The sequence below is a fragment of the Dipteris shenzhenensis genome, chromosome 5 (genome assembly GCF_047967505.1).
Source record: "Dipteris shenzhenensis isolate YYH24624 ecotype China chromosome 5, Dip_SZ_1.0, whole genome shotgun sequence".
Lineage (NCBI taxonomy): Eukaryota > Viridiplantae > Streptophyta > Polypodiopsida > Gleicheniales > Dipteridaceae > Dipteris > Dipteris shenzhenensis.
Window position 1 is genome coordinate 9,875,442 of NC_141600.1, and position 72,089 is coordinate 9,947,530.

At 41.6% G+C, this 72,089-nt stretch overlaps 2 protein-coding genes across 3 annotated transcripts in view; both read left to right on the forward strand.

Moving 5' to 3' along the window:
* Positions 1-26,332: 26,332 nt before the first annotated feature.
* LOC147901601 (pentatricopeptide repeat-containing protein At3g12770-like) lies at positions 26,333-32,206 on the forward strand. Of its 2 annotated transcripts, XM_087375019.1 has the most exons (6): positions 26,333-26,839; positions 26,936-27,003; positions 27,249-27,442; positions 27,551-30,688; positions 31,148-31,688; positions 31,807-31,862. In XM_087375019.1, exons 1-4 carry the CDS (start codon positions 26,647-26,649, stop codon positions 30,306-30,308), a joined length of 3,213 nt encoding a protein of 1,070 aa, XP_087231145.1. In that variant the 5' UTR covers positions 26,333-26,646; the 3' UTR covers positions 30,309-30,688; positions 31,148-31,688; positions 31,807-31,862. The 2 variants fall into 2 exon arrangements, with proteins under 2 accessions (XP_087231145.1, XP_087231144.1); XM_087375018.1 differs by having other exon boundaries at positions 31,148-32,206.
* A 35,490-nt stretch (positions 32,207-67,696) lies between these two features.
* Positions 67,697-72,089, forward strand: part of LOC147901602 (two-pore potassium channel 5-like) — a 15,622-nt gene continuing 11,229 nt past the window's right edge. The window contains exon 1 of the mRNA XM_087375029.1: positions 67,697-69,721. Coding sequence (XP_087231155.1) covers positions 68,253-69,721 — 1,469 coding nt within the window. The 5' untranslated portion in view covers positions 67,697-68,252. The remainder of the gene's footprint in view (positions 69,722-72,089) is intronic.

Here is a 72,089-nt window from a genome sequence, read left to right on the forward strand (position 1 = left end):
GAGCTAGTCAACCCTTGTATTTACTTGTAAAAATGAACCTTAGGAAACTTAATCTTAGCCAAAATGCCACATGGCAATCAATGAGAAGGTCTTGGAAACTTTGAGAAATTTCCTTCAAATAGACGACGAAAAAACACAAAGAATCACAACTCCCTTGATTCTTTACGAAATGGCAAGCAGCTTTATAGACATGTTTCAGACAAAGTCCCAAATCCAACGAGACAAACGGCTCTACAAATGGAGGCTCGGATGTTGAGATCCACTCACATAGGAAATGGAGGCCCAGATGTTGAGATCCCACTCACACAAGAAATGGCAAAATGAAGATGTTGGAGTAGACAGAGATTCACCACACTTCAAAAGTTCACGAAACTAGAAGCAGCTTCTCAAGTAGAAGTTTTGGACCACTCTAGATCCCCTAGGAGTGTCAGAACTAGAAATGGTGGCTTGGATATGGAGATTGGTACCAACACATGAAATCCTCCAAGGAAATGAATTTCGTCACTTTTTGCAGGAGCTATAACTTTTCACTGAAAACTCGGATGACAGAGATGTTAAAAGTGAAAATGTAGCTCTCAATATGATCTACAACTTCCTTAAAGAGTTCAAGTTAAAATTTTGTCTCTAACTCCGTATATTTGCGCTACTACATATGTGCGTCTGAGAAGATTTGCTTATATCGTGCGCCTTCAACTTTGCAACCCAGTAAAAAAAATGCCCGAGGATTTTTCCCCTTTCTCTCCAACTGCTATAGCAGCTCCAAAATCTGTAGCTCCTAGTATTGAATAAGGAGCTTTAGGATGCACCACTCTCTCTCTAGGCTAGAGGCTACACCAGGCTACTCACATTACCACTAGGCTCTACTGCCAAGCTCTGATACCATTTGTGAGGACACAACAGAAGCTGAGAGGGAGAGAGGGAGCTTGAGAGACACAAGTTTTTGGTGGGTGAAAAACACCCTAATCTTCTATTTCATCGTTTATGTGTGCTTAAGTATTGTACATAACCGGGGTTAAGGTAGAGTGGCCTTTAACCCCCACACCTCATCCATATCAAGATTGTAGAGCTAATGTTGAAGAAGCAAGATCCGAAATGTGTTGTCTGTCTCATACAGATCCTTGAGAGTCACCCATGCCTCTACTGATGTCTCGACCATCTGGATGTGAGAAAGCACAGAGTCTGCCATAGACTCTATGATCAATGCTAGGGCATGGGCATCTCTGTCTTCCCAAGTTTTGAGCTCCTCTCATCTATTGCCACATGAGTACATTCCCTTATCTATCCACCAAGTCCTTTGCTTTGCCTCCACTCTCGTTTTCAGTTTCCATAGCTTCCAAGCCACTAAATGACTCCAGATCTTCACCTTCTAGATCGGGTAATTTGACCCATCCAATTTCCTAAACTCTCCAAAGTTAGGGATAGTGAAAGAAAGAAATATGGGGGAGGAGGAAGGGAGAGCAGGGGTTGAAGAGGCTGAAGAGGTCGACATCTGTACTGCTAAACCACACAGCAAAGTTGATCAAACTCAACCTTCAGTAGACTAAAACTCCTTATGAACCTGACTCACCTCCTTCTCGCAAGGGAATTATCCTCTAGTCATGGAAGTCGATTCCCAAGAGCTTTTAAATCAAGGTCATCTTTAGCAAGGTTCCTACCTTCAAGCTCCCACACCTGTGAGCCTCCTACTTAGGCTCTAATACCATGTTAGAAATTGACCAACAGAGGATACACACAACGGAAGACTGATAGAATAGCCTAGGAGCTCACACAATGTGGTGTGGGGTGTGGAATCACAAACTTCTTAAACTTATGTGCATACAATAGATGTGTAGACGCATCAATAGACAATGAACCAGTCAGATATAGAAACCACCAAAATCATATATTTTCATCCAAAGATATGGACACAATACAAAAGAGATAGATCAAGAGCCACCAATGGTTTGGTCCTCTGATATTACCACAAGGTACTTCTCCTATCTTCTGGCTATCTCTAGACTCGAGCCTACGTGCTCCACCTTGAGCCTCTATAGACTTTCCATCCAGATCCCTTCCACCTTGCTGTATTTACACTAGCCTAGGTGGGCAACACTCTTAGCTAAGTCTGCAGCTCCTGTGTGCTCCCTTTACCTCCAATGATGAGGCCTAAGGCACAAGCTCCCTACTACTCCTTTCTGCTAGTACTTGTGCTGCTCCAAGTGATGATTATGGAAGGCCCTAGGGCCCCCGCTTATAGGGAAAATCCCTACTCAAAATAACCGACCCAAATTGACCGACTTCAGGGTCTATTTGGGCCGATGGTCTGTAAGAATACATGCTATATAGGTAGCCCCTTTTAGGGCCCTTGTGGACCCCGCCTAGCCACATGGTTTCAACCATTGGCCTAGGCAATGTAACCCTATATCCCGTGCAATGGTCCTCTTTTGTTGCCCATAACTTGCCCATCTATTGCGCCTCTTGGCTCTGCTGGTTTTGCCTCTATTTAGAGTCACCTGATCATGCTCCATACACCCTATTGTGTGCACCCACATATGTCCGTACATCAGCTGATGTTAGTGCCACCTCATTGTAGCCTCTCCATCTTGCAAACCCTACTAGATTCCCAATGCAGTCTTGCTCCATCTGCTCGCCATGTGGCATACCCACAATCCTTCTGCCCTCCATGGAGGCTGATAATTGCCTACTACTATCCTTGGAAGCCCCCCTCTTTGTTTTTGTCTCTAGGTGTATTGCCCCCAATCAAATGACGATTTGGTAACCCTAACCCTAGGTCCACCTCCCCCATGCTTGCCTCATATGAAGGCTTATAGATGGGGAGGTGACCTTTCCAACATCCGGTGCTCAAGGGGTGCACTGCAATAGTAGCACCAAAATTGATCCCTCTTTAAGAAGGGGATGTGCCAGCAAGTTTGACGGCCTACCTCCATGTTAGTAAGGGGAATCGGCATGCTTGGAGCTAAGTTGTAGCCTCCCCATGTGTGCTTCAGGTTGGTTTGGCTCTCGTTTGGTTTAGTTATTGAAGCACTGGGTGATAAACGTAGCAAACTTCCATTATTTTGTATAGGTGAAGGCGGGAACCTTTGAGCTATGCCTTCCAGTGATGCATGAGAGCACTGTCGGGTAAGTCTTGGAAGGATTGGAGGTTAGGCCATCATTTTATATTGTCTGGTGCTGAGGAGGGGGCCGTTGGAGGAATATCATCATCTACATTGGGTATGTGGTCCTCCTCTACATTCCTTGCAGTCGCAAGGTCGATCAGTGTGTGGACTAGAATTGCCAGCTGCAGTAATGTATTGAGAGCTTCGTGGGGTGAGGTCATCTTCTATGTATACTGGTTGTGGCTCCGCCCCTTCTGGTGCAAGGTTTACTTCCTTAGCTTTGGCTTAGGCCATCGTATCCTTGGAAGAAGCCTTCTTCTTGGGTTCTCTTGGCCTGCTAGAATAAGATTTTATGGTCTTCTATCATGTAGGCTTTATAATGAGAAGAAACATGTCGCAGGTCATCCTTTTCTTCATCCTCCATCTCCTCGACTTTTTGGGTGGCCTCTCCCTTGTCCCTAGTGGGAGCCTTTGGGCTTTTGGAATTTCGGAGCTTCAGACCTCAAGGGCGCTCTTCCATGGCACTCATGGAGCCGATTGGCGAGGTAACTTTACTCAACCAAGATCCCCAATTGGAGGAAAACTCATGGTGTGCAGTAGTGGACCCCACATATGTCAACTAATGGAGGTCCTATTTGACCCTCACTTCCCCCTTGCTTACCTCGCGCGGTTTGAACATGGTAAACATTTGGAGAGGCACCACCACGTTTACCTCTTCACACTCAAGGGTTGTTATTTGGAACCCTATTCTTTCCGTGACGTCAATATTTGCCAAAATGTGCAATTTTGAGAGAACTCTGGCTTGAGGAGAGGGGCATACCAAAACTCATCTACCTCCTTCCTGTTGCATTCTCTTTCACATGTTTGGAACATTTTTAGGGAGGCGGTCCTATCCATTCTGTCAGATTCTACAGCAAATAGGTGTCCTAATAGTGGGTGAGCCTTGTAGGTATGCAGGTCCACTTGCACGATTTGCTCCTCATGGCGTAAATAGATGTTGTTCGTGCACCAATCATGTATGAGTCCAGACATTCACAAGGTCCTACCTAGGATGGCTTCATATCTGGGCTGCTCGGTGAAGTCCATCACCACAAATCGAATGGGGTACATGAACCCAAACACCTTAATGTTAATACCCATGAGAACTCCTAGGGGTCAGTAGCTTCATCATCGGCTAAATTCACTACCAGATGGGTTCGCTCAAGGGAAGGTGTGGGGGTTAAGGGATTGTGCCTTTACCTCGGTTATGTACAATACTCAAACACATATATAAATGAATGAAAAAGAAGATTAGGGAGTTCTGCACCCACCAAAAACTTGTGTGGCTCTCTGTTTCTCTCTCTCCCTCTTCCGTTCTGCTTCTGTTGAGAGCACTCTCAATTGGTATCAGAGCCCAAGTGATCTAGCTAAGCGTGCGTGAATGCTTGGAAGCTCAACAGCTCTGTGGGAGGAAGGACAAGCTCTATGGGAAGCTTTGTGGGTGATTTTACTTGCATCTGAGTGCACAGAGACCTTGAAGGAACCTTTGGAAAAGTCACTTTGGTTTTGCGAAGTGGTTTTGAGAGCCTGTTAAGTGTTTTCAAAGAAAGTCGTTTTTTAAGCTTTTCCCTGTTCCGTTCGATGATAGAGACTCCGTATCGACTTATAGAGGTAACTATTGCTTACTTTTGGTGTCCATTTCACTTCAGGAGCTTGGAAACACCTTCATTCTTGAATTTGGAATCATTTCATTGGATTTCTGACTCACTATGTCAGTTTCTACGTTTTTCTACCCGGGTGTGTTGGAACTCAAGTTTTAAGCAACCATTTGTAGATCTATCAATTCTGGTGGACTCAGGAGGTCCTAAAACTTCTATGTTGCTCATCATTTGCACTCTGGTGGAGTTTACAAACAGTTCTTGAGACCACGGTTTCCAAAACCATATGTCCCATTACGTTTGGGATGCCTAAAAACCCCTACCTATTAGTTCTTACGTGATTCCGTGGAGTATTTTCACAGTTATAGATCTCTGTGTATTGGATTTTGTCTCTTTGCTATGCATTTTTCATTCTAAGGTTTGGAACCTTAGATTTATGCCACATGGCAGTGGATAAGTGTTGACTCCCATTTCTCACTCATTGGTTGGGATTTTGGAGTTCCAACAGTAGAGAGATATTTGTGGATTTTCTTGCTAAGTTCGATTATGCAATGGTGCCCATGTTTTGAGGCATCTCAGGTTCTATTTTTAGTAGCGATCATTGCCATAGGACCATGAATTCTTGAGCATACCTTATGCAGATCACTCTAGTTGTAGATTGAGCCATGTACGCTCATTCGTGGTGTGCATTGGGTTGCAATGGATGATTTATAGGCCATTTGGAAGCATTGCGATCCTTATTGGATGCGCTGATAGGCCCAGATTGCCTTGTGGGATGCTATTTTTATGGATGCTCTGCGAATGGATGCTATTTTATGTTGAGGGACAGCTTTGACACATTGCAAGTGATGCACTGATAGTGTTATGCTCTCTTAGATGAGGTATTGGTAATGCATATGCCCATGGACAGTGTTTATGCTTGAGCCATTTGGCACTTATTGGCATTTTGGATTGCCATTGCAGTTGGCATTTTCTTTTCGGCCAGATTTGCTCATATGGACGCATAGTACATGCACTTGAGTTAGCTGCATCTTTTGATGCTTTGAGCTTTGATTTTTGGTGACATTTCACTCTATTGTGGCATACACATTTGGGTGCACTTGGTATTTGGTGTGATTTCTCTTTTGCAAGTACTAGCATTTGGGATTTTGCTTCATTTGCATCATGGCATCCTCTTCCATGCCTGAAAAGGAGTTTTTCAGCATTAAAAAGTTTGATGGGACAAACTTTTCTTTGTGGAAAGAATAGATAAGGGATGTGCTTATTCAAAAGAAGCAGATTAAACCCTTGGCAGGTATTGAAGCTAAGCCTACAGATATGTTTGAGGATGATTGGAATGAGTTGGATGCATTAGCAAAGTCTACTATTAGACTTCATCTTACAGAGTCAGTTTCTTTCACAGCAGTAAATGAGCAAACTACAGAAGATTTGTGGAAGAAACTGTGTGCCACTTATGAGAAGGAAACTACCTCTAATAAAGTTTACCTCATGAAGAGGTTGTTTGAGCCACAGATGAAGGAAGGGGTCTCCATTGCTTCTCACTTGAATGAATTCAATATTATTTTCAGCCAGCTTCAGGCTCAGAGGATGAATTTTGATGCTGAGACCGAGGTAATGTTTCTCTTATGTTCATTGCCATCCTCATGGGATACCTTCCGTACAGCTATCAATAACTTTGCACCTGGTGGAGTACTGAAGTTTGACGATGTTGTGGGTAGTTTGTTGGCTGAGGAGATTAGACGGGAGTCTATGGATGGCAACAAGCAGGGTGCAACCTTAAATGTGCAAAGGGGCAGATCATAGTTCAAGGGGAAGTCCCAAGAAAGAGGGAAGTCTCATAGCCAATCCAGGGCACGGAACATTGAGTGTTACCACTGTGGCAAGAAGGGCCATATGAAAAAGGATTGCTACAAGCTGAAAAGAGAGCAAAAGGATAAGAAAAAGAATGCAAATTGGGGTGCAAATAAGGAAGAGAGTCCAAGGGAGGACAAAGGAAAAGTGAAGATTGAGGAGATCAATGCAGTCACACATGATAGTGACAATGACATTCTCTTCGTGTCTAGTTTATCTGCAGAGTTGCTTACCACTTCAGATGATGCATATTCCCAAGATTGGATTTTGGATTATGGTGCTTCATTCCATGTTACTCCCCATAGGGAATGGTTCTCCACTTATGACAGTGGAAAGACAGGTTGTGTGCATCTTGGAAATGACTATGCATGTGACATAGTGGGAGCAGGTGACATAAAGTTTTCTTTCGCAAATGGGTCTGCATTTGTTTTGAAACATGTGAGACATGTGCCTAAGTTGACCAAGAGTCTTATTTCAGTAGGTCAGCTAGATGATGCTGGTTTTCACACCACTTTTGGCTTTCAGAGCTGGAAAATTCAGAAGGGCTCTATGCTTTTGGCCAGGGGTGCCAAGTGTGGAACTTTGTATCTCTTACATGTATCAGGGGTGTTTGATCATGTTGTTGCAATAACTGAGTAGCCAAGCACTTCTTTATGGCATTGCCAGTTGGGCCATATAAGCCAAAATGGGATGAAACTCTTATGCTATTTGGGTTATGTACCTCATTTGAGTTTCTCTGATTTTGAATTTTGTGAGCACTGTCTCTATGGGAAGCAGACTAAATCAGCCCATAAAAGAAGGGGAAAGAAAGAGTTTGAAAAGCTTGATTTGGTGCATTCAGACATATGTGGTCCCATGCCTACATGGTCATTAGGTGGGGCTGAATACTATGTGACATTCATTGATGACGCAACTAGGAAACTGTGGGCTTATGCTATAGCTCAAAAGAGTGATGTGTTCCAGGTATTTCAGAAATGGCCGGCCTTGGTTGAGAATCAATACGGTAGAACACTTAAATTCCTACGGACTGACAATGGCGGAGAGTATCTCTCTCATGACTTTCAACATTTCTGTGATACACGTGGGATTAAGAGGGAGCTCACATCCCCTTGTACTCTAGAGTAAAATCCAGTTGCAGAAAAGATGAACCGTACCATTCAAGAAAGGTTGCAATACATGCTTTCTAATGCAAGTCTTTCTGGTGGCTTTTCGGCTGAGGCAATGAAGACTGCAGTGCATGTGATCAATAGATCACCTAGTAAGAGTTTGGATGGTGGTATTCCTGAAGAGGCATGGAGTGGCAAGAAGCCCTCTTACTCTCATTTGCATATATTTGGGTGTGAGGCATATGCACATGTGCCAAAAGAGCTTTGAAAGAAGCTAGATCCCAAGTCTAGGAAATGCATCTTTCTGGGTTATGGTGAAAGTGGAGAGATGGGCTATTGTCTCTCGGATCCAGAAGCAAAGAAGAACATACGCAGCCATGATGTAGTCTTCGATGAGAAGAAGATGCATAAGGCACCCATGAGGGATGTGGAAATGAGGAGAATCACTTTCTAGGATGTGAATCCACCTGCATATGTTGATAGACAGCAAGCTATCCATGCACCAAATGTGCAAGCAATGGTACCACCAAGTACTCCCACAGGTATACAATCAAGGGTAGATGATGGATCATCTATTGGTGGAAATGATGAGCCAAATGTGGCTGATATGCAAGTGGGACAACAAGCTGAAATGCCCTTGAGAAGATCATCTAGAGTGTTTAGACCACTGGATAGGTTTGTTCCAGTGGTAGACTATGTGATGCTTACTGATTACGGGGAGCCTTCTTGCTAGAGAGAGGCTATGATGCGCGAGGATCAACGCAAGTGGGAGTATGCTATGCAATCAGAGATGAGTTCACTTATGAAGAATAAGACTTGGGACTTGGTTTCTTTGCCACATGGAAAGAAAGCATTGCCATGCAATGGGTCTACAAGATGAAGGTCACAGGTGATGATGTGCCTAGGTACAAGGGTTCAAGCAAGAGAAGGGTGTGGACTTTGATGAGATATTCTCTCCAGTTGTGAAGATGACCACACTTAGATGCATGCTTGGACTAGTGGCAGCAGAAGATATGGAACTTATGTAGATGGATGTCAAGACAACTTTCTTGCATGGGGATCTGCATGAGGGAATTTACATGGTGCAGCCAGAAGGCTTGAAGAAAAGGGCAAAGAGCATTTAGTTTGCAAGCTGAAGAAGAGTCTCTATGGTCTTAAGCAAGCGCCTAGAGAATGGTATCAGAAGTTTGATGCTTTCATTTGGTCCTAGGGTTTTAGAAGGAGTGAAATTGATCACTGCCTCTACACTAAAAGGGTTAAGGATAATAGCCTGATAATCCTAGCACTTTATGTGGATGATAAGCTATTTGCTAGCAAGAATACTTATGAGCTAGATGCATTAAAGGCCAAGTTGCATGAGGCCTTTGATATGAAGGATTTGGGACTTGCAGGTCATATTCTTGGTATGCGCCTCACGTCTGATCGGAGTAGGAAACTCCTTTGGGTTTCATAGAAGGAGTATGTTACAACAGTATTGTAGCATTTCAATATGGAGGGGGGGAAGGTAGTGAGTATTCCATTGCCTCCATATGTGAAACTGAGTCATACAGATAGTCCCAAATCAAATGAGGAGAGGGCCATGATGGCCAAGGTTCCTTGTGCATCAGCGGTTGGGAGTCTTATGTATGCTATGATAGCTACTAGAACAGACATTGCATTTGCAATGGGAGTTGTTAGCCAGTATATGGCTAATCCAGGAAAGAGGCATTGGGAGGCAGTTAAGTTCATCATGAGGTACATGAAGTGTACCAAGGAGATGTGCATTTGCTTTGGTAGAAGAGACATGCGTGTACTTGGGTACACAGATTCAGACTATGCAAGGCATGTGAATAGTAGGAGATCCACTTCTGGTTATGTGTTCACCTTTGCAGGTGGTGCAGTGTCGTGGATGTCTCGTGCAGAGAAGTGCATTGCTTTGTCTACCACAGAGGTTGAGTATGTTGCAGCCACAGAGGGTTGCAAGGAGGCTATATGGCTTAATCGGCTAGTGGGAGATTTGGGGATTCATACAAGTGTACTGACATTGCATAGTGATTCCATGAGTGCTATTCAGCTAGCACGAAATCCAGTCTTTCATGCAAAGACCAAACACATTGAGTTCAGGTACCATTTCATTAGGGAGGTACTTGAGGACAAGCGCATAGAGCTTGTCAAGGTTCCTATAGATGATAACCCTGCAGATATGCTGACGAAGAGTCTACCTAGTCAACGGTTTGAGTATTGTTGTGTATTGATGGGCATTGGATAGTATGCTCCCTGATTGTTCTCCCTTAAAGGCACATTGTCCTGTAAGTGGGAGGTTGTGGGGGTTAAAGGTCACTATGCCTTTACCCCGGTTACGTACAATACTCAAACACATATATCAATGAATGAAAAGAAGATTAGGGTGTTCTGCACCCACCAAAAACTTGTGTGGCTCTCTGTTTCTCTCTCTCCCTCTTCCGTTCCGCTTCCGTTGAGAGCACTCTCAGAAGGTTTACCCCACATTTCCCAATATTCTTTGGTGCAGACACTTACACCTCCTCCCCCATCTAGGATGGCATCAACCTTTTGGTTCTGGTAGGTTATGAGGATAGATGCATTAGTGTTATCACCTTTTAACTATTGGCCTAACTTATTGATGGGCACATTAGGTAGGTTCATGAACTCCTATGGTTGGTTGTCTTCGGGTTGGTAGATTTTGGGCCAAGATTTTCCCCTTCATCCAGCTTGAGAGTTCCGACCAGAGGGTAGGATTCCCCCTTAACAAGAATGTAATTAGCATCTTGACCTTAGTAGAGAGGAAGGCTACTAACCGACAATATCACAGGGTTCCTGAGAGGTCTCCCTTCCCACCGAGGGTGGTTCCTCGAAGCTGTAGAGGTATTCCTTCTCTCTTAGGTTTTGCAACACTGGGTCCTCTTGAAACATCCATTGCATCAAGTTCGAAACGTCTCAGTTATCGGAGCTGGGTGGTTCCTCTTCTTCCACTTTCTCTGGCAATCCCTAGTGTATCACTTGGTACCACTCCAAAGGACTCTTTACCTCAAAAATGGCATGGAAAGATTGGGATTACTGTAACATGGGTAAAATATCTCTAATCCAACATATAGCAAAATTTTTTTTTTTGTTTAAATCCTTAGGTTAAAGGGCATTGTTGAGTTTTCTTTAAGAAAAGGTTTTGTGAGGGATTTAAAACACAATTATAAAATAGAGGTGGGAAGAAATCATCCCAAAAAATTTGAAGAAGATATCAAGTGTGCCAAGATTTATGATGATACAATGAGAAGATCTAGAAGTGGATCTGTTAAATAAACTAGTTCTAGATTTAATAAATTTCCCAATTTAAAAATAAAGGGGGGGGTTCTTAGACATAACCCAAGAACTCCAAAATCAATTATATCCAATCTTGAAAAAATAAGATTATGAAAATTCTAAGTAGGAAATTCTTTGCTTAAAATGTCTAGGTAAAGAGCACTATCCTAGAATCCAAAAGGCTAGTGATAAATCCCCAAATAAACCTCCACAAAAACAAGCACATATGGTGTAGGTGTAACAACTTAAAGGTACTGATATGTACATAAGTAGAGGCTTATCCTAAGGATAGAAAAGTGGTAGCCCAGTTGTGTTCTGCATGATTTAATGAGGATGCATGGAAATAGGAAATTGATTGTTCCTCACAAAATTTCCTAAAAGACTCATTAATTAAGAAATTGAAGTTGCCTTATAGCACAAATATGTTGTCTCTCTTGGAAAGAGCAGTGATAATACTTTTTGGGACACCATCCACATGGATTAGTGATGGATATTCAAGGCTATTAGGATGATTTAGATTTCCAAATTATGCATATTGATAGAACATATGTTGTTCTCGATCAAGAATATATTTATAGTCTATGGAGTTACTTGAATAGCTTTGCAAGCTATGCATCTCAATGTTGTTCTAGGTCAAGAATGGCCTTATAGTCTTAGGCATAGTCTTGGGCATAGCTTGAAGAGTTAATTAACTCATTATCTTGAAAAGTATGATGGGGTCTTTTAGATTCAAGAGCAACATGATGTACCTAATTCTCTATTAGAATTACTTCTATACAAACAAGAATGCAATGTATATTATTTTTGTTGACGATTTTATTTCTTCTACACTTGAAAAAAGGAAACTTTTACTTGATGTTGTTGAAAAGTATAAAGTTTCCTTTAATGATTTAATGGTTGAATTAAAATATGATTTTTTACTTGAATTATCTTATAGTTTTCCCCTTGAGAGAGAAGTAGATAGAAAATAGGTATGTTTCTTGGATCTCAAGCCTAGATCTACCCCTAATTATAAATCCCCTTATAGGTTTAGTCACACAAATGTACATGAGGTAAAGATAGCTAATTTGAATATTTTAGAAAGTTCAAATTCAGCCAAGTAGCTCCAAGATTACCAAAAAAGAAATAGGACGGTGCTATGTGCTTATGCATATAATATCAAGCTTGAAATAAATTCATAATAAAAAATAAATAGCCTATGCCTCTCATTGATAACCTCTTTGACGAATTGCAAGTGGCTAAATATTTACTAAAATTGATTTAAGATATGGATATCACCAAGTATTAATAAGAGAAGAAGAGGTGCCAAAAACATATTTTTGTATTAGATATGAACATTATCAAGTCAATTAATGCCATTTGGTTGAAGTAAATCTTCAAAAAAGTTTGTGATACTTATTAATAATGTTAAGGCCATACTTAGATAAATGTACTGTAGTATTTCTAGATGATATCATTATTTATGGTAAAAAGGAAATAAGCATATGGAACTTTTGGCAAAAATGTTCCAATTGCTTAGAGACAACTATCTTTTTGTTAAAGAATCCACATGTGAATTATTTGCAAAAGAAGTATAGTCCTTAAGACATATTATATCCCAAGAAGGGATTTGCTTAGAGATAACTCTCATTTTGCTAAAGAATCCACATGTGAACTATTTGCAAAAGAAGTATGGTCCTCATGACATATAATATCCCAACAAGGGATTTATATGGATCCTAAAAAGGTAAAGGTCATATTTACATCATATAAACCTAGAGGATTTATAAAAATTTGATTTAAGATATGGATATCATCAAGTATCAGTTAGAGAAGAAGAGGTGCCAAAAACATATTTTTGTATTAGATATGGACATTATCAAGTCAACTAATGTCATTTGGTTGAAATAAATCTTCAAAAAAGTTTGACACTTATGAATAATGTTAATGTCATGCTTAGAAAAATGTAATGTAGTATCTCTAGATGATATCTTTATTTATGGTAAAAAAGGAAAGAAGCATATGGAACTTTTGACAAAAATGCTCCAATTGCTTAGAGACAACTCTCTTTTTGCTAAAGAATCCACATGTAAATTCTTTGCAAGAGAAGTATAGTGCTTCGGACATATTATATCCCAAGAAGGGATTTATATGGATCCTGAATGGGTAAATGTCATATTGGAATGGCCACATCATATAAACCTAGAGGATTTATGAATATTCTTAGTTTTCTTATTCTTTATATGGGAGTCATCCAACAATGCTAAGATAACTATTCCGATCATGAAGCAACATACTAAGATAACTATTCCAATGACAAAATAGCTTAAGGGAAAGGAAAGTACCTTCATATAGAATGAACCTCCAAGAAGAGTTTTGAAAAGTTAAAAGTAGCTATAGTTGTAGCTCCTTTCTTAAAGGTAGTGGATCCCAATGAACATTCGTGGTTGCTAGTGATGTTATTGTTGTGGTGGTACTTTCTCAAAAGGATTGACCACACGATTTTAAAAGCAAAAGCTAGGCTGCGCTTAACAAAATTAGTTGGCATATAAGAAGGAATTGTAAGCTATAAGTTATGCCTTTAAAATTGGAGGCACTATTTATATGGTGCTAAATTTGAGATCATTACTATGATCAAGAAAATATCAAATGGATTTGCAATTATCCAGAGCTTGAAGAAGTATGTGCCCCTGATGTTGAAAGATTCAATGTGGAACTCATGTCGGATGAAGTAAACCTAAGATGAGGTACCCTCGCATGATTAAGTTCCTTAGTGTTGCAAAACATTAAGCTAGCAAAGTTCCATGAATTCAGGGCTGAACCTCGGCACCTCATTCTGTCTCTCTCCCTCTAGCACGCTTTCTTCCTCCTACTCCTCCCTCTAGCTCGCTCTCTTCTTTTCCTTTGTTCCTCCCTCTTTTGCTAGCTCCCTCTCTGCTTCACTCTCCCTATAGCTCTTTCCCTTCCCTTCTCTTCGCTAGACTCCCCCCTCTCTCCTCTCCTTGCCTTTGCCATTTCCTCCCTACTCGCTTCTCTGAGTCACCCTTGCATCTCTCTTCCTCTTTGCTCCGTTTCTACTCGCTTCTCTGAGTCACCCTTGCATCTCTCTTCCTCTTTGCTCCCTTCAACGATACCCCTCACTAATGGATGGAAGCTTACTTTGAGGAAATGAGCAGCAATGTATCTTCTCCCATTGGCTGGAGGTGTGTGCATCAAGAAGACCAGTGTTTCCCTTTTACAATTTGAGGACATGAGTATCCTACCTGCAATCTGCAAGATTTTCAATTTTCAAGCTAGGCAATCCATGGTGAAGAACATTGTGAGGTAGTGGAGTCATTTAGATTCTCTTTTGGTGTGGATGAGCCTTGGTCCTTCACTTTGAAGTTAGATGACTCTAAGATCAGTTAAGTGACATTGCCATCATGACTAGGTGTATTTTCATCTGCGCTCATTTGAAGCATTAGTAGGAAAGTGACTAAATTTTGAGTCACTTTGCAGAATGTATTACTTTGAAGTTTGGAGGTATCTTTTGGATCTCTGCTTTTGAAACTCGGACCACGTGCTGGCTTGTTGGGCGCAATCACATTCCCAAAATTTGCATTCTCCCTTAGGCTACCAGATGATGTTGAGGAGATGCTTGCTTACTAGCTAGTCAGTGTATTTGATCTTGCTACTTCCTATCAGCATGGAAGGGCTTGGAATTGTAGTAGAAGAAGAGCGTTGGCTAACAATGTACGCATAGATCGCTCATGGAATGCCTATGTACGAGCTATACATAAAATTTTATTTGGAAAGTAGCAGTTGAGGCAAGTCGGCAATGCAAGGAGAGGCTGGCAAGAGCAGGGAAGGGTGGAAGGTCGTGGAGAGGGAATCGGGGCAGAGCAGAGACGGCAAGAGGGAAGTAAAGTAGGGTTAAGTTAGTTAAGTCGGTGTTAGGTTGGGTTTTAGCACTTTACTTAGAATTGCTAATGTATACTTATGTTAGTTAAAATCATTGATGTTAGCTCATGTAAATGAGGTTTTATGAAGTTTAATGACAACTGGGCTTTTGGCATGTGAATTTTCTATGGAGATGCTGTTGCGAAATCTTCATAGACTTTGCCCGTGTACCACTTGTAAACCATTTGTAAGGGGAAGGGACTCTTATGTTAACCATTTGTAAGGGGAAGGGACTCTTATGTTAACCACAACCATAAGAGTCCCTTCCCCTTACAAATGGTTTACAAGGATGTAAACCATTTGTAAGGGGAAGGGACTCTTCTGTTAATCATTTGTAAGGGGAAGGGACTCTTCTGTTAACCACAACCATTGAATTCTATGGAAAGGTTATTGTAAGATAGGAAACCATGAGGTTGGATAATGCTTGCAAAGGGGAAAAATCTTTTGGCGAGCTTTTTAATGTGAGCTTTTTGACCATTTCCTTTGTTTTTGCGAGCTTTTTTTAGAAATCCATACATGTTTTTGTTATAAGAAAGATGGGGAGGTTAGAAAATGGGGGAGAGGATATAGGATATGTTCATTTTCATAGCATGTGGAAGGGGTGGAAGAGTGTATACTATGCACAAGGGGGGGGCGGATATGAGTGGCAGTAGGAGAAGGGAGGAACTATGGGAGATATGTTCATTTTAAAAATGTATAATTTGAAACTTTTGACCTCATATTTGGATTCCTCGTCGAATTCCGGTCATTTTGAGTACCAACATGACCATATTCCGATAAAAATTGGAAAAATGGTGTTTTTGTCATTTTGGCCTGTTTTGGGCCTATTTTGAGTCTGCGCTAAAAACAGGCCAAAATGACAAAAAAACCATTTTTCCAATTTTTATCGGAATATGGTCATGTTGGTACTCAAAATGACCGGAATTCGACGAGGAATCCAAATATGAGGTCAAATCTATCAAATTATACACTTTGAAAATCAACAAATTTCCCATATGCTCTCCCTTCCCCTTCACATTTAGTAGATGACATAACTTTCACATTCCTCATCCTCTCTCTCCTCCTTGCACTTCTCTTTGCATACCTTATAAGTTCCCTCTCTAACTATAATAACGAATATATGTTCCAACTCCCCTCCCCTCCCTTCTCCATGCCACTTTGCCCATGCGCCCATCCCTCCCCTTTTCCTTTATCTCCCCTCCCCCCCCTCTCTCCTCTTAACTGCAACCACAACCCAAACCTTCCACCCACCCCACTCCATGAACCCCCCCCCCCCCCTCTCTCTCTCTCAGGTGAATGAAAAGCTCACAATATTCATGAAAATTGAAAAAAAGCTCATGACAAAAAGCTCACCAAAAAATCACACCCCTTGCAAAGTGGGATTAAATGGCTAGGATCTAGGGGCATTCCTAGTCTAGGCATCAAAAGCTATGAGGGCTTTAGTGAAGGGCATAGTTAAGGACACATGGCACCTTGAGAAGGACCTAAATGGTAAGCATTACCAAAGGGGGCTCTAAAAGGAGGCTTTAACATGGAAAACCTAGTTACAAGGCTTGATATGGCAAGAGAAACAGGGAACAACCTAAAGAAGCCAAAAAGTGTACATAAAATGCTAAAAAACTAGCCAATAAGCCTTTACAATAAAGACATGCGAAACTAGTGCCGTGAAGACACTCAACAACCTAGTTGTTGGCAATTGAGTAATTAGACGGATAACACACCTATGCCTGCCCAAGGTTGGGAAGGGGCATTGGTGTGCGTGGTGCTCACATGGCAAGGCACCATTCATTGTGAAAAAAAAGGGCCGCCAAACATCGTGGGCAAGCACTACTCCCCGCCCAATGCCACACAACTTTTGACATAGGGGGGACTAATCAATAATGCTCTTTCCAATAAGCGTTTTGACTTTCTTGTAATAGAAGTGCGAGTTGGGAATCTTACCTTGCCCACTTGGTGTGAAAACCACACACGGCCCATGGTAGTGCTTACTTGGGTGCCCGGGCATTTGTAACTGTCCTTAGCATGCCACGCCTAATGATGGAAGGAAATGACATGACGATTTGCCATCATCAGGAAGGTAACTCCTTGGGAACCCTAAAATTTTGTGTGTGTGTGTGTGTAAATATTATATAGATCTCTCTTCCTTAAAAAAAGAAATAATAAGGTGGGGATCCCACTAAGGCCCTACGTTTGGAGTGACATTATAAGTCGAAGTGTAAAGTAGCTCCATAAATATTTCCAATAACTTGTAAAAGGAAAACTATGGGTGTAAATTGCAAGGAAAGGAAAAGAGAAAAAGTAAGTGAAGGTGAAGGAATATGGGAAAAGGTCGATGAGTGAAAGAGAGGAGAGAAGAGAGGTGAAAGAGGTATGTGGTGGATGGACCATTAGATAAAAGTGAAGACTTGCCTATTTTGGCAAGAGTAATATAAAGGTGGTGTCATACAAGAGACAAAGAGAGCCTCTATCTTTAGAGAGAAAAACCTAACAAAAGACGAGAACATTTAGGAACTTAACAAAAACCTTAAACCGTAAGCACATTAGTGTTGGTAAACTGAAAGGAAAGCAAGGAGTGAACACAAACTATGAATTCTTGCTTATGGAATGAAGAAAGGTGAGGTCCTTAAGTAGGCACCTCTTACATGATCACTGACATCATTGATGACCTCTGAGCTCCACAATCTGAGAGTGCTCTCAATGGAAGCAAGAACGGAAGAAGGAGAGAGAGAGAGAGAGAGAGAGACAGAGAGCCACACAAGTTTTGGTGGGTGCAGAACCACCCTAATCTTCTTTTTCATTCATTTATATATGTGTTTGAGTATTGTACATAACTGGGGTAAAGGCACAGTGACCTTTAACCCCCACAACCTCCCACTTAAAGGACAATGTGCCTTTAAGGGAGAATAACTAGTGAGCATACTATCCAATGCCCATCAATACACGACAATACTCAAACCGCTGACTAGGTAGACTCTTCGTCAGCATATCTACAGGGTTATCATCTGTATGAACCTTGACAAGCTCTATGCGCTTGTCCTCAAGTACCTCCCTGATGAAATGGTACCTGACCTCAATGTGTTTGGTCTTTGCATGAAAGACTGGATTCCGTGCTAGCTGAATAGCACTCATGGAATCACTATGCAATGTCGGTACACCTGTATGAATCCCCAAATCTCCCACTAGCCGATCAAGCCATATAGCCTCCTTGCAACCCTCTGTGGCTGCAACATACTCAGCCTTTGTGGTAGACAAAGCAACGCACTTCTGTGCGCGAGACATCCACGACACTGCACCACCTGCAAAGGTGAACACATAACTAGAAGTGGATCTCCTACTATCCACATGCCCTGCATAGTCTGAATCTGTGTACCCAAGTACACGCATGTCTCCTTTACCAAAGCAAATGCACATCTCCTTGGTACCCTTCATGTACCTCATGATGCTCTTAACTGCCTCCCAATGCCTCTTTCCTGGATTAGCCATATACCGGCTAACAACTCCCACTGCAAATGCAATGTCTGGTCTAGTAGCTATCATAGCATACATAAGACTCCCAACTGCTGATGCATAAGGAACCTTGGCCATCATGGCCCTCTCCTCTTCTGATTTGGGACTATCTGTATGACTCAGTTTCACATATGGAGGCAATGGAGTACTCACTGCCTTCCCCCCCTCCATATTGAAACGCTGCAATACTTTTGTAACATACTCTTTTTGTGAAAGCCAAAGGAGTTTCCTACTCCGATCACGCGTGATGCGCATACCAAGAATATGACCTGCAAGTCCCAAATCCTTCATATCAAAGGCCTCATGCAACTTGGCCTTTAATGCATCTAGCTCATAAGTATTCTTGCTAGCCAATAGCATATCATCCACATATAGTGCCAAGATTATCAAGCTATTATCCTTAGCCCTTTTAGTGTAGAGGCAGTGATCAATTTCACTCCTTCTAAAACCCTGGGACCGAATGAAAGCATCAAACTTCTGATACCATTCTCTAGGCGCTTGCTTAAGACCATAGAGACTCTCCTTTAGCTTGTAAACTAAATGCTCTTTGCCCTTTTCTTCAAAGCCTTCCGGCTGCACCATGTAAATTTCCTCATGCAAATCCCCATGCAAGAAAGCTGTCTTGACATCCATCTGCATAAGCTCCATATCCTCTGATGCCACTAGTCCAAGCATGCATCTAAGTGTGGTCATCTTCACAACCGGAGAGAATATCTCATCAAAGTCCACACCCTTCTCTTGCTTGAACCCTTTAGCAACCAAACGGGCCTTGTACCTAGGCACATCATCACCTGTGACCTTCATTTTGTAGACCCATTTACATGGCAATGCTTTCTTTCCATGTGGCAAAGAAACCAAGTCCCAAGTCTTATTCTTCATAAGTGAACTCATCTCTGATTGCATAGCATACTCCCACTTGCGTTGATCCTCATGCATCATAGCCTCTTTATAGCAAGAAGGCTCCCCGCAATCAGTAAGCATCACATAGTCTACCCCTGGAACAAACCTATCAGGCGGTCTAGACACTCTAGATGATCTTCTCAAGGGCATTTCAGCTTGCTGTCCCACTTGCATATCAGCCACATTTGGCTCATCATTTCCACCAATAGATGATCCATCATCTACCCTTGATTGTATACCTGTGGGAGTACTTGGTGGTACCATTTCTTGCACATTTGGTGCATGGACAGCTTGCTGTCTATCAACATAGGCAGGTGGATTCACATCCTGGAAAGTGATTCTCCTCATTTCCACATCCCTCATGGGTGCCTTATGCATCTTCTTCTCATTGAAGACCACATCATGGCTGCGTATGATCTTCTTTGCTTCTGGATCCCAGAGACAATAGCCCATCTCTCCACTTTCACCATAACCCAGAAAGATGCATTTCCTAGACTTAGGATCTAGCTTCTTTCGAAGCTCTTTTGGCACATGTGCATATGCCTCACACCCAAATATACGCAAATGAGAGTAAGAGGGCTTCTTGCCACTCCATGCCTCTTCAGGAATACCACCATCCAGACTCTTACTAGGTGATCTATTGATCACATGCACTGCAGTCTTCATTGCCTCAGCCCAAAAACCACCAGAAAGACTTGCATTGGAAAGCATGCATTGCAACCTTTCTTGAATGGTACGGTTCATCTTTTCTGCAACAGGATTTTGCTCTGGAGTACGAGGGGATGTGAGCTCCCTCTTAATCCCACGTGTATCACAGAAATGCTGAAAGTCATGAGAGAGATACTCTCCACCATTGTCAGTCCGTAGGCATTTAAGTGTTCTACTTGACTGAAGGCCAGCCATTTCAAAAATACCTGGAACACATCACTCTTCTGAGCTATAGCATAAGCCCACACTTTCCTAGTTGCATCATCAATGAATGTCACATAGTATTCAGCCCCGCCTAATGACCGTGTAGGCATGGGACCACATACGTCTAAATGCACCAAATCAAGCATTTCAAAATCTTTCTTTCCCCTTCTTTTATGGGCTGATTTAGTCTGCTTCCCATAGAGACAATGCTCACAAAATTCAAAATCAGAGAAACTCAAATGCGGTACATAACCCAAACGGCATAAGAGTTTCATTCCATTCTGGCTCATGTGCCCCAACCTGCAATGCCACAAAGAAGTGCTTGGCTGCTCGGTTATTGCAACAACATGATCAAATACCCCTGATACATGTAAGGGATACAAAGTCCCACACTTGGCACCCCTGGCCAAAAGCATAGAGCCCTTTTGAATTTTCCAACTTTGAAAGCCAAAAGTGGTGTGAAAACCAGCATCATCTAGCTGACCCACTGAAATAAGACTCTTGGTCAGCTTAGGCACATGTCTCACATGTTTCAAAACAAATGCAGATCCATTTGCAAAAGAAAACTTTATGTCACCTGCTCCCACTATGTCACATGCATAGTCATTTCCAAGATGCAAACCTGTCTTTCCACTATCATAAGTGGAGAACCATTCCCTATGGGGAGTAACATGGAATGAAGCACCAGAATCCAAAATCCAAACCTGGGAATATGCATCATCTGAAGTGGTAAGCAACTCTGCAGATAAACTAGACATGAAGAGAACATCATTGTCACTATCATGTGTGACTGCATTGATCTCCTCGATCTTCACTTTTCCTTTGTCCTCCCTTGGACTCTCTTCCTTTTGATTTGCACCCCCATTTGCATTCTTTTTCTTATCCTTTTGCTCTCTTTTCAGCTTGTAGCAATCCTTTTTCATATGGCCCTTCTTGCCACAATGGTAACACTCAATGTTCCGTGCCTTGGATTTGCTACGAGACTTCCCTCTTTCTTGGGACTTCCCCCTGAACTGTGATCTGCCCCTTTGCACATTTAAGGCTGCATCCTGCTTGTTGCCATCTATAGACTTCCGTCTAATCTCCTCGGCCAACAAGCTACCCACAACATCATCAAATTTCAGTACTCCACTAGGTGCAGAGTTACTGACAGCTGTACGGAAGGTATCCCATGAGGATGGCAATGAACATAAGAGAAATATTGCCTTAGTCTCTGCATCAAAATTCATCTTCTGAGCCTGAAGCTGGCTGAAAATAATATTGAATTCATTCAAGTGAGAAGCAATGGAGACCCCTTCCTTCATCTGCAGCTCAAACAACCTCTTCATGAGGTAAACTTTATTAGAGGCAGTTTCCTTCTCATAAGTGGCACACAGTTTCTTCCACAAATCTTCAGTAGTCTGCTCATTTACTACTGTGAAATAAACTGACTCTGCAAGATGAAGTCTAATAGTAGACTTTGCTAATGCATCCAACTCATTCCAATCATCCTCAGACATATTTGCAGGCTTAGCTTCAATCCCTGCCAAGGGTTTAATCTGCTTCTTTTGAATAAGCACATCCCTTATTTGTTCTTTCCACAAAGAAAAGTTTGTCCCATCAAACTTTTTAATGTTGAAAAACTCCTTTTCAGACATGGAAGAGGATGCCATGATGCAAATAAAGCAAAATCCCAAATGCTAGTTCCTCGAGAGAGAATCACACCAAATACTAGGTGCACCCAAATGTGTATGCCACAATAGAGTGAAATATCACCAAAACTCAAAGCTCAAAGCATCTGACTCATGTGCATATACTATGCATCCATATGAGCAAATCTGGCCCAAAAGAAAATGCCAATAAGTGCCAAATGACTCAAGCATAAACACTGTCCACTGGCATATGCATCAATAATGTCTCATCCAAGAGAGCATAGCACTATCAGTGCATCACCTGCAATGTTTCAAAGCTGTCCCTCAGCATAAAATAGCATCCATGTGCAAAGCGTCCATAAAAAATAGCATCCCATAACGCAAATTGGGCCTATCAGCGCATCCAATAAGGACCACAATGCATCCAAATGGCCTATAAATCATCCATTGCAACCCAATGCATACCATGAATGAGCGCACACTGCTCAAACTGCAACCAGAGTGATCTGCATAAGGTATGCTCAAGAAATCATAGTCCCACGGTAATGAGCGCTACTGAAAATAGAACCTGAGATGCCTCAAAACATGGGCGCCATTGCATGATCGGACTCGGCAAGAAAATCTGCAAATATCTCTCTTCTGCCAGAACTCCAAAATCCCAACCGATGAGTGAGAAATGGGAGTCAACACTTATCCACTGCCATGTGGCATAAATCTAAGGTTTCAAAACCTTAGTATGAAAAATGCATAACAGAGAGACGAAATCGAATACACAGAGATTTATAACTCTGGAATCGTGCAAGAACTGACAGGTAGGGGTTTTTGGGCGTCCGGAACGCAATGGGATAGACGGTTTTGGAAACCGTGGTCTCAATCACTGGGTCCAACACACGGACTGAAAAACGTTTTTGGAAACAGAGCTATCTATAAACTCCACCGGAGTGCAAATGATGAGCAACATAAAAGTTTTAGGACCTCCTGAGTCCACCGGAACTGACAGATCTGCAAATGGTTGCTCCAAACTTGAGTTCCAACACCCGGGCAAAAAACGCAGGAACTGACACAGTGAGTCAGAAATCCACTGAAATGATCCCAGATTCAAGAATGAAGGTGTTTCCAAGCTCCTGAAGTAATGTGGACACCAAAAGCAAGCAATAGTTGCCTCTACAAGTCAATACGGAGTCTCTGTCATCGAACGGAACAGGGAAAAGCTCAAAAAACGACTTTTTCTTTGAAAGCTCTTAACAGGCTCTCAAAACCACTTCGCAAAGCCAAAGTGACTTTTCCAAAGGTTCCTCCAAGGTCTCTGCACACTCGGATGCAAGTAAAGTCACCCACAAAGCTTTCCACAGAGCTTCTCCTTCCTCCCACAGAGCTGCTGAGCTTCAAGCATTCACGCACGCTCAGCTAGATCACCCGAGCTCTGATACCAGTTGAGAGTGCTCTCAACGGAAGCAAGAACGGAAGAAGGAGAGAGAGAGAGAGAGAGAGAGAGACAGAGAGAGACAGAGAGCCACACAAGTTTTGGTGGGTGCAGAACCACCCTAATCTTCTTTTTCATTCATTTATATATGTGTTTGAGTATTGTACATAACCGGGGTAAAGGCACAGTGACCTTTAACCCCCACACAATCATCTCCTCAATCTGCTCCTAGATTCTCTCAATCATCCTATGTGGCTTCTACCACCACCTAACAATGCTTATGGGCACCTAACTGTGCCTCTACCACACACACATAGAAACCAAGGTGTGCCTGGGGCATACACCTTGAGATATCCCAACATACCCCCCCTCAAGGGAATGCCTCAGGCTATGTCAAGGATACAGCTAGCACAAGGTGTCACATGCCATCTCATGGTGGTCATGGATCTATCAATGGCTAGGATCTCAAGCTAGCAAGGGTTCCCATGGGTGTAAGGTAAACAAAAAGGGATACAAAAGACCTTCCAATGGTTATCTCCCCTGCATGTACATGCACACAATGTCTACAGGAGGTACCATGGAGCAAAAACACATACACGTGGCCTACATCATATGGTGACCAGAGGTGTTTACAAAACACACAATAGTTTATTTCATTCATTTTGGAGGACTATCTAGGCTAAGTACCTTGACTCAACAAAAAAGAGAGATCTGGAGCATACATGGAGATGATTCAAAAAGCATAATCTTCATAGGATGCCTCATCTTGTAGAGGCACATCAACTGAAAGTAGATTGGCATTTTTTGACTTTGAAGTTGCTTCCTTTTTGGCTCTACAAAACTTTTCATGATGATTGTTTTTGCCACAGTGTTTGCATGGATTGATCTTGAAGTAGTCTTTTGAGAGGTGATTAGTCTTCCCACAATGATTGCAAGGTGAAAACTTGCCCTTCTGGATTTTTATGGCATAGGCTGTGTCATTGCCTTTCCGGAGTTCCATGTGCCTTTCTTCTTCTTGAAGAGCAGAGATAAGACCTTCAAGATTAGGATTAGGAAGATTTTTCAAAGTGGTAACAACATGATCATAATCTTTAGGCATACTCTTGAGCAACACTACCATAGCATCATCTGTAGTGATAGGAGAGTTGATAGAAGCAAGTTGAGTCATGAGACTTCACATGTAATTGACATGGGCAGCCAAAGGAGTGCCACTAACCATCTTCAATTCAAAGAAAGCAATCTTAAGTGACAATTTTGAGATGTGAGAGCTAGCACCAAAAATAATGTTAAGCTTCTGCCAAGCTTCTGAAGGGGACTCTAAGTCAGAGATGTGATGAATATAGTCATCTCCTAAGGCAAGAGCAATGATGCCATAGGCTTTCTCCTCTCTAGCAGGATCTCTTGCCAGGTGTGTCAGAGCTGAGGATTCTCCAGCATTGGAGGCTGCTGAAGAAGAAGTTGAAGCCGCTTTGACAAGCCCCCAGAGGTTTTCCCTCATTAATGCAAACCTCATGCAAACTTGACCTTCATCTACCATGTGTGGAAACCCTTACCATTGAACTTATCCATATTCAAGATGGTAGCCAAGAGAGGGTCTAGAATGGGCAGTGTCTACTCTCTTACAAGGCAAGAAAGAGTTGAAGAGCTTCAAAAAACAAGCATTTAGAGTAGCAAAAGCTTGCAACCAAAATCCATACTACAAATCAATGATGTTTTCACTTGCATGCTTCATAGAGGTGACTAAATGAAAGTCCAAGCAAATCCAAGTATAGAAACTTAAAAGAAAGTTGTAGCCACAGTTGTACTGATGCTTTTCAAAACTTTAAAACCTCAAGAATGTAGCATCATACTCACAACCTTGTCAAAACTATCCAAAACAGAGGCCTGAACTTGGAGGGCTTGTATCTCACTCTTCAAAGCAAAGAAAAGAGGGCCATCTGAAGCAAAAGAAAGCTCATATACCAGAGAAATCCAGCACAGAGGTTGGGCAAAATGGCGCGCTATTTTGCCCGGGGGAGTTGCTGCAGGTTGAACCTGAGTTTTGATGATTTCTCCTTCGTTACTGAACCAAATGAGCTGAAAAATGACTCAAAATGTTCGTCTTGAGGTCGCCGATCTACTCCTAAGAGGGCTCAAGCAATGGCGTAGCAGGCAGGGAGTATTTTGCAACAGAAGAATGACGAAAAAAATGCACTGTTTGGAGAATGGCAGCCAACAGAGACGTTTTTTTTTCAATTGCTTGCAAGTGGAGGTTCGCCCAAACAAGGGGTATCTCTAGCAGGAAGTTCGCCCAAACGAGGGGTATCTCCAGCAAGAAGGGCTTGGAGAATGGCGGAGAACTGAGGGAGAACAAGCTTTAGCAAGATTTGGGAAGAAAGAGAAGAAATGGTGAAGATGAAGAAGAAGAAGATGATGTGGCACAAGTGGGCTCAAGGAGGATCAAAGTGCTCTGATACCATGTTGGTAAACTAAAAGGAAAGCAAAGATTGAACACAAACTGAGAATTCTTGCTTATGGAATGAAGAAAGGTGAGGTCCTTAAGTAGGCACCTCTTACATGATCATTGACATCACTGATGACCTCTGAGCTTCACAATCATCTCCTCAATCTGCTCCTAGATTCTCTCAATCATCCTATGTGGCTTCTACCACCACCTAACAGTGCTTATGGGCACCTAACTGTGCCTCTAACACACACACATAGAAACCAAGGTGTGCCTGGGGCATACACCTTGAGATATCCCAACAATTAGATGCTCTTAAACTACTACAAACACACACTTAAAGCTCAAACTAACCACAATAATTGACCAAATGAACTACCTTCAAAACTATGGACCTAAAAACCAAGATGTTATGAACCCAAAAGCCTAGACATCCCTTAGGACCCTTGGAGGGCCCAAAAGAGAGAATCCTAGCTCCTCCCTGCCCATCTTCAAACACCCCTTGGTTTTGGATAAGAGTCGAGAATATTTCAAATATTTTGGCTGGTGTTGGCATCCCTTGGGGGTGTGTAACCAGCCAAAACCACGATGTAGGCAATTGTTACGGGTAAGCAGTTGCATACGTTGCATTACAGCCATAAACTAACAGAAATCAGCCGGAAATCCTTGCTTCGGATTCCCATCTACGATCCATTGTTTAGATTTAGTCGAATTGCTACGACGCAGCGGAAAGAGCTTGCAAAATCGATGTATACATCGTCCTTCGTCTCACAGATTGCACATTTCATACTCTTTGGTGGATGGAATCGGCACACCCACTGAATCAAGCGATTGGCATTGATGGATGGAGTCGCAAATCAGGCCAATGATTGGTACAGTGTACAAGACGCTCTCGGGTCCGATGATTTGGGGTTCACTCCAGCGAGATGGCGTCTGCTTCAACAGACCGGGGCAGCTGTGTTTTAGTATCAGCAGAAGTTTTGCGATACCGTATATCACCGCCCTTGAGCCGTTTCTCCGGTTTCTTCATAGCCAGCCAGTGCCCCAGAGAATCCACATTGTCGTTGATGCTTTCTTTCACTTGCAGCATAAACGCCGCACCACTGGAACGCAGCCCACGTGAGTACGAACTTTTACCTGTTTTGGCATTGTAATGAGGATTGCGTTTCGAGCCCATGTGAACTCCAGCTATCTCAATTTCTGGTATGTACGCAGAGAAGGCAGGAGTATTGTGGCAAACTTGCGTCTTTGGTCCTTCGGACCATTCCCACAAAAGGGATAAGGTATATTCACAATTAGATTTTGATCCCAACATGAATTCAATGTAAGCGAATAGAGCCTCACAGGAATTTGAGAGTTCATTGTATGACTAATGAGTGCCAAGGAGGCTGTCTCAGCGACTCATTTCCCCGCAACTGCAAGGGTTGCTTTTGACTATGGAAAATTTTGTATTAAGCAAACGCGCCTTTGGAAGTCCAGGTTGCTATATGTGAGGTCATTGCTGATTGTACACTTATGTTTTTAACAGAGATGTTTACACCGCGTGGACTTCCATTCTATGATCCGAACCGCAGCAACTGAACGCCTATTAGATCCTCCTTGGCTTGAAGACCAGCTCACCTCTGTGGATCGAGGTATTTCAGAGGTTAAGGGGAACTTGATACCGCCAAATGGAACTACCTTGTGTTTTGAACGTGGAGCTCCTCTCCAGGGGCAATTCTGGTATGTCAGAGCTGAAAGATTCCTACCTTGGATATAGTAAAATTTTCGCTGGTAAGAACCGTATCGAAGGTTGTACATTCTAACTGGCTTGTTATTTTATGATTTTAGGACGGCTGGCGTTGACAATATTTTCGGCTTGGTTAGAGATGTCAGCAAGTTATGCGAGGAGGGACATCTACAAGAGGCACTTAAGGCTGTAAACCATTTGGCAAACCAAGGAATACAGGTTTCATCAGATATTTTGGCCATTCTTCTACAAGGGTGCATGAAGAAAAAAGACCTTGTGGTAGGAAGGCAAGTTCATCTTATAGTCAGCAACAGCAAACTCCAAGATCTGAAGTTAAAGTATAATGTCATTCGCATGTATGCTCTTTGTGGAAGTTTGCTCGAGGCAAACCAGGCTTTTAGCAGTTTTAATGAGCAGAATGTGTATACATGGACAGCAATAATTATAGCACATGTTGAACATGGGCAACTTGAAGAGGCCATCATTCTGTATCAAAAAATGTGTATTTCAGGTGTTAAGCCAAGCTCGTATACTTTTGTTGCAGTACTTAAAGCATGTACAGCCGTAGCCTCCCTAGATAAGGTCAAATTGATCCATGCCGACATCATACAGCATGAATTTGAATCGGATCTTTTTGTTGGAAGCACCTTGGTTGACATATATGCTAAAAGTGGGAGTCTGTTGGATGCACGCAACATTTTTGATACATTGCGAGAACGAGATGTGGTGTGCTGGTCAGCAATGATTGCAGCATATGCAGAGTATGGGTATGGTCAGGAAGCCCTTCAACTGTTCAAAAACATGCAACAGGAGGGTATGGAGCCAAACAATATCACGTTTGTGTGCATCCTCAAAGCGTGTGCTGGCATTGCCGCACTGAATCAAGGCAAGGATATCCATGCCAAAATCATAAAATGTGGGCTTGAAAGCTGTCTATTTGTCGTTAATAGCCTGATTGACATGTATGCCAAATGTGGTAGTCTCAAGGATGCACGCAAGGTATTTGACAAGTTACAAAAGAAAGATGTGGTGTCGTGGAATGCAATGATAGGAGGATACGCTGAGCATGGGCAGGGTAATGAGGCCTCTCGACTGTTTCAGAGGATGCAGCAGGAGGGTGCAGAACCCAATGATATCACATTTCTGTGCAGCTTGAGAGCATGTGCTGCTTTATCAGCTCTAGACCAGGGCATGCTAATTCATGCAAACATCATAAATTGCGGACTTGACTCAGATGTGTTTATTGGAAGCACACTTGTGGATATGTATGCTAGATGTGGGAGCCTTGAGGCCGCATGCAAAGTGTTCAATAAATCACCAAAACGAGATGTTGTGTTATGGTCTGCAATGATTGCTATATATGCACAGCATGGGCATGGTAAGGAGGCCATATATCTGTATGGCCACATGCAACGTCAGGGTGTCCAACCTAATGGGATCACGTATGTAAAGATCTTGAAAGCATGCACCCGTGTAAAAGATCTAGACCAGGGAAAACTGATCCATGACAATATTATAAAACGTAGGCTGGAGTCAGATGTGTTTGTTGCTAACACCCTGGTTGATATGTATGCTAAATGTGGTAGCCTGGAGGATGCAGACAAAGTGTTCAATGAGCTGCCCGAACGAAGCGTTGTTTCATGGAATGCAATAATTGCAGGAAATGTGGAGCATGGATATGGGCAGGGGGCTCTTCATTTATATGACAAAATGCAGCAAGAGGGCACAGAGCCTGACATGGTGACACTTTTGTGTGTCATCAAAGCATGTGCTGGTATAGCAGCCCTTAATCAGGGCAGGGTGATCCATGATGCCATAAAAAGACGTGGGCTTGTTTGGCATTTGACTGTTGGTAATGCCCTGGTGGACATGTATGCTAAGTGTGGGAGCTTAGATGATGCATCAGCTGTGTTTGATGACATGCCAGAGCGAGATGTGGTGTCATGGTCTGCAATGATTGCAGGATATGCCCAGCATGGATGCTATACAACTGCAGAGACATACTTTGAAAGAATGCAACAGCAAGGGCTTAAACCAGATGGCGTAACTTTTGTAAGTCTACTTTCTGCATGCAGTCATGCAGGTCTGGTGAAGGAAGGTCATAGGTATTTCAAGTCAATAATAGAAAAACATGGCCTTACACCAACCATTCAACATTATGTGTGCATGGTTGATCTTCTTGGCCGTGCAGGTTACTTGATTGAGGCTTGGGATCTGATTTTACAAATGCCTATCAAGCCTGATGCGGTGGTATGGATGGCTTTGCTTGGTTCCTGCACAAAATATAGTGATGTGGAGCTCGGAAGACAGTCCTTTGATTTTCTAGTTAAGATTGATCAACGGAATGCAGCTGCCTATGTGCTGATGTCAAACATTTATGCAGCTAATTACATGTGGGAAGATGCTCAGAAAATAAAAGAGGCGAGAGCGCGTGAAAGAGCCTGGAAGGTACCTGGCAAGAGCTGGATTGAGATCAACCAGAAAACGTATGAGTTTATGGCAAAAGATAAGAGCCATGCACGTTGTGATGAAATTTATGCAGAATTGGAGAGATTAAGGTGCCCAATGAAGGAGTCAGGATATGTACCCTATTTGGACTCTGTCTTGCATCTGATGTCAGAAGAGGACAAGGAAGATGCACTTTGTGAGCACAGTGAACGTCTGGCTTTAGCTTTTGGGCTGATCAGTACAACGCCTGGAACCACTCTCCGTATAGTAAAGAACCTTCGCATTTGCATTGATTGCCACCATGCTACCAGCATTATATCAAGGCTGGTAGGGCGAGAGATTATTGAAAGGGATGCAAACCGCTTTCACCGTTTCAAGGATGGGATGTGCTCTTGTGGGGACTATTGGTGATTTAAAGGATGGACATACAAAAATTTGGGTGACGTTGGTTACTGTCTGTGCTGAGATGAGGAAGAGATTTACAGCGGCAACACATGAAGGTGAATTCTGGAAAAATGACTATGTTGCCCAATATGAGTGATTCGATCTGCTTATGAAAGATCTCTAGAGAGCGAGTCCACGTCAATTGATCTCAAAAGTGGATAGTTATGATCTTTCTATATGAATGGAAACAAAGTACATGGGGAGCAGGTTGAAAGGATCTTCGGTTGAGGTTTGATTGTTTAATAATTCTGGGATGACTCCCAACTAGTTGATCGTGAAGCACAAAAGTTAAAGCAACAGACAAGAGGCAATGACATATGACTGCAGTTTGCATTCCTTGGGAACAGGTGAACAATCTTGTCCTTTTTTCATGAACTTGGGGAAAAGTTAAAGAGAGCTTATTCCCCCGGCATTCTTACCATGCGGAGCATTAGTTAAATACAATTCGTGTTACAATTGCCTGATGAGAAAGTACGGTAAAGTATATGATTTTTCAACATCATAGACTATAAATAGAAGATAAATAGAAGCAATAATTGGCAAGCTTTTGCAACGTTGCACATCAAATGTGAAGACCACCAAGCAGGGTAGTAAACAGATACATAGGAAAACTTAAAAGAGAAACTGCGTTAAGGCTCAGACTGAATTTGTAGTTAGAAAGCCTGAATGTAATTCATGGTGCATGGCGCACACAATTTATTGCTCGTCGTCGTCCAGGCTCTTTGGTATTCTGTATTAGCATTTCTTGTTTTCCAGGGAATGCTTCCTCTCAATATACATTCTAATTTCTGGTTCATTGTGGACAGATTCCAGAGTATGCCTTTCAGGTGATTGGTTGGAGCCCTCGTTGGGCATATAAATCAAAGCTGTATGTGGACAGAGGATAAGGAAGGTTGTGCTTGTTGTCAGATTAATGTAAATCACCACCAGGAGTGTACAGGGAAACATTCCCACAGGAAAGGATTGAATGTAATTAGATCCCAGTGCAGTTATCTGAGGCTGACTATACATCAAGAATGAGTCAGGTTTGGATGGCGTTTATAAGATCTTCCAAAAGGAGATTGGAAGAGATGACTTTCGACATGCCTGAGGAAAAAATACCCTAAGAGGAGCCAACATATCGACTAAGAGCGTCTAAAATATCCACATAGGAGCACAGCTAGACTCCAATATACCAGATAGGCTCCTACAATTATGTAAAGCATTCGATGATGTTTTCGCATGGACTTGCAGGGACTTCAAAGTTATTCACCCCTCCAGGGTCGTACATTTCAAATCCTGTTGTTCAAATCCAATTTGAAACTAGTTCGACAACCTTATCGAAGGCTGGCCAACAAACTCAAAGAGGTATGTTATGCTGACATCATTAAACGTTCGGAAGCTGAGCTGATATTCCCAGTCAGTGTGTGCTCACCTGTGATTGTAATTCTTTCCTTTATCGATCAAATCTTTGATCAAATTGCAGAGAAAGAACTTCACAATTTTATGGATTGTTTCATTGGGTACAATTAAAAGTGGTGGCTCCTTGAGGATAAATTGAAGACAACATTCATTTTGATGTTCAGTGCTTTGGAAGCAACGCAATGCTTTTCGGGTTGCATTACAAGAGACTCATGAATGATTCCTTGGGAAATCTGGTTTTAGAAGATCTCAAGATTTTCATGGACGACTTGATGCTGGTAAACACATCTTCATGCCATATTGAGGCTAAGGAGTGTATTTTCCAATCGCAGCTTCCATTCAATTGCTCTAACCCAATAAAATGCATGTTTTGGTGTTTCGGTAGGGGGTCCTCCTGGAACATGTCATTAGTTATAGGGGAATTGGAGTTGACCTTGAAAAGGTCAACCCAACTCCCACCAACATTCCGCATCTATAGAGTTTCCTGGGACGAGTGGGATATTATTGGCATTTAATTAAAGATTATGTCGCTCGAACCTTACCCCGTACCAAGCTTCTCAAGAAAAATGTGGTTTCAATTGGGATCAAGCCAGCCTTTGAAGAACTCAAGCTAATATAGAAAAAAGAGTTCTTTGTGTTATGGCAGCTGTCATTCAGACTATTCATCGTATTCTGTAGTCACAGGATCCAAGTCTCGATACACTCCAGCAATAAGGATGTGCTTATCGATCAAATATTTACATGATCCAAAAACTACGACACAACATCTTGCAATTGAAGTCCATCTTTTAAAGGGATTGAAGAGCAAAGTGGAATAATGTGAAATTCTATATGACTTATGAAATGAATAGTCATCTTGCAAGAGTTCAACCACAAGTCAAAACAAAGCCACCTCGATTGCAGTCTTGTTTTGGCTTGTTGGGTGACGAGCGATGACCTTACGATGGATGAATTAGAGAAATTAAAACACTCCACATAGTCTAGTGGGGAAGAGCCTACCTAGCCAGGAGAAGATCTCTTGAGGATTTATACAAACCCAAAATGGTACATGATCATTGGTGAGTACCTCAAGGTTGGTGAAATTCCATGCAACCATGTTAGAAATCAAAAGTGCAAGCTAGTGATTCAAGCCTAGAGGTTTTGTGTGATAGGCGAGACGCTCTATAGGAAGGGTCTTGAAGGAAGATGCTAGAGATACCTTTGGTGATTTTGTAAGAGCTACATGATTTGCATTTCATGGGCTAAATGATGATGCAAAAAAAAAAGCATGAAAAAAAGAGCCACATGATAGGTATTGGTGCCCACCATTGTCCAAGACGGTACGACCATATGATGCTTGGTAGAGCGGACAATCGAAATTGATGGCTAATTCCAATACTGACCTTGTTTCCATTTGAAAAATGGGGCGTCGAGTTGGTTGGTCCCATGCACTACCACGAAGAATGACACTATTTAGGTTGGTTGCCACCATGGACAATTTTATGAATGGCGTGATGCCATAGCTACCCCCAAGAATGACACTACCACTATAGCAAAATGCTTTGTTGATAGGTTCGTGTGCAGGTTTGGTGCACCAACAGAGAGAGTTACAGGTAGAGGCACTCCTTTCATGAATACATTGATAAAAGGAATTGTTGAACGACTCTCAATTGTGCATCGAGATGTAACACCTTTTAATCCTAAGGCCAATCAGTAGGTCGAAAGCACCAACACGGTCTTAGGAGCAATCTTGCATTATTGTAAAATGCCTATTATCGCCGTAGAGAATGGGACCAAAAAGTACCCTAGGCTATTTGGGCTTATAACTTCACGTGCAAACAGGGAATAGGGTACACCCCTTACTTTTTGATTGATGGCTCTGATTGTATGTTGCCTCTTGAAATAGGGGTACCAGCACTTAGAACGGCTTTGGAGCATAATTTGGGGTAGCTTGAGGCAATCAAGCAAAGGCTTTACCAAGTTTCTTGTCTTGGAAGAAACAATAGAAAATGAAGGTAATTGACTACGAATTCAAAAAAGATTTCATTCTCTTCTTTGATTTGTGTCATGATGACAAAATTGTTTCTTAAAAGAACTAATATAGACAATATCAAGCCCTATTATTATGAGCCTAGGGCAAAGAGAAGTTCTATTCAATTGATCTCTCAGTGCACCTTTTCATAATTCCACTTTTCAAAATTTTGTTTGGGCCCGTGCAAATCAATGTTATATTGTGACGTGATTGTGTTGCATGGAAATGCTAAGGATAAGGACCACTGGTTTTTCATCTAACCCCTTGATATTGACAATAGCATGAGGTAGTTATGTCACTCAATGGAGCATCAAAAGAATTGAAGAATGAAGGGTTAGTTGTTGAGATCACGGTGGGGGCCCATCTAGGTGTAATGTAAAGTGAATAGAGGGCCCTAGTTGTAGGATTCAAGTTAAAAATCAGAGTCGACATAACCAGAATAAGGATTTTTAGTGACTCCTTCGGCACCTTAAAGGCAAGTACAAGTGTTCAATAAATTCATGCAATATTCATGGAGAAAGGTCTCAGAGTTTCTAAAGCAATTACAAATTGTTGACATCGTCTATATTACCAGGGTTCGCAAGATCTATTAGCATCTCAATCTTTCTTTTGTCGTCTTGACCAAGGGTTAGAACCGGTACCTCTTTAGTGACTCACTTTGAATAGTGCCTATCCTACCTTGAAAAACAGCCTACTTTTAGATTGAAGCATTCTGGATATTTTGCCTCACCTAACGAAGACAAATGTAGAATTCTCCTTCCAAAAATACAAGATGAAATCACTGCTCAAGGAAATAGCCTCGAAGTAGTCCGCACATCAATTAGTAATGGTCCTATAATTGAAGATGAATTCTAGGGACCGCTATAGTGTTGGAGACAGTTCCCTTGAGGTTGCCTTTCAATAGCAACCCAATGTCAAAGAAGAATTCTATAGTTGAGAGGAGTACTCACTTCGCATCTGCCAATTCAGTTCCTTGGGGAGCCATAATCTGAGCGACAACTTTAGATAGGCCGCCCCTTTGAGAGTATTCAACGATTTGATCATGTTGCCCAATGATAACACTCCTATGGAATGCATATCCCAGTGTAGCGTTCATTTGTTTTCAACCAACCCATGGATGCCTCTACCAGACTGTAAGAGATCCACAAGACACTACTTAGATCACTCATCACACAAGCTATACTATCGAGAGGTTCATAGTACCCTATCTTTGGCATCTTTAGTGCATGCATGCTCATGATTGAATTGCAAGGTGTAAACAATGTCCTTTCTCAACATTGCCTTGGTAAGGATGTCCTATTGGGCTATTATGGAATCTTTGCCACCAATTGAGGACAAGTGTTGAAGGTATGATGCAGCCGATAGGGGGTGGAATGTAATTGCCCACTAAATGAGTTCCTTATTTCGGATACTTCTCGTTGTGACCTTATTGGCTTCATTAACCATAAATTGTTTGGTTGGTAGAGCCTGATGTTAGTGCTAAGACATTACTGGTGGCCGACCCCGTTGAAGTGCAGTAGAAGTCCACACCACCATAGTGCTGTGCATTCGAGCAAAATGCGTAAGATCTTATGTTGTTGCATTGAAGAAGCATCTCTATACGATCAGTCGAGTCATCTACACAGAACTCTTAGAGGCGATGATGAGAACTGTAGAGCAAACTTAGGATTTCGCCCCTAAGCACTAGAGGCCTCAAAGGCCATAGAGTCCTGAAGGGCAATAGGTTGGAGAATGACCACTATAGAAGAGCAAGAAGCCTCTAGTTGGAGCAGAAAATCAGAGAGGTTGGTCATCCTATTAGAGGGGTTGGCCAGTTTTTACTCGATCTTCAAGGCTTGCATCATGCATGAGTTGCTGACTAGGAGGATTTTGGTGAATCTATCACCCCTAGTGGTATTGACATTTGAATAAGCTACCATGGTACATAAAAAAGGAGGATTCACCAAGGGGGTACCTGTTTAATGGATTGGCAAACATATTTCAACACTAGGATATTATCTAAGATTGAATGTGTGCCCTAATTGGATGTTTAGGGACTAGAAAAAGAGAGGTCTTCTCTTCTTCCTTGAAGCGTGGTGGTCATCATCATTTGATCCACGAACCAAGGCCAAGTGGTCATCATCATAGTTTTTAAGGCTTGTCTTCGTAGCAACTCAAGAACAAGTTGAAGCTTGGAGTGCCACTTTGACTCATATCAAGTACAAAAGAAATTTAGTTGGATTGTATTAGTTCAATCCCATGCACCATGGTTTATGGAGAAGAACACGTGGAGCGATTGCAGATAAACTTAGGTTGAATGCTCAGACTTGGATTTAGGCGATCTCTAGGCAACAAGGTGCTGGCTTGAATAGGAGGTTGACAACTTCAATAGTTGAAGACTACCTGTACTAGGATGATGGGTGTGTCATAAAAGGTAAGATATACTTCTAGTTCTTCATGTGGATGTCATTGTATGAGTTACATGTTCTCAATTTTTATCCACCAGTAGGATTACAAAAGGGAAATGAGACACCCTCCACTCATGTCTCCTGTCAAATGCTACACATATCTCCTTTATGTTTGAACTTGTGCATGTATCAGCTCTCTCTTGTGTTACATTGTGCTATCCTATATATCTCTCACTTACACTTAGGTAAGCATGATCTTAAATTCCACAAGCACCGTTATTTTAAATACATTGGTTCATATTTCAGCATAAGAAAATTATCCTATAGCCTAAGATCTCCTACATTGTGAGATTGTGACTTTTAAGGATTACTTCTAATTGCCTCACTACAACTAAAGGATATGGTCTTCTCCTATACTATCCTTTCTAGCCTTTTTTTACAAATGTGGGATTATGGAGGGGTAAATGGGGTCGATTTGAGAAAAGAGTTTGCAACACATTCAAACATGATGGATTTGACATTGTGACAAATTGTTTAAGTATTGACATGCATTTGACTTGAGATAATTACCAAAATATGATCTTAGTGCACATTTTACTGGATGTTGGGATTATAATAGGCATTCACAGATTATTTGGCTTGATATTTTGGCACTTCTTTTTAAGGGTTGTATCCATTTGCCTTGTCAGTAACTACCAAATATGATCTTGTTCTACACTTTACTAGCTTTTCTAGCCATTTTTAATGGATCTATGATTGTGACAAGGGTAAGTGAGGTTGGTAGGAAATGAGTTTGCTGTGCAATCAGAAAGTTGCCTTTTAAGGATCAACATCAATTTGCCCACCATTTGTAACAATAAGATATATGGTCTTCTCCTACAGTTTACGAACCTTTCTAGCTAATGTTTACAGATCTACGATTATGGCAAGTGGTAAATAAGATTGAGATGGGAAATGAGTGTATGAGTTAGTCATACATGATGGGTTTGATATTGTAACAAGTCTTTTATGGGATCACCATCTATTTGATTCATCATAACTAGCAGATATGTTCTTCTCCTACACCTTATGAGTGTGATTTTTTGGCGAGCTTTTTGTCATGATCTTTTAGGGCACTCCCCAAATTTCGGTGAGCTAATATTATCAAAGCATATTAACTAATTACATCTCTATCACTCCCATCATTAGCATGTCCCATGGCTCCACCGACCATGAACTCAAACCAAGATTACCCAACCTAGATAAGTTTCTACCGGTTCTAGAAGAATCAAGCCTAGAAAAATCCTAGGAACTATTTGAGCTTCAGCCCTATCCAAAACACTCTCAATTGATCAACAAACTACATAAGAACAAAATGGCTCCATCAAGTCACGTGATAAAAACCCTCACAAAATTTCACCCCAAACTCGTCAGCAAAAGACACAAATAATGGAGTACAATCAATATTGTGAACATTACTATAAAGATTATGAAAATTAGCATAGCTTACATTCAAACAAAAAATGAATACACAAATTAAAGGCAAGTCCAAGAAAGGACATGGCAAGAGAATTCCAACTAGGTCAAGATTTTGTGCTCACAGTCCAACGTATGTAGTTGCTATACACTATGCTCAACCTTCTCCTAGCATATTTTTTGAGAGAGACTAGGGTTATAACAAAGCATGTTCCTATCAAAAATCACTTAAAATGATTTAAAACCATTAAAACACTAGGAGTCATTTCAAATCCATAAACATAGCTATTCATTAGTGAAATACATATGACCCAACCAATACCCACATCCATAGTTTAAAAGATAGCTAGATGTCTCACATTCTATTCCCCATTTTGTAAATGCCCTAAGATATCCTCTAGCTTGATATCATTGCCTAGAGAATGATGCATCATGTCTATAGTATCTTAGCCAAGTCCATTAGTACCAACAAATACATCAATGACCACAGAAGGAATGCTGATGGAGCCTCCACTCCAAGCTACTCTTTGTGAGAGCAATGCAAAGCATGAGCCATCCGCATGTGTCACTCAAGCGGCTCCCGGATTGTCGAAATGTGTTTCCATAAGAGAAAGAGGAAAGGGTAAGAAGGGAGAGGAGAGGGAGAAAGGGAGAAGAGAGGGGAGAAGGGAGGAGGAAGGAGGGGAGGAGAGAGTGAAGGGGGATGGAGTGGCAAACACAAAGGCACTACAAGGGAAACAAGAGAACACCCAAAGGCACGCTTGAAAGAGAAGAGGGAGCTTGTATTCCAAACGTGTGCATACAATAATGAAGACCAAAATCAATCATTTGGCCTTTTATACAAGTCACCTTTTGAAGGGAGGGCTAACCCTTTTCCCCCTCTCTTTACATTTACAAGGCTCTTAGGCCCATATGGCACCAAGACATCTTCTCTATTCTTTCCTTCCCTCTTTCTCTTGCAGCTCTTATTGTCATGCTTCTCCGTGTGTCAAATAGCACTTGTGTTAACCATATAATAGCATTTGGGATAATCCTCGCATTAGAAGGTACTTTTACCATGATCCCAAATAGTGCTTGTGTTAACCTCTTGTTGCCTGCCCGAGATCCAAATGGCGCTGGTTTTATTCTTGCCAATGTGGATGGTCCTGACACCTGCCTTTGTCCTGTACTTGATGATTATGTGGAATTCAATGGACACGAATGTCGAGAGGCCGCATACCATGTCATCAGCCAAGTAGAGCACGTGTTGATTTTGTGCCTCATCCTGGTTGTCAGGGGCGGATTGGCATGGTGGCATTCACTTGGATGGAAGTCTTTTGAGGTAGGGTATGCGAGCTCTTGTGTGCATATAACCCGGTGTGGAAACAAGTTCTTGTGGTACCACGACCCTTGCTGTCGTAGACGAGTTATGTCTGGGTAGCTTTGCAATGAGTGGAACGTCCTTTGATGGCTTGCGCATGGACCTAAAGGAAGGTTCTTATGTAACTACCCCCTCTCTAGGGGTCGGTTCTTGTGTTGCTTCACGTGGGTGACCTTCTCATTGAGTTGCACTATTTGTGGAGTCATACTACTATGGGGGCTTGGGGGCCTATCCATCACAACGGGCTTGAGGGTAGGTTCTTGTGGAACTGCATCCAGGGTTTGACATAGGTTCTTGTGTTACTACCTTCTGAACCCCAGTGAGTTGGGATCGTGTATTTGGTGCCATTAAAAATTTATGGACCCAAGTGGCCTGCTTGCCTTGGTAATAGCCCTAGGCTTCCAGGAGCTTTGGCGACCCAGCGCTTGTGGGGACACTATGCTTGGAGTGGTGGATTCAGTTCTGGCACTCGAGGCGATTGGCGACATCAAGCTCTTCTCTTAGATGGAGTTGCCCGTGTCGGTGTAGGGCGAGGAGATCGAACACACTTCCCCTACTTTGGTCCTTTCAAGCCATTGACTACTGCTGAAGTGGCATTGAGTGCAGAGAATAGCTTCTTGCACCTGTTGTTCGTGGCATTTTTGGGTGGGCGATAGGTGTGGCAGAGTAGCATGCGGTGCAACTCTGCTGTCACTGCAGTGGCAATTAGGACTTTGTACTGTCTGGGTCTCGGACTTCCTTTTGAGGGTCGAGACCAAGAGTGTTGGAGGTCACTGGGGCCTTGGAATCGCCTTCAATTAAAGCTCCTTTGTCTCTAGTGGGTGGTGGTACTATGGGGGGAGTAGAATGAAGTTCACAACCTAGAATTATTGCCATCCTCCTCCCATTCGTGAGAGATGCTATTCTAGCCCTCCAACTGATCTAGCAATTCATAGCGTAGCACCATGTTCTTCCCCATATTGTCTAGTCATCAATTGCCTTTGTGGGGAGAACATAAAAACTAATCTCTACTTCCTGGTGAACAACCATTAGCTTCAAGTCCACATACCCTAATGTGCTTAAGAGTTGACTGTTGATGGCACAAACTAAAGCCACAGTAAGGTTTAGGGGTACTTGCATTGTTTCCCATACTTTGCGGGAGATGAAGTTATGGCTCGCTCTCGGATCCATGAGTGCTTGGATGCATGAACTTGGACCCTACAACCAGACATTCAACCTAGCTAGATCTACCATCAGTTCATTAATTAGTCCTAGATGTTCGAGTGTTGCCTTAAGCAAGGCCATTTTCTTACATTGTTTGATCTTGGCATTACATGCCTTTTCTTAGATGGCTTGACATTTCATCCGGGCCACCTCGGCCTTAAGCTCGTTTTCCCTATGGATGGCCTAGAGGGTCTGTAGGGTGAGGGGGCCATAGTATCTTTTCAATTTACTACCATTGAGGTAGCCATCCATTTCTACTCCATCCAGGATAGCTATTCGGTGTGCCCCTTGTGGAGTAATCTCCACCATGCGGTAGGGACCCATGCCCCTTTATTTAAGCTTATGTTTGGTGTTGTGAATGCTATAGAGGAGTGTGAGATCTCCTTCCTCAAGTTCCTTGTTTTTGAGGTTGCGATCGAACCATTTTTTGCATCGTCCTTTCTCCACCCGGAGGCAATAGGCTGCATGCAATCCTGTCTCGTCTAGCCGTTCGAGATTGATTAAGTGCTCGACTAAGGCATTCTCGGTGATCCTTTCCTATAATGCGAAGGCTTTGCACTACATATTCCATTGGCCTAATTGCTTCCACCCCAAAGGCTCGACTGAAGGGGGTGTAGTTCGTGGCCACTTTACAAGATGTTTGGTAGGCCCATAAGGCTACAATGAGCTTGTGCTCCTAGTTGGTACGATTGGCCTCGACAATGCAAGTTATAATCTTGTAGCACATTTTGTTTGAGCTCTTAGCTAGGCCGTTTGCCCTAGGGTAGCATGGCATCGCCTTTCTATGTATGATCATGAATTCACTAGTCTAGATCGCTATAGTTTCGTTGAGGAAATGAGTTCCTTGGTCACTAACCAATTTTAAGGGATGCCCGAACCGTGCGATGACTTGCTCATATAAAAACTTAGTGGTGGATTGTGCATCTACTTTTCTTGTGGCTCTCCCTTCCACCCATTTGGTGAAATAATATGTGGCCAAGATAATGTATAGGGCCCCTGTTCCTTTAGTCGCTGGGCTTATTAATCCAATAAAGTCTATATGTCCCATTTTTCAAAGGGTTGATCAGTTAATATTCTCGTTAGCGGCATCATATCCGCTTTATGTGGGATTTGCACTCTTTGGTAGGGGTTGCATTGCTTGATAAACTCAGCTGCATCTTTGAAGAGAGTCGGCCACCAAAGTCCAGCTTGTAGCACTTTACGTGCCATAATGTTAGCGAGCGAATTGACCACCTGCTATTCTTCGAGAACATCGATGTATTCATGCTTGCACATGCATCTCTGCATGATGCCATACTTGCCCATGTGGTATAGCTAGCCCACGATTAGCTGATATGGTGTTGCATCCTTGATGAGTTTGCGGGATCTTTCCCTCATTGGCCAAGTAGTGGCCTTTTTCGGCTACCCATTTAGAAACTATGTCAATGAGGAATAGGGGAGCATTTGGGAGATCATCCTCGACTCCTGTTGGAGCTTCCCCATTGAGAATCCTTGAGAGGTGGTCAGCTAGGAAGTGGGTCTTTCCCTTATGCACTGCGACTATGAAGTCGCGAACTCCAGAAGGATTAGCATCCACCTTGTGATGCATCCCATCATGCAGAGCTTGTTACCAAATATAGTAATGGTTGATGATCCACAAAAAAGATGAACTTGTTGGCTAACAGGTAATGCTTGAACTTCTTAACTGCATACACCATGGCTAGGTCTTCCCTCTCTATTGTCGTGTAATTGACCTCGGCATCATTTAATTGCGAGCTAGCAAAGTACACTGCCAGGAAGTCCAAGTTATACTCCCTTGGTTGGCACACACCCGATAGCAAAATTCGGGGCATCTATGTGAACGTGGAATATTAGATTCCACTTTGGGGCCCATAATACTGGTTCTATGGCTAGAGCTAGCTTGAGGGTTTCAAAGGAATTTTTGACATTCCTTGGTCCACTCAAAAACTACTAACAGCTTGTACAATAGTCGGGCTATGTCTGTGTAGAACAGAGTGAACCTTTGATAGTAGCCCATATGATCTGTAAACTGCTACACGCCCTTGGCATTTATGGGGGGAGGTAATTCTAGAATGATCTTGATCTTGTTGTAATCCATGGACATACCACTCTTGGACACTATGTGGCCAAGAATCACATCTTTTTGACCCAAAATTGGCACTTGAGGGGATTCAGGGATATATGGTACAACTTGCACCTTTCTAGGACCAATTTCAGGTATCTTAGGTGATCATCCCTTCATGCACACGTCATCTAAGAAGACTTCCACAAAGTCCCTTAGGTACTCCTTGAAGACGGTGATCATCAACTATTGGAATGTGGCGGGTGCATTGATAAGCCCAAATATCATTACCTTGGATGCATACACACCCCACTCAGTTGTGAAGGTAGTTTTATGTTGATCCTGTGGGGTGATGGACACTTGATTTTATCTCGAGTATCCATCTAGGAAGCTATACGATTACTTTCGTGTTCCATGAAAGGCAAGGGATATGGTCATGCCTAGAGGCACAGCATTGACTTTTTTCAGGTCCACACATACTAAAATCTTTCCATTCTTCTTTAGGACTATCATGATGGGTGACATTTAGTCTGTATGCTCTATCTCATAGATGAATCCTCTCTCACTATGATCACATATTTGGGATTCATAGGATAGGGATGTTGATGCACTAGCCTGACATTGTCTAGCATGGGTATCATGTGCTGCATGACTTCAGTGGTGGTGGGCACCCTTCATATCTGTGTATTTCCAGGCCATGCAATCCTTGTACTCTCAAAGGAGGGAAATTAAAGTAAAGGAAGGTTGCTAACCCGGTGCTATTGTATGGTTCTTGAGAGGTCTCCCTACCTACTACTAATAGTAGCAGGTTCTTGAGACCATAAATGTCTCCATCTCATAGGTTCTTTAGTGTTGGGTCCTCCTGGAAGATTTGCTACATCAAGTCATCTGGAGCCTCTAATTTATCGGGGCTAGATAGTTCATCTTCTTCCACCCTCCCCGGCACCCTAAGTTCATTTGCCCCTCTATAAGTGGTCAGGTGGTCCGGGTGGATGGTATCTGACCCCCTACTAGCCTTGAGCCTATGCTCAAATTTCTCCTGGCATTCTCGTACCAAGCTTTGAGCATCTATTATGTGCTATTTTTCCAAGGTTGTGTCTAGATAGGTTCCCTTATACGGAGGTGGGAGTGTGAGGCCTTGGGCCCGCACTGGCTTGTTTACATCCAAGTATGTAGGCATACTTGGGTCATCTTGGGAGAGGGCTTGTCCGGAGGTAGAGGAGGTGGCGAGGGTGTCTGTCTCATCATCTAAACCATCTTGGATGAGCACTTGGTTCATTCCTTTGCCTACCTGAGTGGCCTTCTTGGACCTAGTTTGTGGGGGGTGGGATGCCTCAGGGTTTTGTGGCATATGTACTTTGTCCTTCCTTTCCTGCTTCTTCATTTCCCTGCCTCTAGCTCTGCTGGCCTGCACCCTTGTGATAACCTTCAAGGGTACTACCGCTACTTGACCCTGTTCAATACTTAGCAAATTGATGTTAGTGCTCTTGGGCTGGGTGGCCGGAGTTGCTAGTCTCCTCAAGGGGAAATTATTGAATAAATGCTCTACTCCACAACCAACACACAAGGGCATAAGGCCTATCATGGGTAGAATCATCGAGATAATATCCCTATGGGGGCAGTCCTTTAAAAAATGTGGCCCCTGGCATTTAAAACATGACATCGGAGTGTTCATTGAGCCCTTATATGGGCATTCACTTGCCTTGTGCAGACCTTGGCAAGTATAACATTGGATCTGGGGCCTTCGCAGTACAAAGTTCATGTCTCATGCCCTTGTGGCCACAGGAGCTATCTAGAACACTAGAACATGTTGATCCTCATGTAGGAGGTAGTGACTTATGATGTGCTCACAAGGATAATAATCGAGGTTATACAAGGTGGGGGAGGTTGTGGACCCAGTATGGGTGGTGGTAAGGGAGCTTGTTGTGCCCTATACTACCCTAAATTGGCTAAAGGGGCAACTTGTGCATTCATAGGGTCGGGTGGGGCCATCAGAGCTAATGGGGACCTCGCTTGATAAATCAGTTAGGGAATGACCCTCAAGAATCGACATTGGTAGGTGTCGTAGTTTCCCCATCTATAGCAATGTGCACAATAAAGCACTTGCCTTGCCCTAAGGTGGAGGCACTCATTGGAGGATGATTGCCGTTGCATACACCGAACCTCACATTGTCTCTCCTAGGAAACAAATGGGGGCTACTCGGTGTCTCCTGGGAGGTCCCTGACTTCCATTGCTGGCCTAGTTGATTCAATAGGTTTGAGGCCAACTCGCTCATATCCAAGCCCTTGGGCTCGTTGTTCACCTTCTTGGTAGGCTTTGCACTAGAAGACCTTATGCATATACGCATATACGCATATACGCATATCTCCTTATGTAACAAATTTGGTCAAATTATATTGTTTATTTATAGCACATGTTCATAAAGATACATAACTACCTACATCTATATACCTACGATCCAAAATCTACACACACATGCACACAACATACACACACACACACACACGTGCATGCACACACACACGTGTTTATGTTTATATTTATGTCCATGTATATGTAGATATCTATAATTCATTTATGGATATATGCATTTAGAGGGGGGTGGGCATAAATGAAACCTAAAATGGGGCACTTTTCAAGCCCCTTTTTCATCCAAAAAAAAGAGGCTTGAAAAATGTTTAGAATCATTCTAGGGGTTTTGGGCCATTGTAGCTCATTGTTGCCCTTAAAAATGAAAAATTTTGCATCCTTGAAAAGTTTTATTCGTGGAGGTACATACCTATCTATATCTATTTATATACCTAAATGTATATATATATATAGATAGATATTTATAAACATGTACATATAAATAGGTATCTATATCTATGCATATCTAGATATCTATAGATCCATTTATGGGTATATTTCTCTATTTACGAGTATGTATGTATGTATGTATGAGAGAGAGAGAGAGAGAGAGAGAGAGAGAGAGAGAGAGAGAGAGATGTGGTTTTTTTCTATATGCTCCATGTTCCATGTTCATGCCCCCTTACAAATATCAAAACTTTTCAAGGATGCAAAATTTTGCATTTCTAATGCCAAAAATCAGCTCAGAATGCTCGAAAAAGATGAAAGAGGGGCTTGAAAAGTGCCCCCTTGTTAATTCATGCCCATCCAAAAGTGTGCATGTTTATAGTTGTTTTAGGGGATTTGCGGAATTCTGAGCTCTTTTTTTTACCTTTAAAATGTTAAAATTTACATCCTTTAAACATTTAGGTTTTTGTAAGGGGGCATGAAAATGAAAAAGGTACATACCTATTGGCTCATGTTCATATAGGTGCATATATACCCACAAACAAAAATATGTAGATAGATATTTATAACACACACACACACACACACACACACACACACACATACACACACACACATTGTGTATGTGTGTGTGTGTGTGTGTGTGTGTGTGTGTAGAGATATCTATCAATTCATAGTGTCCCCTTTTTTATACTTCATGCCCTTCAAGGATCCCCTCTTTCTAGACATCTACCTCCCCTTAGATATCTATACAACATATATTTATGCAATGACATATCTACCTACCCTTCATATATCAACATATATCTAACTACCTACATATATCAACATATATCTATTGGATTGGAGGGGGGTGGGTAGGCATGAACACTAAAAGGGGGCACTTTTCGGGAGCCTTTTTTATCTATGAGAGTGCATATGCAAATGGGGCTTGAAAAGTACCCCCTTTTTCATACTTCATGCCCTCCGAGAGCCCCCTCTTACTACCCTCCTGTCTCCTTTTAGACAAGTATATCAACATATATCTACCCAAAGATATATCTAATTACCTACATATATAACAATATATATCTACCTAATTGGGTGGGGGGTGGGCATGCATGGACCCAAAAAGGGGGTGCTTTTTTCATCCACACTGGATGAAAAAGGTGCTTGAAAAGTGCCCAATTCATGCCCCTAGAAAAGTATGCACATTTACATTGTTTTAACAGCTTTGGGGCATTTTGAACTCAATTCTAGCCTTAAAAATGCAAAGTTCTGCATAGTTGGGATTTGTAAGGGGGGGGGCATGAACATGAAAATGAGGGCATTGGAAAGGCCCACTCTTCATGATTTTTACTTGGGAACTAAAGTTATGGGTCTCTTCCTCTCTTCTATTTATGCATTTAGTCAATGTCAATGGACTCCTGTCCAACATATTAAGTTTCTCAAGTGGTTTCAAATTTGGGCATGATTTCTTTATTGGGTGGAAAGGGTCATTTTGATGAATGAAAAAGGGATTTTCTTTCTTACCATTTTAAGTATGGGTGATACTTTTTATTGGAGTTTTCATATTCCTATGCATTTTCTCTATTGGATGGAGATGATGTTAAGATGAGAGAAACAAGGATTCTCTTCAACCAAATAAAGTGTACGTGACCCTTTTTTATGGTAATAAATCTCTTCGATTTATGTTCTCATCTCTTGGTTAATTGGTTCACCATGTTTTATTTTTGTTCTCTTTCCTTATCTTAGAGATGAATGGATTGTCTTTTCTTCTTGCATCATGGTTGTAGAGGCCATGAACATGAATGGATTACTTGTTCTTTTTCAATGATATCTTCATCGGGTTCACCATGTACTAGTGTTTGTTCTCTTTCGTAATATTGGAGACTAGATGGATTGAATTTGTGCTAGCATCAAGGTTGGAGATGCCACGAACATGAACGGATGAGTGTGATTTTTAAGCCATATTCTATTTACTAAACCAAAGTGCAAGTGTCTCTGGTATTATAATAGCAAAATAATTGAGAAAACTTCATGCATGCTTATTTCATTATCTAGAGATCATGTTGGAAGTTTATTCTAATAAGAAAGTGGAGTTTGTATCCAAGGTTCTCTTTGTTTTATTACTCAATTCAAGAATTGACCTTCAATACATCCCAACCATATTTGATTCTTTCTTGGTGATAAGCTTGGGAACCTCCTAGAATTTTGAAGACATGTAGTTCTAGAATTTCCCTTCTATACTACCAATAGCATTTGATGTTAAGCCTTCCATATCAATTTGAGAGTTTTGCTAAGCTATGATGTGTGTGGTGTATATATGTGCATATGTATATATAAGTTCTGAAGCATTGTTCTACTAGTAACTTATTTGAATAAGAAAGAGATGGGAAAACATGGAAAGAAGAGACAAGCTTGGAAAGTGACTACATGGGTTTTGTTCATAATCATGAATAAATTGGTTTCATGTAGTGCATGTCTACACAAGTACTCAAAAGTGTTAACAGCCATAGCCATAGCTTGCAGGCTCAATAAAGTACTAGAATGCATGGTAATGAGTGATTAGAGGTGATTAGGCTTCATGATTTACTTTAAAAGCCACAACCATGGAGCATAGTTACGGGCCATATGGGTTTTGAGTTGCAAATGGCTCAACATTGACCTCACCATCCAGGTTTTGAGCCTTAAATGGATTGGGACAAAGGCGAGCACCGAGACCATCCAGATTGGCAAGAATAACACAAGGGCCATTTGGATCTCGAGCAAGCAACAAGAGGTTAACACAAGCGCTATTTGGGATTGTAGCAGGAGCACCTCCTAATGCCAGGATTATCCCAAATGCTATTATATAGCTAACACAAGTCTATTTTTGACACACGGAGAAGTGTGACAACACGAGCTACAATGGAAAGAGGGAAGGAAAGGATAGAGAAGATGCGTTGGCACCATATGGGCCCAAAAGCCTTGTAAATGTAAAGAGAGGGAGAGTGCAAAAAGGAAAAGGGTTAGCCCTCCCTTCAAAAGGTGACTTGTATAAAAGGACAAATGGTTGACTTTGGTCTTCATTATTATTGTATGCACAAGTTTGGAATACAAGCTCCCTCTTCTCTTCCAAAAGTGCCTTTGGGTGTTCTCTTGTTTCCCTTGTAGTGCCTTTGTGTTTGCCACTCCATCCCCATTCACTTTCTCCTCCCCTCCTCCTTGTTCCTCCCTTCTCCCCTCTCTTCTCCCCTTCTCCCTCTCCTCTCCCTTCTTCCCCTTTCCTCTTTCTCTCATGGAGACACATTGCAACAATTCGAGAGCTGCTTGAGTGACACATGCAAATGGCTCGTGCTTTGCATTGCTCTCACAACAAGGAGTAGCTTGGAGTGGAGGCTCCATCGGCATTCCTTCAAGATCCCCATGACATATGAGTCACTATTTAGACTACACATCTTTGGTGCCATTGTTGCTGGGGAGTTCAAGATATGCTTTTACATTGCACTTGCCTTCTCTCATTATCTACCCATTTCTCATTGTTTCAAGCTTAACTTGGAGCTTTGATAGTGGAATTGTAGGAGAGGAATGAGTGAAGAAGTGTGTTTGTGGCCGAAAAAAAGATAAAAACCATCATTTTCTATTCGAAAGCATTTTTTATCATGGGAAGCTTGCTTTTTATGTTTGTTAGTGTTTTGAAGTGATAGGAAGGTAGTTTAGGAGATTGCTAAGGTGTGTGTGATAGTAGCAAACTCTAACAAGAACACCCAAAAAATGGAGATGGAAGCTCAATTTCCAAGTGGTTCTTGAGTGTGGATAGCACACTTGTAGGAATTTCTCTTTCATGCACCAAAAGTTGATTTTTTTTCTCCTTTTGTTTAGTGATTTAGGTAGTGCATAGCACCCACAAACACTCAGAGCTGGAACAAAAACTAAAAAATCACTAAACAAAATTCGGCGAAATTCATGTTCTCAAACATTTCCTATCCCCATGGGCCGTTGCCATAGCACTATCCCCATGACCCACTGCCATAGTGCTATCTCTACGGTCAAACCTTTGTTGACCCATTGGCTTAGCCCCTATCCCCATGACCTAACAACTCTTCGCTGTCTAACCCGTTAATTAATACATGTTAGAATATGCTATCCCACCAGTTTGATAGGTGTTAACCCGTGGTCTTGATCCTATGCCCATGACCCATCGGCTTACTATCAACCCTACGTCCGTAACCTTACATATCATCAAGATAGATAACCCGCCGACCATTTCTCAAGGCTATCCCTATGCCAGTCAGCTGCTTTTAGTCTATCCCCATGCCAGGGGTCTTACAGCTAGCCCTACGAGCATCGCCATAATCACATCTTGCCACCCACTACCTTAGTGCTAACCCCCTGATCGTGGGCATACCATCTTCACTCCATCCCACAAACACATGTCAACTCTCTATCCCTATGCTTGTCACCTTAGCTCTATCCCTATGCCCATCACCTCAGCTCTATCCCTACACCCATCACCTTAGCTCTATCCCTATGCTCGTGGGGATATTTTTGGGACAGTTAAAAAATATACATAATTAAATTTGAGCCGAGTGTACCTCTGTAAAAATGTTATATATGCACTTGAGGTCTAGAAGAATTTTGTCCAAGGAACTCGAGTCCGAGGACAGCGTTTTGAGCTATGCTGAAGGCTCGCTTTTCACCCTAGTTTGGGATCGTCTCCAGCCGGAAGCTCTATTCCAAGCTCTCACTTAGTGCTAGGGCCTCGATGGGAGGACCCTTCTAGCTGCAACAAGATGGAGAGCGTGAATGAAGAATGTAAGACCCCGCAGGCCCAAGGGCTTCCGAAGCTCCCTACACTAGCTTGGCTCCACCTAACTCCCATGCCCCTTCCATAGCCTCCAAATTAAGAGGTATGATATCCAACATGTTTGGATGGTTGGGGCAAACGGATTTAGCATACATGGAGAACCATTTTGCCAGTATGTCTGCTGAAAGGGGGGACCAACAACAACTAGCCCTTGAGCCACAGGTAGGGACTGAGACTGCCCTTTTGAACTCAAGTCCCATAGCCTTCATGGGGCATTCTGATTTGGAATGCATAGAGGATGAAGACCCATGGATGAGGGACTTCGTAGGGCAAAACCTTGGCCAAGGAAATGCATGAGACTCCCAAGGGGGAAACCCTTATGAATTTTTTACCTTCCAGGTGCCCTCGACGTTTGTCAACTTTGTAGCCTTACAAATTCCACCTTACTGTCCAATGTAAGGAGCCTCCATGCAAATGGCAAGTGACCCACTTCCTCCTAGAGTCCAACAGTTCACTCCCATAGCTGTAACTCCCTTGTATGGGGGAGTAGGCTTCTAAACCCCAACGCCAGTATCGGCAACCCATTGGATCCCACTGCTAGGGCTAGAGGCTTGAGACTGCCTCTACAACCCATTAGGCCCACAACGACACCGCCTCCACCAGCTTCCCAAACAATGCTATTGGATGAGGCGATGCGCATCCTAGTGTTTATTTTTGTTTATACATGTATGAATTGATATATATATATGTATGTACCCATATGAGAATGTGACTATAAATACACGTAATAGAATTTGTCAAAGTTTTACCAAAGTTTGTATATATAAGCAGTTTATGTATATATACCTAGACATGTACATATTTCTATACATACATATATCTATATATATGTACATATTCTTATAAATACAATTCGCATGAAGATCAAATATAAGTAAATAAGGGGGCTCTGGGGGTGGTGCATGAGGGGAGTGTAGGGAGAGGGCATGGTCCTTGTTGAGAATGGTGTTAGGAGAGATAATGAGGTAAAAAAGGCCACTCCAAAGCCCTTTTTTCTTTGCCCTAGTCCATATGAAAAAGGGGGCTCGAGAGTGCTCCCTTTCTCATGTTCATGGAGAAGGCATGGTGCGGGGTTCTTAACTAGAGAGCATGAGATAAAAAAAGCGAGCATACCCTTTTGCATTTATGCTAGTGCATATGAAAAAGGTGGCTTGAGGGTGCCCCCTCGAAAGGGCATGGTGCATTAGGGGGTGTTAGTAGAGGGCATGAATTTAAAAAAAGGTAAGTCTAGAGTCCCATTTACATATGTATTAGTGTAGATGAAAAAGGGGTCTCTAAGGTGCCCTCAATGTTTTGGTTCGTGCTCCCTCCCACTCTATAGAAAAGGGGCACATATATAACATATACACAAATAAATATATACATATGTATATGTGTAGGTATCTATCCATACACATACCTATATCTAAGTACATAGCATATACATATCTATCTATATACATCTTTGCATTATACAATAGAAAACTCTCACAAAGATGATGAAAGTAAAGTCACAGGGGATCTAAAGCAGTGCATTGTGCATAAGGGGGATGTAGGGTTGAGGGGGGAGTTGGGAGAGAGAACTAATCGATAAAGGATAATTTCCAAACGTACTCTAATACAAGCATACCTAAACAATGGTACCTCCCTTCCCTAAATGGATGGTAGCTTTATTTGAAAACAATGGCAATGAGCTTCACAATGGCAATGGATGACATCCAAGATAGAAGGCAATGCTTTGGTGGGTGGCAATCAAAAAATTGACGATGGAGATGGTTCTGCCACCGACAGAACTATCGTGACAATCAAAATTTGAATGCAAAATAGAGGTTCACTGGATGGAAACCATAAAAATGATGGTAGATATGGTTCTATTGACAAAACCATCATGACAACCTTTTCACTTCCATTGCCATGAATGTCTACAGTATGCAGCATGTATAAGCTTTCACATGCCTGGTCAAACTCTTTCCAAATGAGTCTTTATATGTGAAAATTAGTCATATTGAAACTATTGTAAACGTATAGCTAAATGAACTAGAGAAGAAAACGAATGATTCCTATATGGATGGTTCTGTTGATGGAACCATCATGACAATTGAGATTGGGCTTTTGGTTCACAACAATATTTACTTCCCCTTGGTAACAAAGGGCTATATGAATGGTTTCGTCGATGGAACCATCATGATAGTCGAGATTGGACTTTTGAATGATGCTTAAAAAATTTGACTATAGCGATAATTCCATCGGTAGAACATACCTATATCTACAATCAAGTAGCCACCAGATGAGCTAAAATAAAATTATGACAAACACTAACCTCTTCAACGTCTCAGGATAGTGAAGAGCACAACTTTGCAAACGAGCTTTCATCCCTCAACCTGCCATGATGAAGAAGGTGAAGGGGATAAATGTTGAAAAGAAGATGTAGGGCGCAGAAGGTGGAGGGGAGAGGATGGAATGAAAAGAGAGGAGGAATGGTGGATGGGGAGGAGGAAGTAATATAAAGGAAGAATCAGTACATGGTGAAGGGATAGATGCCCACACTCAGGTAGGTGATGCACTACAATCCTTCGGTATATGAAAGAAAATGTCTTTGGAGCCGTTTCAACTGACCAAAACACAAAAGCTCTCCAGTTCCAATATACCGGCAAGTCATTTTTGGAGTGCTCACTCAGCTTTCCACTGGAGTTCCAAGTCCATGGCCTTAGCTCAAAATCTTCATGCATTTTAGAAAGTGAAAGAGATGATGCCACCAAAGGCCCCACCAATATCTTAAGGATTCGGTCACGTGCGATTACAGAAGTTCCTGATTGTAGAAGCAAGGCAGCCTTGGCAAAGTAAGTGTAGTTAATGTCTCCACCCTTTCAATTCCCCAAGCCAAGGCAAGGCAGGAAACAACACTCAAGCCTGTGAGTACTCCCTAGTTATGTACAAACTGAGGCATTGGACAATACATGAGATGCCTTGAACTAGTGACTATCAAATGTGAGAGCTAGAGAGGCAACTAGGTAACTGTGAGCAGTAAATCAATAAGCACGAGCGTAAGGATGAAGGGTGGAGATGGACATCAAATGGTTGACAATGTGATGTAAATGCTGGGCCTACTTGACAAATACTTTAAAAATGAGTGATGGCATGATGCTAAATGGGTGACGGCATGATGTTAATACTTGACAAACTACTTTATCTTTTCCATTCATGTGGTGGAGATAACTCGAGGAGGGAAGTGTTGGTAGTAAATTGGGTGGAGAGCAAAATGGGTGATGGCTAACATGATGCAAAAAATGAATACCAACCATGATAACTAATAGGCGATATCTTGGAAAAGATTGAGAGGGCATTAACTGCTGCGAAGGTGGTGCTTGTGTCATGTTTGAAGAAAAATTGATTCAATTGTTCAATTCAATTGAGCCCTTAAATGACAAAAGGAGGTATGGGAATCATATGTTAGAAGTATGCATGTTATTATTGTAACTCTTGCATGTTTATAATTAAATAAGAAGAAACATGGAATCGACTTGTTATTTGTTTTGTAACATATTCACTTGTAGAATTGGATGCAAGAAGAACGAGTCACCCAAAGGCTTGGGAGTGATGATTACTCTAGCATTTTAGAGCTGAATAAGAGATCAATGTTTGAATACATATACAATGTCCTGTTCCAGGTCAACTGGATGAAAGTAGCAAAAGTCAATGCCATGTGTTCAAAATGTCCACCATGGGTCCTACCTCTAGAGTTGACTTGGTGAATAGAATGCAACCCAAAGGAAGCTTGGAGAAGTTTTGGGGGGGTGTGCACCATTGCCATCAAATTAAGGGCTCGGCAACCATGGGTGCTTATGTGTATGACCCATATGTTCAAGAACTTCTTACTATAGCCACATGTGACTTTAAATTTGAGGATACTATGGCCCAGATTTTGTTTTGGGAAATCCATGATTCTGTCATGGAGAGGAAAGGATTTCATAAGCCCAATTTTAAAGGCTTCATGGCCGATGATGCATAGGCCAATTGGAGCGCTATAAGAACTGTGTATAATGAAGGCCCTAACATAATTATAGCATAAAAGGAAAGATCGTGTATTTTTCATTGGGGGCAAAGTATGATACAACACATGCGTTCTTGTATAAAACCTTCCTTTCAACAAGAGAACAAGAGAAAGTGTCACCAATGGAAAAACGCCCCTTCCTGAGAGGCTACAAATGAATAATTAAAGAGACTACAAAATTGGTGGACATTAAGCCAAAGCCATGCTATAGAAGATGAGATTCCAAGGCTACAGACCTGGCTACCTTGGTGGAATGCAAGAATTTCACATTGGGGAGAGTTTATGGTGAAGGCGATTATTAAAATCAAAGCATATTTGCATCTTTTGTGTGAAATGTAATGTGACAAGAAAAGAGATCTAAAATGCTAAAATTTTTTATATGTGTAGGTAGTGGAAGATAGATATGGAATACCCACTACAAATCTTGCTGAATCGATTCATGGGAGTTGTTGAGGACCAAAAAAAGAAAATAGGATTATATGCAGCTTGTGTCACAAACATGGCAACTACTCTACTACAATCATCAAAGTATAACTCATTTTTTTAAGGGCAGTACATGAGTGAAGATCCTTGGTTAAAAGATCTTAGAAGATGAGATTCTGAAGAGCATAAGGAGCCCTTGAATCCAAAAATCATGGCACGGGAAACTAATATGGTGGCAAAAGAAATAGGTGGAAAAATGAAAAGAAAAGCTCTTCATGGAGAGGTCAAAACAATCCATAAAAAAAGAGAAGCATCCTCTGGTGCATTGGTCGGTGGCAATGATAGCCATCGCCCATATCACACGCAAAGTTGGAGACAGTGTGGCCAAACAAGAAGACATGCTAGTAAAAGAGATTTTTGTACAAGAGGTTGATATAAATACTATGCAATGGGCAATACAAACATCAAAGGTAAAGAGCAAGGTCTGATGCAATGTGTTTCTGCAAGAAACAGGGAATAAATGCAACAAATTAAATTCAAGTTCTAGTATGGACAAATTCAAGGGTTGTGTAGCTCCTTGTTTTAATGATGAGAGGCTGTGATAGTTCCCTTCAACACCAACAAAGTTGTTCAAAATCAAGATTCATGTAGGAAGATGAGATAAACAAGATTGTACATGATACCACCTTTAGGAGGGAGTCCTTCACATCAAAAGTTGTCATTCAAAAAAACCTTTAGTTGATGGTACAAAATATCGTCTACTAGATGATGTTCAACAACACACTTTAAAAATGAGGAAGATCCACTTTTTAGAAATCTAGAAACTTACAACATGAAGAGGATTGTGGCTTTGGCCTTGCCCAAAGCTTTTAATATAGTTATGAAGATTTCATTTCAATGTCTAGAATTTATTAATGTCTTGTTTGAATCCCATAAGACAATTTCATTGGTGAGTTGTTGGATCACATAGATTGACTCCATCTATGACACAAAACAAAAAGGACTTATGCAAGTGACAACTGACGAGTTGTAAAAGATTTCCCATTGGTGGATGGCAGAGAAGCAATATGCTACCAAGTTTACTTGATAGCTCATTGATACACATGGTAGATTTTTGGGCACCGTTCTTTTGAGAGAGATATTTTTATCATTAGGACCTTGTCCACCTTTAAAATGTTAATTGAAATTAAAACATTGGAACGTCACTAGCCCAAATCCTTAAAAGCATGTCCCATGATTTTTGTTGTGTGTCCTTGGTAGCATACTTTGCTTTAATTTAGATGTATAATGACCCCATTATTCAAGAGAGGATCTAGGAGAGGTTTTGGGAGAGCTTATGCCAATTAAGTAGTCACAGAGTTGGGCTAGAAAGACTCTTTATGAAAAAGAGTTGTGGGAGGCACTAGATTGCCTAGAGTATGAAAAATCTTTGGATCTGATGGACTGACTCCTGTAAAATTTTATGTAGCTTTCTAGAATTTTGTCAAGAAGGACTCATTGAATTGGCTAATTCAACTATGGAGAGGGGTGCATTTTCCGAAGATGACAATGTTGGCTTGATCAAGCTTTTTTCCAAAAAAGCAAAATAGAATAAAGGTGAGGGACTGGGATTCAACATCTATCTAAATATTATTGCTGAGGCACTTGTTTATAGAATCAAGGAGATTTGTATGAAGTGGTTAATAGGCAACAAAATGGCTTATTATATCAAGGGACATATTCAAGAAGATTAATAACTCATCCTCTGTGGATTATGTTGCTACTATAGGGCAAAGGTGTTTGCTATTAGGATTTAATTTTGACCAAGCTTATGATAGAATGAGGTGGGATTTCACCTTGGCTATATTAGAGAAGCTAGAGTTCAGCACGGGTTTCTATAGAATGGTAGGGGTGTTGTTTGGCAATGCCTCTGGTATCCTTTAACTTAATGGTCGAATAGTGGGGAATCGAGATGGTATGAGCTTCATAGGATAGTAAGACAAAGGTGCCCATTGGTGCCTTTGCTATTTGCATTGTGCACAATACCTCTCACCCATTTGATTAAGAAGGGTGTTGTGGAAGGGGTAGTTGAGGAGGTGGTGATACTGTCAGGAAGTCAGGTTTGCCCACAGCTTTGTGCGGATGATATGGTGGCTCTTTCCTTAGAATCTAAGGAGAGTGTAAAAAATTAATGTGGTGTCTGCTGCAAAAATTTTGTGTTGCATTTGGCTCTATTTGCAACTAAGCTATCACCGAAGTGATTGAGGGATCAAGCCAAGTTGGTTAAATGAGCATGCAAAGTGGGTTGACATGGGTACTGTGATTTGATATTTAGGTTCACCTCTTGGTGTGGGCATTATTCCAAGGCAAAGATATAATTGGTTCAAAGAGAAGCTTTGGATGGAGGTGAGACAATGGTATGGGGTTACCTTAGGAGGGAATGCCCGAGTCCTGATTATGAAGCATGTTTTGTTGGCTCCAACTAAGTATCTACTATCTAGAGGTTCAAAAAGAATCACTCCAGCTCAAGATTGAAAAGTTGCTAAGATCTTTCCTCTAGGTGCAAGATAGAGAGAAACACAAGTGGCATTACATTGCATGAGAGGATATGAAAGTTATGTCAAAATTGACAAAGGACATATTGTCTTGTTATGTAATTGGATTCCCTATATATTTGAGTGCAAGGCACCTTGGGTGGAGTGTAGAAAATAGCAAAGGGAAAGGTGTCGGAGTTTGGAGATATTTGTGTTGATATGATAGGCTATATTCTTGATTTCCATTGAAAATTGTGTGGTAGGGACTGTAGAGGCATGGGAAACTTGTGGTAGACTGATGTTGTGAAAAGGTAGAGCGGGACTACGAGGGGATGCCAACTTGCTTGAAGGCATTTGGTGGAGCTTGGTAGTTGCTTGTAGGGAAAATTGTTGGTATGGATAGATTTGCAATTTGCAAGGTCAGTGCACAAGAAGGCTATAAAAGCTTAGCTTCCACTTTTGGATTGCAGGAGGGCTTGTTGTAAGTCAGTGCTAGTCAATGTTTGCTTTGAAAGACCAATTTGGTTTGAGTGATAGAGAGATGGATCTGCTAACAGGAGTATTAAATAATGTTCTGGAGGGATGGCCTACAAACTATATACCTGTGACTGCATGGAGAATCAATCAATGGAATCTCGGGTTTGCAGGGTAAAGGAAGATTACTGCCATGGGGGTGTAGTTTGATGAGTAATCAATGTCTGATTCCAAAGTTGAATGAAAAATGGAAACTTAGGAGGTTACTGAAATGGTGGAAGGAGAGGTTTTTTAATATTTGGGGATGTTATGAATCTAGAAAGTATGCTTTTTCATATGGAAAGTGATGCATAAATGGTGACTCCTAAGGGGAAGGATGGCAAAGTGGTTCAAGCTTAATCCTTGTTCTCCACTATGTGGAAGATGTGTGGAGAATACAATGCATCTGTTCTGGTCTTGTGTTGCATCCAGAAGAATCTAGTGTCAGGTGGCTAGGCCCATCAGGTGGGTCGGACTAATGAGCTGGTTCTCTTATATAAGGACCAATTGGAAATTGGTGGCATTGGGGATGCTCTAGGTTTACCATTGGACTAATGAGCTAGTTCTCTTCTATAAGGACCAATTGGAAATTGGTGGCATTGGGGATGCTCTAGGTTTACCATCTACTCTTGTTGTGTGTTGGCATTATGTTTGTGCTTTAGCCATGTTGGCGATCTAGAGTTTGCACAACAAAATTGTGTTTAATCAAGGGGTGGGGGTAAGGACGATGTGTTGGGGTTCCTGAAACAAATTTGGACGTGATTGTAGGCAGGAAAGATTCTCTGGTGGGTGCTTGTCTTTGTGATCTTAGTCTTTCTAGGTTCTAAGCTGTAGCCATAATGGTGTAGGCCACACGCAGTGTGCCCAATTTGTATTTCTTTGGGGCTGACCTCCCCATTAATATACTCAGCATGTTAATGCTTTTTTTTAAATAACATGTTTTATCTTTTTCGGTCAAGGGAGGCACTAGATCATTCTCATTCCTTTTTTGGCATTGCCCCTAAGCTAGGCCTTAGCGATGGGGATTTTTGTAAGAAGCTAAAACCGATTATAGTAATTTCAAAAATTGGCCGTGATTTTCTCCCCCTTTCTCTCTCTCTCTCTCTTCTTCTTCTTTCTTCTTTTTCTTTTCTCTCTAAGCTTCTTCTTCTTCTCTCTCTCTCTAAGCTTTTAGTTTGCCAGGGCAGGCCTCTTGAATATAATCACTTGTTTTCCAAGTATGCTGCACTTATGCACTATAAATACTCCTTATAGCTTTCAAACACTATCTTAAGACTTTTTTTTTCACGTGAGAAGAGAAAATACTATCTTAAGACTTAACCATACTAGTGACTCAATCACTAATGTTGTGAGATACTAAGTATTACTTAGTAGATAACATAGCTACTACTATAAAGACCTAACAAAAGTCTTTCCTTAGCTGCTTCTTGCTACAAGCACCTCCCATGTGACACACACATTCCTAGCTGTCTAATCCATGCAATTGACTCTCTTTCCCTGGAACTTCATCATCAAGCTTCAAGACTTAGATCCATCCATGTGTGATGCAAATGGTGATCTCCTTTGATATTGTGTTCCACTTGATTGTGCTTGAGGGTACTAGCATGTCTTGTCATCCTCTTGTTCTTAGATCTGTAAGTTATTGTGTCACATCTGTTATATGGTGGAGACATTGTTCAAGATGTCATAAACACATGAGTTTCTTCCACCATATACAGAATAGCTTTCATCCAAATAACATCTACAAACGATCAACAATGCACTCAATCAGTTTCAAAGTGCACTCCCCGCCAATCAAAATGGAAATCAACAACATTCTACATGTAGCAGAAGAATCCTTCCCACCCGCCTGCAAAACAGAAGATGTATTTACGCGATTTGATTATTTCAACAATGTTAGTATCACTTGTGAGATGACAACCGCAAAGCGCATGAAATTTGTGCAGTCATGGAAGGCTCGCAGCAGAGACATGGCACTCTCAGCAACACAGACAATGCCTCAAGCATGAACTAGTTTCAAAGTTTTGCTCAGGTAAACCTCATTTGATTGTTCTACAATAAACAGATGAAACAATAGGGCAATCTGTGGCGAAAATGATTCAACTTGCCACTCAGGGCAGACTCCACATATGTCCACGACACCATTCAGATAGCACAACCGAACATTATTTCAAGTGACATGCATGCATCAATCAACCATTAGATAGCATAGTGAGTTAAATCAAATATTATGTCAAGTGACAAGCATGCATCAATGAGTTGAATCAAACAATGTTATGTCAAGAGACAAGCATGCATGAAGCCATTTTCATCTACCACCACCATCTCATATACAAGTTTTGAGGTGATATGTAAATCCTGTCAAGAGTGAACTACGGTCTAATGGCTCAAGTCAAGTTGCTCAAAGAGTCAAGGTCCTTTCCAAAGGAAAAGATGCAATGTGCAATGGAAACCAAGAGGGAATTCATTGAGAGGAATAGGCATGAGATCTCATATGAGGATTAGCTAGCTTAAACTCTCAACCCACCCAAGGTATGCATTGTTAACACTCTTATAGCTTTGAATGACCATCTTTGTAGCCATTTCTATACTCTTTTTGGCCAACCCTAGTAATAATTCCACCTTGGAGATGGGAAAATTGTTTGTTTGGAATAATTAAAATTTTGATTGACTTATGGGGCTTTTTGTTGAGTGGCAAACTTATGTGGAATGCTTCAATGAATGCTCATGTGAATTGAACACCCGTTGAAATGAAACCTACTTTCTTACTCAACTGTCGCACTAAGTGCATCTCTATTTTGAGGTTTCTTTCATTTATATTGCAACTCCTCTCGTTGACCTATAGGTTCAGTGATGGGTGAGCCTTGCTCTTGAGGAGCCTCTTCCTCATCGCATTACCTTTATCCTACTTAAGCATCATCGTGTGGTCATGTGGCCAACCAAAGTCCCAGACAAAGGCTACTGACATGATTTAGAAGCAACCTCTTGCATGTTGGATTTTGGCTTCCAACCTTCACATGATCTTTGTCTGCATATATTAATTGTGCGTTAATGGGAGCATATCTTCAACAAGCATTACCTCTACGGTTGGAATATGCTTCCAAAATCACTCCCTGAAACATTTTTGTCGAGTACCCATTTCATTGGGGTAGGCCACATCAATGATCTCATTCACCTTGTTTAGTAAGGTTTGAAAGTTCATTAGCTGAATTCATTCATTATTTGTTTTGTTAGTCATTTTCCCTTCACCAAACATACACTAGGTTGAAGTTGTATCATTCCCTTGTTCTGTTTGTTAAAGTAGAAAAGCACATATTATACCCACCATTTTCATATCCCAAGGATGTTTAAAATTCCAAAGTGATTGGAACACATGCTAATGTTTAGGAGGCTTAGATGTCATCCTAAGCTGATGGTTATTTGATGAGATTCCATTGAGAGAACTAGTATGCAACCCGCGTGTTGCTGAGAGAGAGAGAGAGAGAGAGAGATCTTTTGGCACATGCATTAATCGGTTCTTAAATTGCTAATCAATTAACCTGGCATTCTTGGATTGGCTTTTGAAATTTTGGCTAAGTCTTAACCCATGGCTCTATCACCTCCTTTCATTCCATTGACCTTCCATTCCCAAAGGTGAACTTCCATCTCCATTCCATTGACCTTCTATCTCCTCCTTCCTCCCAAATTTGCCTCTTGTCTTTCCACCTCCTCTCCTCTCCAAGTCTTCATCCAAGAGCTCCTTCCTTGTCACACGTGGCAGGCTCTTCTCCTCCAAGCTACCACGTGTCCTTGCTTTTTTCCCCCTTTGTCCATGTTTAATAAGTTAAAGATGAAGAACTTTCTCTTGTTATGAAAGATTTTAAAGAAGAACACAATTGGAGGTTTACAATGAGGCACAACCTTAGACCCTTAGCAACGATGTGAAGATTTTGTCCTTAGTATTACGGAGCTTGGGTGAGCCTATTGTGGTTATGTGGCTTACGTTGTAAGCATGGCCTATTGAAAAGTTTTCATTTTTGTGTACACAAGACATAGTAGTAAGGGCGATGGTCATATCCACACCAAGGCTACAATGTTGCCATCGTTATTTGTTCCATCTCCTCACATGAAAGCATCATGCCCTTTACAAGTCTAAGGCTTGCATCATAGGCATGGCAATCTGCATAGGTCAAGAAGTGATGCTCTTATGAGTGGGATGATTGGTCGAGTTAACTATCACTTCTATAAGGGGATAAGAACCTATAGATGAAAGAGGAATACGATAAAATGAATGATTTATTAAAACCTTTGTCTTCTTTAAGATTAATATGAAACCTAGAAGTGTATTTTAGATGGTAGGTTAAGTGATTGAATTTAAGAAATACTCCCTTTCCCTTTAAAAAATATTGGGGGTGAAGCTCGCTAGTGAGGAAGCCTTGAGGGAAGTGTCATGAAGGGATTCTTAAATTTGTGATTGGAAGGGAGTCCAAAAGGACATGAAAAGCAATAATAGTTTATATGTATAAAAGGGAGAACATACACATAACCATGAAAAGTAGTATATGAAAAGCACTTTAGGCGTAACCATATATGTATAAAGATGAGAACATACAGACCACCATGAAAAGCACTATAGGGTTAACCATTCCAATTTCCAAGGATAACTTCCCCATGTCTTTAGGGATACTCTCTTTACTTAAATATTCAATACATAACTTACTTTCAATGCAATGGGTATGTGGCATGTATAATTTGTATTCTAAATTTCTTTGACCTTGGTTGTCCAATACCAAGCCACTACTACAAAGAATCTCAACACCTACCTCTCTTACGTTTTAAGGATATATGTATTCAAAAATGGGAGCAAAGGAAGGGTCTAATATATAGTAGAATATACTACCTATGATATGCTACCCCCTACCATGTGTAAAAGTCTTGTGGGCTAGTAAGATTTTTAATTTTGGGGGTTCAATTGTTGTTGTTTCCATACATTCTCAAAGTTGTTTGCCATTGATAATGTTTTCTGTACAGGGACCTACTACTCTATACAGAATTGAAAAGGTAATATTACAAACACAATTAAGACATAAAGTATGTTTGATGCTATTAGTTAAGAAAGACAAATTGATACTTCCAAAATGGATATATCGTAGTGTGTTTATTGATGAGTTCTTTTATTAACTACAATGGTTATCACCACTCCATAATTGAACTTATGTATGAGCATAAGACCTATCCCTCATTTTAGATGATGGAAATGCTTTGTATATGAAAGGCCTAAAAAGGAGGAGAGAGATGTTTTGATCACTTCAAGGGGGGCATGCTTCCTTGGCTTGATTTTAAGGACAACCATCTTTTTTTTAATGATTTTTAAAATAAATAAAGGACAACCATCTTTTTTTAATTTTAAAATAAATAAAGAAAGAAAGGACAACCATCTTAAATAAGCTTCAAATACCTAAATCGATTACATCACAAAAGTGGGATTTCAAAAATGGATTTCACTAGTGAGTTTCGCACAAGTTTTGCTTTCTAGAAATACTTATTTGTCATAACGATATTTTTTTGTGTGCTGACTTCCATGGTCAAATACTCACCTTTTCAAGACCTATAACCCCTATACAGATATTCTTCCCTTTCTATAAGTGCATAAAGATTATAAATATAAGAGTTTTTCAATGAGAGGCAAGAATTCTCGTAGGCATAGCATTAATCAAAATCTTGTAGTGCACTCTATGAAAGTTACAAGAGAAAAATTGAGGGTTTAATTGGAGAAAGAGAGAGAGAGAGAGAGAGAGAGAGAGAGAGAGAGGTGTTTTAAAAAGCCTTTCTAAAACACAAAATATGAAAAAAGTCCCTATAACTTGACTTCAACACAATAAATCTAGTGAAAAGTTGCACTAAGCATTTTCCTCTAAAAGCATGCCTCTAACAAGGGAGACTGATAGAAAAAAACAAGAGAGGAAGAAATAGATTGTGACCACACTTTGCTAGAATGAGAATGAATTCCTTGATTCTTACTAAGGATTTCATAAAGTTGTGTCTTTGGTAAAGAATCAAGTTGTGTTTAGTGCTTATTTTCAGCACGAATTGGAATGAGTTTAGTGCTATTGTCAACAAATCCTAGAAAGAGAATAAATAAAATGTTGTACCACCTTGCATAAAATGGTGATATCATGCTTAGGTCATCATTCATGGTAATAGAATTATAGAAAGGTCAAGCTAGTACAACTTTTCTAATAGAGAAATTAGTACGCGATCCTCACAACAAAGTCATGCAATTGTTTTGTCTTTTTCACTTTCAATCTTTTTCAGACCCTAGGTACCACATGTACATATTGTTTGGGAATTGATGCAATAAGATATAGATGCTAGCACTATGGAGAAGTAATAGCTCTTCTTCCATCATCATGAGTAATATCGAAAGAAAAGGATTCAAATACTTTCGTATTCATGTGCCTTAAAAATCGGTATTGAAATGGGGCACCCTTACCCAATTTGTTGTTTTTCTCTTATGAATCCTTCCCAATTTATTTGGCACACTTTTCTATGCCCTTTCATATTTAGTAAGAATTTCTATCATGTATATGAAAATTCTTCAAATAGGGCATTAAATTCATGTAATGCAAATGCAAATACGAATGCTTTATAGCTTTGAGCTAACATCTTGTAATATCCAACATGATTTTAAACATACACAAACAGAGCTTGGAGATTTTTTTTTCTTTTAATACTTTCCCACTCATGAAAGACGTCTCTAAACAAAGATTGTTAAATGTGGTTTGAATGTATGTCTTTATAGATTTCTAGCACAGGACTCCTCATGGCAATGAGCTCCATCAACCTCTAACATATCAATATTTATTCCATGGGCTAGTTATAGCGGATCATGGCATGCTTAGCATGTTATTCAATATATATGATATGCAAAAGTGGATAGGACATCTTCAACATCCTTGCTTGTGTAGACAACCTTAAATGTGAAATTGTATCATTGGAGCAACTGAGGTGAACATAGAAAATAATGCATATAATTGGACATTCTCATCATGGTTCAATTGGGTTGTAAGGAGATTCAATGGAATCTAGAAAGATATTCTTGAGGTTTTATTATGTACAAATTTTGTCGGCTTTGAAATTCATAGTGAATGGTGTGCAAAAGAAAGCTCATGATTTGCAACACGGCTACACAATCTATGAGATAATGCCCTTGAAATTGATGTGAATGAAAGGCTATGTTTTATCATGACCATATGCATACAAGGGAAAAAGTCTAAGCACAAGGAACAATGAAATAGGGCAAGTAGGGGCAAACATGGTAGAAATACTATTGTCTTTAGAGAATGATACATATGAAACCAATACACTTGTCAGTTGTAAAGGCCAACACAAGTAGACACAACTCATAAGGACATGCACATTAAAGAGGAAACACTAGATGAAGCATTAAAACATTAGGCCTTTAAGATTCAATTGAAACTTGTTTATGTATTCTTAGAGGGGTGGTCTTGGATTGGAATCTAAGAAATATTCCTTCCTTTAAAAAGAAGGGAGGAGGCATGCCGAGAGGGGGGGGGGGATCCATGTGGGAGGTCTCATAAAGGGTTGCCCTAATTGTTATAAAGGGGACTTCAAAAAGGACATGAGAAGCACACACATAGTTTATATGTATGAAAAAGATAGCTATCCCAAGCATAACATCTCCATGGATCCACCCCATATTCCATTGATAGTGTCTTTATTCCAATATCTCATACATAGCATCTAAACGTCCCTATATGTCATATTAGATTTGCATGCAAATGCTAGCTTGCTCCTTTCTCTAGAATTCCTTGTTCCCTATTACCTAAGAGCTTGGCTTCACAACTTTATAAAAAATCAATGTTTGTTCTAAATTGGAGCTTTGTCTCTTTCCCCACTGATGCATGTGAGCAAGGGTGGATCTAGTCCAAAAAGGGGCATATAATGATCACCCTCCTAGCAAGGGATCACAAAGTGTGGCTATGGTGAGCTTAGCATTAAACTTACATGGGGAATATTCACTTGGAGTGTGGGCAAGGGCAACCACAAAAGATATGCATTGTCAACATTATTACATCATTGAAAGATATCCTTTGCAACCATTTCTATTTCCATACTTCTTTTTAGCAAGTTTGAAAAAGTTTATTGATTACTTTTTTTGTGGTCCCTTAACCAAAAATAGACAAGGTTGATGTTGTATCATGCAATTGTGCTCTTTGCTTGATTAGAAAAGAAAATATTGTAGCCCCCATTCAGATGCTCCAAGGATCTTTCAACATCCAATGTGATTGTAGGCATGCGGGTGCTTACGAGGTTTGGATGTCATCTTGAGCTAATGACCAGGTGTTTGCATGATGTACATGAACAACTTGCTCTTATTATAAGAGCTTTAAAAAGGAAGCATCCAATGGGAGGTTTACACTTAGATCCAACCGTAGACCCTTGGCAATGATGTTAAGTACTTTTCCTTAGCATTACGGAGCTTAGTTTGGGGAAGGCACGTCCATTGTGTGTATGTTGTAAGCATGGCCTCTCGAAAATTTGCCATTTTCATATACATGAGATAATGAGAGCAAGGTCGATGGCCATATGGTTAAGGCAACGGCATTGTCATTGTTATTTGCTCCATCTCCACATGGCTACACCATGCCCCTACAAGGCTAAGGCTTGCATCACAAGCATGACAATGGTTAGAAGGACCAAGAAGTGGTGCTCTTATGATGGGGATGCTATGATTGGTCCAGTTAATTGTCACTTGTATGAGGGGATCAAGAAATACTCTTTTATGCTTTGAAAGGGGTGGTGAAACGAGGAAGCCATGAGGGATGGTCATAAAGGGGTGCCCCAAAAAGGGACTTTAAAAGGACATGAAAAGTGAGTATAGATTTTGTGTATGAAAAAGAGTACATGAAAAGTTCCAAGGATGACCTTTCCAACGATCCATGGATATTTGTTTACTTCAATATTCTATACATAGATTCTAAAGACCTATGTGTTGAATTTGCACCCAAACCCTAGCTCGCTCCTTTCATCACAATCTCTCACTCCCCCTTACCCAAGACTTGGCTTTTTAACTTTAGAAAAACCAAACACTTGTCTACTTGGGGCTATCCCACTTGGCCTCACTAATGCATGTGAAGAGGGGGAATCTGATCCAACAAGGGATTGATAATGATCGTCCTAGAAAGGGATAAGAAAATGTGGTTATGGTTTGAACTTTTAAGGAGTGTTAAGCACCAAGCTATCCAACATTGTCACATATTTGAAAGACCTCCTTTGGCAACCATTTCTATTCTGTACTCTTTTTAGCAAGGTTCAAGCTCAAAGTTGTTTACTTGTATCGGTAATTATTGTCCCTTAACCAAACATAAGTAGCTTGCTCTATTTCTTAAATTAGAAAAGCACATGTCACTTGGATGCCCTAATAAAATTTTAACATCCAATGTGATCGAAATGCATGTGGGTGCTTAAGGGGATGCCATGTTGGGCTAATGGCCCAAAATATAGAGTGCATGTGATTTGACCCTTAGCAATGGCAAAAGTCCCGTCCTTAGCCTTGTGGAGCCTCGGTTAGGGAAGGTGAGCCCATGGTGCTTATGGTCTAGGCATGAAAATATGTTGTTGGATATTGGTGATAGAGCCACAATAAACATCACTATAGGATTCATGTAGGATGCTAGGAAGAGAACCAAGTAGCCTCTACAACATTTATAAGATCTAGCAAGCTTTTGCCACATCGTGGATTTGCACAAGGTAGATCACTCAATACTAGCAACATTCCATAGTTTTCGGTACAGTTGCTACCTTACTTGCATCACATCTTACTTGCATCACATCTTATTCTTGACATTTACGCAATGTATGATGCTTGCATTAGACGCATACCAATGGTTAGGGATGGAGGAGCGCTGTAGGTGTGACGGGATGAGATAGGGAAGGCCTAGGGCACCCACTTATGATGGTGACGTGGGGAGACACCGTCCCTTGTGTGGAAGGCCTTGGAGGGGGGGCTCAAGCAAAACTGGCTCTCGTTTTATTTAAAAAAGCACACCCACCCCAAACTCATCCACTCGCGTTCCTATCGAGGGGCACCTGTTCTAGGACACTAGGCCCGAGATATGTCCAAGCGACTAGGCCAAAGCTGTGGACGAGGGGGCAGTGAAGCAAAAGCTAGGGTGTGATGAAGATGTTTTTGTTCGTGGGAGGGGGCAGTGAAGCAAAAGTGGCTTGTGATAGTTGCGTAAACTGATTAAGGTAACTGCGGGGGGAAGGTCGGAGGAACGTGGGTCACGTGACGGGGTTGTCAACGATAGAGAGTTATTACTCACAAAAACACAAGGTAACAACACCACACAAAAAAAAACCGAGCATCACCCTGCTCGTCGTTCGCCATCGCCACACTCCCATCCCTCCCCTTCCATTTCTCACATTCCCGATGAACAGCACGCGAAGGGGACGACTTCCGCGGGAGGCGTATCGGATTGCGCTTGGATTGCACTTCTCCTCAAGCATCCAACACCAGCATCAGCACCTCTCGCAGGAGTAGCAGAGCCTCCTGATGCTGGAGCACATACACAGTCAGTCGTGTCTTCACGAGCCCTATTTGCGGCTCTCGGAGATGCAGCATACCGTAGGGAATCCTGTGAGTGTCAATACATCGGTGGAGCGCCGGAAATCTGCGTGGTGCGAATGATATTGAAGGCAATCTGCGTGGTGCGAATGATATGGAAGGCAGGTTACTCGTGGAACAGCTTTAGCAACGAAGAGGAGATGGAGCTTGCGAGGAGCAGCGGTTCTTCAAGTCAGTAGGCCGCTTGTGACGATGCTCGCAGCATGTGTTTAGTCTCCTTCTCTGGCTTTTGCTTTCTCCTCCCAATGGCTTGTCGCCATTCCTCCTCGATTGCGTATCTCGTTTTCTGATTTTCAGCATGGAGGAGCCTCTTCTCGGCTCCCGAAAGAGGCCTTACCTGCAGTTCAACCCTGCTCTTTTCCAAATTCCCGAAGAAGCTCCAGCCGAGGAGAGTCCTGCTACCTCCTTGCTCCCTTCGAGTCCTTCAAGCATCAAAGAACGGCTTATCTTTGGATCCCCAGAACCAAGTCCTAGATCTCAGCTTGTGTGGATAGACTATGGTTCGTCTTCCGAGCAATCCGAGGATCAGTCTCATATCTCTGCGGATGAGCAAATTGTTTGTAGTAGTTGTGGCAGCGCCCTTGGGGAATCGACTGATTTTTCTCAATTCAGAGAGGCGGATGCCAGGCCTTTTGATGATTCTTTCCTCGACAGTCGGAGTATTGGATCGTATAGGCCTGGACACAGGTTCTCGCCGATCTTAACAAGACTGGACCTTGATGGTAGGGGTGCTTCAGCGGGACTCAGCAGTCCAAGATCCCGATCCTTGTTATCCTCAATTCTTTCTCCAAGGTTACTAGAAGAGGGAAAAGGAGTTTCCGATGGCACCGTCAAAGCAGTCCAAAGGGAACAGGGCGGAGAGACAGAAAAGCAGTTTCACGCCATCGCGGTAACGCCAGAGCTTGGCACCAAGAGCATCAAAAGCACCGAGTGCCATCCTTGTAAAAAGAAACAACTGCATAGGTCAAGAACGGCTCCTGCGATGACGGCCATGGCCGAGAAACCACAAGTTGGCGTTCATTTAAGCACGCCGTCCCCCTTGCGTTCATCAACGTCAGTCGTTTCCCAGGCATTTATTGGGCTTATGTTGTATCTTGCAGTGGGAGTCATCATTTATATCTGGAAGGAGAACGAGTTTTCTGGTTCAACCACGCATGGTTTTATCGATGCACTATATTTTTGCATTGTTACAATGTGTACGATTGGCTACGGTGATATCACACCCGTCACACCTCTGGCAAAACTGTTTTCTTGTGCTTTCGTGCTGGTAGGCTTCGGCTTCATTGATATTCTCTTAAGTGGAATGGTGAGCTACGTACTCGACAAACAGGAGGCACTCCTTCTAAGTGCAGCTGCTGCAGAACACCATGAGAATGCTAAAAATTACCTGGTAGATATCAAGAAAGGCAGGATGCGAATCCGTTCTAAAGTTGCGCTCGCCTTTGGAGTTGTCATATTGTGCATAGGAGTGGGGACCTTGGTGATGCATTTTTTAGAAAGTTTGGGGTGGCTTGATTCGTTCTACCTATCCTGCATGTCTGTGACAACAGTAGGGTATGGAGATCATGCGTTCAAAACCATGTCAGGGCGTTTATTTGCCTCAATATGGCTTCTAGTGAGCACACTTGCAGTTGCCCGGTCCTTCCTTTATCTTGCAGAAGCACGTATCGATAAGCGCCATCGCTTGATTGCAAAATGGATGTTAGAGAAAGAGATGACGGTTGGAGATTTGGTAGCAGCTGATCTGGACAATGATGGCTGCGTGAGGTATGTGACTTTGCTTGTAAGCTTTCATTTATCATGTATTTTATCTGCATGATTTATCCGTTTGAACCTATGCATATCTAGTCTCTCTTTGTTGACGGACCAAACAAGGAATCTAAAATGGAGCAACGCTTGTACTCTTGTGACACAACCTCCTGGCTTTGAGGTTGTTGGCTCTGAAAACAAGGTATGCCGGCTGAGAAAATCCTTTTATGGTTTGAAGCAGGCACCCAAGGCATGGTATGCTAAAATTCATGCACACTTACTGTCCCTTGGTTTTCAGAATAGCCCCACAGAGCCCACTCTTTATGTCCTTGGGAGTAGATCTGATTTTTTAGTGCTGATTTTATATGTGGATGACATGCTGATCACGGGCCCTGATACTTAGCATATTGCAGCTTCAAGGCTGATTTGCAGCAAGCTTTTGAAATGTCAGACATGGGACAACTGCACTATTATTTGGGCATTCAGCTTGCTCATGTTGAGGGGGGTATTGTGATGTCACAGTCCAAGTATATTGGACAGCTCCTTGATCGTTTTCAGTTTGAGGATTGCAAGCCAATCTCTACTCCAGTGGATCCTGGCTTCAAATTTTCAGCTCATGATGGGAGCCCACCATGTGATATCACTCTTTACCAGCAGGCTGTTGGATGTCTCATTTACTTATGCCACACCAGATCTGACTTACAATATGCAGTATCCCATATTAGCAAGTTCATGCACATGCCCAATTCAAAGCATTGGCAGGCAGTGAAGAGAGTCTTCAGATATCTCAGAGACACTCAGGATTTAGCCCTCTTCTATGGTGATTAGGGTTTACTTACCATGCATGCTTACAGGGAGAGTGACAACCAAAAGTTGCCACATCCAGCTGTGAGACTGAGTACAGGGTAGCCTTCACCGCTACAGTAGAGAGTATCTGGCTTCGACAGTTACTTACAGATCTTGGTATTCGCTAGACATCCTCCACTATGGTCTACACTGAGAGCCAGAGTGCCTTGGCCATTGCGCGTAATCCAGTGTTTCATGTGCGTACCAAGCACATTGAAGTTCACTATCATTATGTTCGAGAGCAGGTCAGCAGGAGACATAGAGTTGTCCTACCTTCCCACAGAGGACAACATAGCATATATGTTTACAAATGCACTTCCTCGTCCCAAGTTCGAAGTCTTTCGACAGGCCTTACACTTGGTTCCCTTTGTTACATCATCTGGCATATCTTGTACATTCATAGATGGCTATATTCCTTTGGATGAACATGTGCCATCATGACCAGAAAATACCAGGTATTCTGAGACGTTTTCAGAATACTTCAGCCCATACCATGGAGGGAGGTTTATAGGCCATCTTCTCCCAGTCGTATTAATGCCCTCTGGGCCTTGGTATGTACCATGTAGCTTTAGTTATTGGCACTTAGGTCACCTAGTACTTTTAGTGTCTTATGACACCTAGTACTTTTAGTGACTATGAATGTACTTAGGTCACCTAGTACATTCATAGATGGCTATATTCCTTTGGATGAACATGTGCCACCATGACCAGAAAATACCAGGTATTCTGAGACGTTTCCAGAATACTTCAGCCCATACCATGGAGGGGGGTTTATAGGCCATCTTCTCCCAGTCGTATTAATGCCCTCTGGGCCTTGGTATGTACCATGTAGCTTTAGTTATTGGCACTTAGGTCACCTAGTACTTTTAGTGTCTTATGACACCTAGTACTAGTGGTACCACTAGGACACTAGGTCCTAGGGTTCTCTTTTATAGTACCTTATACTTTCATTTTCATTCTAGTTGATGTGATGGCTTCCATCTCTTGCTCCACTCTTTTGCATCCTTTTGCTTCCGTGAGCCTACACTAGGAAATGGGAAAAACCTCCCTATATGCTAAAATAAGGTGGCTGACTTTAGTATACGTGGCTCATGAATCTGGATCTAATGGAACTGCTTCTCCTCCATGTTTTGGTAAGGTGGGGTGATGATCCAGGAAGAAGCTCAATGCAATGATCCTCTGGTCGTACTGGTTGTAGGGACGGAGTGAATCTTGTCGTGAGAAGAATATCTTGGTCTTGCTATAGTAATATTTCGTGCAGGGGGTTTTGACTCGAGCCCTATGAATTGCTGAAATCAAAGGTTGCGGTGGAGTATCCCTGAGCCAAGAAATGAACTTGGACCCATAGCCTGGGATTTTAATATCTAAGCATTGGTTCTGGTAATCAAGTCGAACCTTAAGTTGGTGCCACCATCGTGCTTCCAAAATGATATCCGCTTTAACCGGCCTTCAGTTTCCACTTAGAAACAACTTGAGAAATAACTGGGTGGAGGCTAGAGTGCCCCTGCTCAATGAAACCAAATACAAGACACCACATTGG

Coding starts and splice junctions, on each gene's coding strand:
- LOC147901601 (XM_087375018.1), top strand. CDS start 26,647: ATGGCGTCTGCTTCAACAGACCGGGGCAGCTGTGTTTTAGTATCAGCA. Junction 27,004..27,248: donor ATTCCCACAAAAGGGATAAG/GTATATTCACAA, acceptor TGTTTTTAACAG/AGATGTTTACACCGCGTGGA. Junction 27,443..27,550: donor CCTCTCCAGGGGCAATTCTG/GTATGTCAGAGC, acceptor TTATGATTTTAG/GACGGCTGGCGTTGACAATA.